Source organism: Ranitomeya variabilis, chromosome 4 (genome assembly GCF_051348905.1).
Source record: "Ranitomeya variabilis isolate aRanVar5 chromosome 4, aRanVar5.hap1, whole genome shotgun sequence".
NCBI classification, from domain to species: Eukaryota; Metazoa; Chordata; class Amphibia; order Anura; family Dendrobatidae; genus Ranitomeya; species Ranitomeya variabilis.
The window spans coordinates 560,850,591-560,922,679 of NC_135235.1; the positions used below are offsets into that span (position 1 = coordinate 560,850,591).

The following is a 72,089-nucleotide window of genomic DNA, read 5'->3' on the forward strand; positions in this document are numbered from 1 at the left end:
TGCTGGGGGGTGGGGTCTGGTATCTCGTGTGTAAAGTGAAACAAGGAAGTGAGAGGAGAGTGAGAAAGGCGGGAAGAGAGAGCAGAAGCTGCTGCTGTGATATAACCAAGAGACTGTTTGTGGATTTTACTGTGAGTTTGTTGGAGAAAAAGAAGCTATTGAGAGACTTTGCATTGCTAATGTTTTCCTGGAGAAAAGCTAACCTTTTATTTTGAAAGACTGAAACTTGACTGCAAACCCACTACGTATTTGAGAGTCTGTGGAATACCTGTGCATTGATTGGAGAAACAAGTCTGACAGATTGCTGATACAGAGACAGACGGGTTGTCGTGGATGCATTCCTAGGAGCTACAGAAGAAGAGACAATATCGTGAGGCCACTAACTAAGTCCCCGGCGTTTGGGCTCGGCATCCGCCGATCAGACAAGAGGAGCTTGCTGTAACTTATTGGCGCTGAAGATATAGACTGGGCTGCAGCCTGTGCAGATTCCTACCTGAGAGGAGATCCATCTCAGGATACGGTACCATAAGTTATAGATACCCGGGTATCTCTACTCAGAGTGTTTAATTGTTACTTAGAGGTGTATCTTATAATAGAGTTGTGTAAGTTATACTCAGTGTGCCATTCCAGGGGCTCCCTTTATAACACTACAATCAATTTACACTTGTTCCTGATTAGTTGCCCTGTTAGGTAAATTTCTTACTAGTCTTTTGTAGCATACAGTTCTCAGGAGACCTTGGAGTGGCACAGTGATTTCAGCTGCTGCTGAGCTGGTGTATTTTTGGGGTGCATCTACTTTAATATTCTCCATATTACCTTTATTATTTTGCCTTTGAGTAAATACCGTTGGAGATTTCTGCCTTAGTCTTGGTTTGTGACTCACTGGATCTTATTCGGACCTCTGGTCATTACAGCACCACCAAATTCAGTACATGCGCCAGGCAAGGTATGAGCTGCTACGAGATTTCGTCCATTATCGCACACCACCAGTCCGAGCTTGAGGTTTATCGGCACCAACCACACATCTGTCTGTTGTGTGATTCCTATCCACAGCTCCTGTGTGATGTGGGATTTTTCCCACAAACAGATAAGTTTCAGAGCAGCATGTTGTTGTTTACTCCTGGCTGTGCTAAAACTTGGTGTAGGTGTTACGCTGACTGGAAGAGGAGGCGTTGGAGGAAACAGACTAGGAGGAGAAGCCAACATGGACAGAGAAACCTCCAAAAAACACACAGCAAATCCTATGTTGTGGTAGGACATGCAGCTGCCATAACATTTAGCCAGTGGGCAGTTAGAGAGATGTAACATTCCTGCCCATGCTTATTGGTTCATGTATGTGTTTATTGGGACCTTTACACTGATGGAGTTTCGCAGTGCACACCTGATTTTGTCATGTTCATGCAGGACAGGGATGGGCCACCTGAAAAAGTAGTGGTGGCTGGGAAAAACTTACTATGCATCATGATTCATTTTTGGATTTGTGGCATCTCTGGTTCCGCTATAATTTAAATGTTAAGGGTTAATGTCAGTTTTCCTTGCTGGCATCTATGGTGCTGCTGGTCAGCTGATGTGGGTGGTGACCACTCCATCCATCCATCCTTTAAATAGTCACCTGATGCATCAGCTGACTCTTGGTGATAGAGTTTCTCTGGAGACCAGCTGACGAGTGTGGAGCTCTCTGGTGTCAGCGTGTACCAGCTGTTTGAGGTCCTGGTTCCGTTTCCTCTGCAGAGTGGAGATTGCAGCAACAACTTGGAAGCTACATTTCCTTATTCCCTGTCTTTGCCTGTCTCGTGCTTGTCATTACCCCCTGTGTTTTCACCATCTGCAGTGGTGAGGCTAGCGTCCTTGCCGGCCAGTGCACTAGCCAGGGTATAATGAAGTGACAGCTATGGACAAGGTTTGAGCAGGCAGCGGGGGAAGTACCCCCAGAGGGCATTAGGGGAGCTTAGGGATAGGCACAGGCTGAGTTAGGAGGTGCCCCATCCCTCGTTCCCTATTGTGAGGGCCTTCCTCCCCCTTTTTCCATCCCTGTTGTTGGTGTTCTGTCATGAATCCCCAATGGCTAGGGATAGCACAGGATAAGCAAAGATAATAAATATCGGACGAGCTCTAGGGTGATGGAACCTGGGCTGACCGCTGCCCTACGCCTGACAAACGCAACTAGAGATAGCCAGGGAGCGTGCCTACGTTGGTTCTAGACGCCACGCACCAGCCTAAGAGCTAACTAGTACTGCAGAGAAAACAAAGACCTCACTTGCCTCCAGAGGAATTAACCCCAAAGATATAGTTGCCCCCCACATGTATTGACGGTGAAATGAGAGGAAGGCACACACATAGAGATGATGTATATAGCTTTAGCAAATAGAGGCCCGCTGAAAACTAGAAAGCAGAATGACACAAAAGGGGACTGAGCGGTCAGCAAAAAACCCTAATCAAAAAAACCATCCTGAGATTACAAGAACCCATGTGCCAACTCATGGCACATGGGGAGAACCTCAGTCCACTAGAGCAACCAGCTAACAAAGAGACATTCTAAGCAAGCTGGACAAAAAACCAAACAACTGAAAATCAGCACTTAGCTTATCCTGAAAGATCTGGGAGCAGGTAGGCAGGAACCAAACAGAGCACATCTGAACACATTGATAGCCGGCAAGGGAAATGACAGAAAGGCCAGGTAAAATAGGAAACACCCAGCCTCTGATGGACAGATGGAAACCAAAGGCCGCAACCCACCAAAGTCACCCAGTACCAGCAGTAACCACCAGAGGGAGCCCGCAAACAGAATCCACAACAGTGTTCGTTGTGTCGTCCGTTGGACTTAACTGAGTCGTTTCGTGACATTATCACCAACCAGTACTTTTTTCCAGTGAACCTATCGCTCAAGTGCAGGCTTTTGCTTACTAGAACCAGACACTTACGGATGAGGTTAAGGAGTTGCGGTGTCAGGTGGTTCAGCTGCTTCAGAAGGTTTCAGGGGTTTTTGGTCTCTGCTTCTGTCTAGGCCCAACCGGAACCCAAAGTATCTCTCCCTGAACAGTTCTCTGGAGAGAGAGATAAATTTATTGAATTCAAAGAAGCTTGTAAGCTATATTTCAGGCTTCCCTCTCATTCTTCAGGGAGTGAGGAACAGCATGTGGGGATTATAGTCTCCTTTCTCAAGGGTGATACCCAATCCTGGGCCTTCTCCTTGCAGACTGATTCACCATCTTTACAGTCGGTGGATGAGTTTTTTGCGGCTTTGGCACTGGTGTATGGGGATCCTGATGGCATCTCCCTGGCTAGACTCCATAAAATCGAGCAGGGGGGCTGGACGGCTGAGAAGTACTGCTCGGGGTTTTGGAGATGGGCCACTGACATGCAGTGGAATGACCCTGCTCTCAGGAGCCATTTCTGTCAGGGTCTGTCAGCTAGGCTTCAGGATACTCTGGTGCAGTATGCTACTCCTGGGTCATTGAAGTCCGCCATGGCCCTTGCTATTCGGGTGAATAGATGCCACAGAGAGAGACATACAGCGAATCTACCTCCTGATCTTTCTAGGGAGGAGGACACACTGGTGCAGATGGATGAACCCATGCAGGTGGGAGGAGTCTTTTCTCAAACTAGGTTGCCTGTGGTTCGCTGTGGGACGTGGTCAAGTTTTTTCTGTGGTCTGACTGATCATTACATCAATGTCTGCCCAGTTCATGTCAAAGTATCGGGGGGCGGTCATACCGCATGTGCAGGTGGAGGGGGACCCCGGCAGGGAGACTAGTAATGAAGGCAATCTAGCCTGTTTATAAGGCCCTGAGGCTTCAGGGGGAACCTGGCCAGGTTGCCCTCATGTGCAGCGGGCAGGGAGAGATCCCTGCAGCTCCGTTGTTTACAAGAGAAACTCGCAGTGGAACAGAGCTGCAGCAATCCGTCCTTCCTGCCCATGCTTCCTGTCTCACACAGCAGTATCCATAATGCTTCTGTGCTTCATACTGAGTGATATCCATAATGCTTCTGTGCCTCATACTGAGTGATGTCCATAATGCTCCTGTGCCTCATACTGAGTGATATCCATAATGCTTCTGTACCTCATACTGAGTGGTATCCATAATGCTTCTGTGCTTCATACTGAGTGATATCCATAATGCTTCTGTGCCTCATACTGAGTGATATCCATAATGCTTCTGTGCTTCATACTGAGTGATATCCATAATGCTTCTGTGCCTCATACTGAGTGATGTTCATAATGCTCCTGTGCCTCATACTGAGCGATATCCATAATGCTTCTGTACCTCATACTGAGTGGTATCCATAATGCTTCTGTGCTTCATACTGAGTGATATCCATAATGCTTCTGTGCCTCATACTGAGTGATGTCCATAATGCTCCTGTGCCACATACTGAGTGATATCCTTAATGCTTCTGTGCTTCATACTGAGTGGTATCCATAATGCTTCTGTGCCTCATACTGAGTGGTATCCATAATGCTCCTGTGCCTCATACTGAGTGATATCCATAATGCTCCTGTGCCTCATACTGAGTGATATCCTTAATGCTTCTGTGCCTCATACTGAGTGATATCCATAATGCTTCTGTGCCTCATACTGAGTGATATCCATAATGCCTCTGTGCTCATAGTGAGTGACATCCATAATGCCTCTGTGCCCATACTGAATGATAACCATAATGTTTCTGTGCCTCATACTGAGTGATATCCATAATGCTCCTGTGCCTCATACTGAGTGATATCCATATTGCCTCTGTGCTCATACTGAGTGACATCCATAATGCCTCTGTGCCCATACTGAATGATAACCATAATGCTTCTGTGCCTCATACTGTGATATCCATAATGCTCCTGTGCCTCATACTGAGTGATACCCATATTGCTTCTGTACCTCATACTGAGTGATATCCATAATGTTTTTGTGCCTCATACTGAGTGACATCCATAATGCTTTTGTGCCTCATACTGAGTGAAATCCATAAGGCTTCTGTACCTTGTACTGATTGATAACCATAACACTACTTGGAAACCAGAATGCAGAAACGCCTTATTGGATAACTAAAAAGGTTGCCGTCTTTCAGAAAATCTTGATGGTGGGAGCAATTTGTTTTTTTTTTAAAAAAAAACAAAACCTGGCTATTCTCACTGTCCCAAGTCCAGCACTGAGTATCCATTCCTGCGATCGGCACCTGATATTTTGCGGCAGTGCTGACATCATGTTCACAGTGCATCAGCCAATCAGTGAGCTCAGTGGCTCTGCTTTTGTAGTCAGAACTCTTCTCTCAGACTTATCACTGATTGGCTGCTGTGCTGTCGATGTGATGTCAGCACAGCAGACACCAGGAGACTCTGGACCTGGGAATGGTGACTAAAGCTCTTTATCCATAACAAACTGCACCTGGGACCTGGGATTTTCTGAAAGGAGACAGTCCCTTTAAAAAAGTAATTTGTTTTTGCCTGAATTTTACAGACTGCATGTATTGACCACAGTTATCAAATTAATGAACGGAGTCCTTTATTATATAAAACACATAACATTATATTGGTCAAACTTTATTAATTGTAATTCCACAACCATCAACATAACTTATTATAATCATCGTGATCAAATTTGAACCTTATCTCCTCAATGCAAGTGGCTGTTATTCTCTCCAAAATAGCAGAAGAAGGTAAGCAGCACGTGTTGTTCCAGCTTTTAGGTGTACATAATTATCTAGACTATTCATATGACCCTGTACTGACTAGTTAGCCTGCCTGCTGATGGGTTCCTAGCAGAAATAAATCTATGCTCTGAGTATTTTAAGATTTTTCATTTATTGTAATTGCAAACAACATAATTGTAGCTCAATAGAGCCCTCATTATTATTGTTTGAATATTTGATTACTAAGTAATGTCCAGTTTTATGTGTACATGTATCTGGACAAAAGTGCAACAGAATTTTTGCCATAAAGAAAATATATCTACAGATCTGGAGTCATTCACTTGCTGTTACACCTATTGTTCACTAGATGGCAGCAGTGTATTGCTGTCTTTTTAAGTATTCTTGGAACAGCGAAAAAGAGAAAAGCATGCCCATAGAATTGGGAACACCCAAGCTAAAGATAAAACGTTTTTTTTATTTCAATATCAAACAGTAATTACACATATAGGACACAGCAAGAATTAAAAACATTTAAATACAAAATGTGAAACGCTCTATAGTCATGCCATGTGATATAGGCAATGACAAACCAAAGCTATTTTCTCAGATACAGTTTACACTGGCGATGTGCTGCTGAGAACAAGGATTTATGTTCCCACATAAACAATCCAATCACTCGATGAATAGGTAGCATTTTGCTTGTTTAGTATAATACACCCCTTAGTCCTCCATATATTATAATGTGCACCTCAGTCCTCCATATAGTATAATACACTCCTCAGTTCTCCATATAGTATAATACACTCCTCAGTCCTCCATATAGTATAACACACTCCTCAGTCCTCCATATTGTATAATACACTCCTCAGTCCTCCATATAGCATAATTCACTCCTCAGTCCTCCATATAGCATAATACACTCCTCATAGTCCTCCATATAGTATAATACACTCCTCAGTCCTCCATATAGTATAATACACTCCTCAGTCCTCCATATAGTATAATACACTCCTCAGTCCTCCATATAGTATAATACACTCCTCAGTCCTCCATATAGTATAATACACTCCTCATAGTCCTCCATATAGTATAATACACTCCTCAGTCCTCCATATAGTATAATACACTCCTCAGTCCTCCATATAGTATAATACACTCCTCAGTCCTCCATATAGTATAATACACTCTTCATTGTCCTCCATATGTTAAAATACACTGCTCAGTCCTCCATATAGTATAGTACACTCCTCATAGTGCTCCTTATTGTATAATGCACCGCCATAGTCATCCATGTAATACAATTCATTTTCCATAGTATAATGCACCCCATAGTTCTTCATATAGTATAATGTATTCCCCATAGTCCTCGATACAGTATAATGCAGCCCACGTATAGTATAACTAGACTGTGGCCCGATTCTAATGCATCGGGTATTCTAGAATATTCATGTCCCCGTAGTACATGGACAATGATGATTCCAGAATTTGCGGCAGACTGTGCCCGTCACTGATTGGTCGAGGCAACCTTTATGACATCATCGTCGCCATGGCAACCATTATGACATCTACGTCGATACTGTGCCCGTCGCTGATTGGTCGAGACCTGGCGGCCTCGACCAATCAGAGACGCGGGATTTCCAGGACAGACAGACAGACAGACAGACGGAAAAACCCTTAGACAATTATATATATAGATGATGCCACCCCAGAGTATAATGCAGCCACCCCACAGAATATATTGTAGACCCGAGTATAATGTAACCCCCCAGAGATTATAATGCAGCCCCCTCATATAGCATAATGCAGCCCCTGCATATATAATATAAGGTAGCCCCTCATAGAGCATAATGCAGCCCCCCATAGAATATAATGTAGCCCCTCCATAGAATACAATGCAGCCCTCCTCATATAGTATAATGCAGCTCCCCTTAGAATACAATGTAGCCCCCTCATAGAATATGATGCAATCACCCCTCACAGAATATAATAAATTTAATACATAGAATACATTTAATATAGAATATAAGACAGCCTACCTCCCCATAGAATATAATGTAGCCCCATAAAATAGTATGATGCAATCCTCCCCCATAGAATGTAATACAGCCCCCCATAGAATGTAATACAGCACCCCATAGAATATAATACAACCCCCCATAGAATGTAATACAGGCCCCCCATAGAATGTAATACAGCCCCCCATAGAATGTAATACAGCCCCCATAGAATATAATACAACCCCCCATAGAATGTAATACAGCCCCCCATAGAATGTAATACAGCCCCCCATAGAATGTAATACAGCACCCCATAGAATATAATACAACCGCCCCATAGAATGTAATACAGCCCCCCATAGAATGTAATGTAGCTCCTCCCCCAATAGCCCCGCAATCCAGTTATCACTCATTTATATATTTAAAAAAAACATACAATCCTCACCTCTCCTCGTGCCCCGCTCTGCTCCTGGATCCGGTCTCAGCGGCCCAGTCTGCCCGGCACACAGTAGGTACGCGATGATATGATGTCATCGCGCACCCGCAGTGTCAGAGGCAGAGCGGGGAATGATGGGAGAGGGAGCATCAGTACACACTCTCTCCTCCTTCATTGCATTCAACTGTACCGGCATCATAGATGCCGGCATAGTTGAATGCGGCGGCGCTGGCAGGGGATGAGTCGGCGCTGGCGCCGCTGATAGCGGCACCGTGTGCACAGATCGAGCGGCTCACTACTGGCACCGGCCTTTCTAGCATTTGCCAGAAGTGCCTGATGGCCAGTCCGGCCCTGATAAGAGCTGCTGGGTTTGATTCCTGACAGTGTTAGCAAAAAACAATTTGGATTAGGAAATGGGGCCTGGTGCCTGTACCCCAATATTAGCACAAAATATTTTAATTGGAAATGTGGACACCTGTGTGCACTTCAATATTAGCCAAAACGATTTTGATTAGTAAATGGGACATCCTGAGTCCTGACTACAAAACACAGTATTGGCAAAAAACTATTTGGATTAGGAAATGGAGCCTGATGCCTGCACCCCAATATTAGCCAAATGATTTTGATTAGTAGATATGACCTCCTCAGTACTGACTGCAACACAGTATTAGGCTGCCGTCACACTAGCAGTATTTGGTCGGTATTTTACATCACTATTGGTAAGCCAAAACCAGGAGTGGAACAATAGAAACATATGCACCACTTCTGCATTTATCACCCACTCCTGGGCTTGGCTTCCAAATACTGCACAACACTATTAGCACAAACTAGTTTGATGCTGGAAGGTCAATTAAAGATTAAAGAGTAGAGATTAAAATTAGTAAATAAATATACAATAACAGCTCCATACAGCTTAATCCATAGTTGTGTATAGCACCTGCTAGGGCCGTGGGACACTCGGTACCGGGTCCGACACAGTTGTTAAAGGGGAAGGTCACGGCAGCGGTTCCCCGGTGCGTGACCCTGGGCATCCAATAGAAGTAAAATTGTAATTAAAGGGAAAAATAAAGTTTATGGGAGAAAATGTTTGTGACGCCACCTGTGGTACTCGGCAATAAAGGTGTTAGCCGACGTTGCTTAAAGGGACCGCTGGGGCTGATGGTGATGCAGCAGAGGTGGTACAGCTCTCCACAGGTAGAGCTAGACCCCAGGGCAACAGTATGAATAAACGATGAGATGATGGTGGTCGTGGTAGGCTGGGCAGGTGTTGTAGCAATAATGCAAGGACACAGTAATGTGCAGTTTCCACTTTTACTCACAGTTTTCCAGTCCACAACCACCTACCGGATGCCGTGTTCTCCGAGTCAGTGGTTCAGCAAACTCCCAGGTAGTTTGGAATGCACCCTTCCAGGACTCCTTTCGTATACCTTTCTCTGGCCGTCTCACTACACTGGCTTCCTCTTCTACTGCCCAGCACCTTACCCACAGTGTCCCAAGCCAGCAGCCATGAACCTGGTCAGGCAACGTCTTCTGAGTCCCCTAGATTCTATACGGCTGCCTTTTTGGCGAAGTATGGGTGGATGTGACTATGACACTTGCAAAAGCCACAGCCTCTGGTTTCTTAGCTGAACTTGAAGTATTCCACTAAGTTGGGGCCGGTCCTCTATCTGTGACCTGGTCCCTCCACGTCTGGATGTGGGCCCCATGGGTGGCCTCTGCACTTCCCATGCCCCTAGGACCCCTTCTTCCTCTCTCCTTCTCCGCAATCTCTCTCTCTATTAGTCTTTTCTCTTGCTCCAGCACCCTCTGATAAGGAGCTTCTTCTCTCCATGTCTGCTCCACTCAGCTCCTCTCTCCAACTCTCTCTCTCTGGTCTCCCAGGACCAACTCACTGGCTTTCCCTGCTAAGTAGCTCCTCCACTATTCTACCCAGCCCACCCACTCCCACCACCCATTCCTATCCAGCCTGGGATGAGGCCTTCCTCCCTAAGGGTATGCCCAGGTGCCCCAACTGAACTGGTGTGTGTTGGATGTGAGTGTTAGAGTACTGGGTAGTGCTCCTTCCTTACATGAGAGTGGGATACCACACCTCTGGATGAGGTGCAGTACCTCTGTGGCGACTGGACCCCAGGGGAGCCACAAGTGCAATCATACACCACCACCAGTGCTCAAGTAAGAGTACCATACATTGTAGGCTACATAATATCACTACACCATGCCTAATAATAACTAGGGAATAAAGCATAGAGCAAAATACAGTAGCCTGTGGCTTTACAGTAGTAATGACTGCACACTCTGGAACATCTCCCTTAGGCCTCATTCAGATGTCTGTGATTTTTTTCTGACTCATCTCAAAACATGATGTCACTGTGATTTTTTACAGACCAAACAGTCCACAAAAAAACCCTCCAGCCATATGAACAGCTCCATATAATGTAACATGTACGTGTTCTATCTGTGAAAACCATACACAGAACGCATACAGTACATGAAAAACAGATGTCTGAATAAAGCCTTGCAATCACATCAAAATTTCTCCTACATATCAGAATTTGTTTAAATTTCACCCTTATGGTCTACATGTGTCACGAACATGGACATTGTTATTATTATTATTATTATTATTATTATAGCGCCATTTATTCCATGGCGCTTTACATGTGAGGAGGGGTATACATAATAAAAACAAGTGCAATAATCTTAAACAATACAAGTCACAACTGTTACAGGAGGAGAGAGGACCCTGCCTGCGAGGGCTCACAATCTACAAGGGATGGGTGAAAATACAGTAGGTGAGGGTAGAGCTGGTCGTGCAGGGGGGCGGTAAATGGTGGTGGGGCGATAAATGACAGCCAGTTGGAGGTTGGAAGGGGAGTAGATGCGCACAGAGTGCACCTCAAAGGAAGGGAGGTTAACAGAGGGAGGCAGTGGGATTGGGGTGAAGGAGCAGTTATCTGACAGGAGAAAACCAACTCCTCCACCATGCTTGCTGCTGGGGCGGGGTGTGTGAGAAAGGTGGAAGCCGTCATACGAAAGTGCAGCAGGAGAGACTGTGTCAGAAGGGGTGAGCAAGGTTTCGGTGATGGCGAGGAAGGAAAGTTTGGTAGTAACAAAAAGATCATGGATGAAGGAAAGCTTGTTGCAGACAGAGCGAGCGTTCCACAGAGCTCCTGTTAGTGGAAGTGGGGGCTGGGCTAATGGGTATAAGGTTAGAGAGGTTACGGAAGTTTGTGATAGAGCATGGATGGGAGGTTGAAATGACTGTGGGGATGTGGTGAGGAGGGCCAGGGTTTGGAGAGATATCACCAGCAGTGAGAAGGAGCAGAGAAAGTGTTAGCAGGTGGGAACAGGAGAGGGCATGAGGTGGCTGTCTGTGTTTGGAGCCAGAGGATTGTATGTTGAGGAACAGTTATGAGGAGGAGGTGAGATGGATGGGGAGGATTCAAGAAGAGATGAACAATTCCTTACTAGGTGTAGGGATTAGGGGAGTTTGCAGAAAGTGAAGGATTATAAGGGTGAGAGTGAAAACAAACAGAAACATTGTTTACAGTGACTGGCCAGTTACCTTCAGTTCCCTTCTGGTTCAATTCTGATTTTAATTGTACAGTAATCTTCACACTTCTAGGACACACTTATAGGAATCACACTGCAGACTGAAGTCTTTGCAGACATATGCTATGCAATATATCTGCTTCAAAGTGCATTCAGGTGTGAAGCAGAGAGGAGTGGTCTCTGTTCATCTTAGTCAGAGAATTAAGAGTGGACCAGATGCATATAATCAAGCCAAAGTAAACAATGTAATAAATAACACTAGGGTAGAGCTGGGGTTAGTTAAAGATATACCATGTGAATGCTAGGTGCAGAGGCAAGTCTGTGTGGGAAGTTGGGTGATGTATTATATGCACTTCATAGACAGATAAAGCAGGAAAGCTGGGTGGATGAACATACCATGTGAATGCTAGGTGCAGATGCAAGTCTGTGTGGAAAGTTGGGTGATGTACTATACAGTATGCACTTCATAGACATCTGGACATCTGCATAACCCAAGCCTGGTAAGGTTGATATTTCAATGGCCCTGAGATGAGTTGCAATCCCAGCTGGATGAGAGGTCTTCTATACCACGTCTGATTGGGGGTAGGGAAGTGTCTAGAAGACTTAAAACAAAATGGCATTAAACTCTGCCATCTAAATGATGTTGCTCAATCAGCAGCAAGTCACTGAAAACACATGTGTTATACATATAGACATGAATATTGGGACACTGACCACTGAATTCAGGTTTTTCCTTTAGTCTCATTGCCCCCGGTGCATAACCTAACCCCTTACCATGTCGTCTATCGTTTCTAACTTTTGTGAAACAATGGATCATTCTAAAAAGCTCACTGATACCAGCGCAGTCCTGTAATAGGATGTCACCGGCGTAACAGTTCAGTTTATGAAATTTATTCCATCCTTACATTCTTCTACTATCAACTGTGAGCAGTTGCATAGCTACCGGGGGGGCTGCCCTCTGAGGGGGCCCACCCTCTGAGGGGGCCCACCTGGAGCTACGCTACTGTAACTGTATCAGCGTGTGCACAGCGCAACGATACAGTTACATTGTGCAGCAGAGCAGGGAGAATCGATATCCCTGCTCTGCTGCCCGGCCGCTGAGCAGGCGGGGGGGCCTGAAGCCAACAGTGGGCCCCCTGCCTGTCATCGCAGGTTTAACTGTATCGGCTGCATTCCGATACAGCTGACTGCATTGATGAGAAAAGGAGTGCTATGCTCCCTGTCCCATCATCCCCCTGTCAACGTCTGAGTCAGACACTGACAGCGGGCACGATGGCATCACTACTCGCTGCCCGCTGTCCAGAGATGAGCGGGCGCTTGGAGCAGTGGAGGAGCCAGGAAGAAGAGAGGTGAGTATTCATTTATTTTTATGGGGGGCTGCCTTATATTACAGAGTCTGCATAAAGGGGGTCTGTCTTATACTACAGAGTCTGCCTATGAGAGGGGTCTGCCTTATACTACAGAATCTGCCTATGGGGGTCTGCCTTATACTGCAGAGTCTGCTTATGGGGGGCTGCCTTATATTACAGAGTCTGCATATGGGGGGTCTGCCTTATACTACAGAGTCTGCCTATGAGGGGGGTCTGACTTATACTACAGAATCTGCCTTTGGGGGGCTGCGTTATACTACAGGGTCTGACTATGAGGGGCTACCTTATTACAGAGTCTGCCTATGGGAGCTGCCTTATACTACAGATTCTGCCTATGGGGAGGTTTGCCTTATACTACAGAGTCTGCCTATAGGAGGGTCTGCCTTATACTACAGAGTTTGCCTATGGGGGTGCTGCCTTATACTACAGAGTCTGCCTATGGGGTATGTCTGCTTTATAGTACAGAGTCTGCTTATGGGGGGCTGCCTTATATTACAGAGTCTGCATATGGGGGATCTGCCTTATACTACAGAGTCTGCCTATGAGGGGTGTCTTCCTTATACTACAGAATCTGCCTATGGGGGTCTGCCTAATACTACAGAGTCTGCTTATGGGGGGCTTCCTTATATCATAGAGTCTGCATATGGGGGTCTGAATTATACTACAGAGTCTGCCTATGAGGGGGGTCTGCCTTATACTACAGTATCTGCCTTTGGGGGGCTGCCTTATACTAGAGAGTCTGACTATGAGGGGCTGCCTTATTACAGAGTCTGCCTATGGGGGGCTGCCTTATTACAGAATCTGCCTATGGGAGCTGCCTTATACTACAGAGTCTGCCTATGGGGGAGGTTTGCCTTATACTACAGAGTCTGCCTATGGGAGGGTCTGCCTTATATTACAGAGTCTGCATATTGGAGTCTGCCTTTTACTAGAGTCTGCCTATGAGGGGGGTCTGCCTTATACTAAAGAATATGCCTATGGGGGTCTGCCTTATACTACAGAGTCTGCTTATGAGGGGGCTGCCTTATATTACACAGTCTGCATATGGGGGGTCTGCCTTATACTACAGAGTCTGACTATGAGGGGGTCTGCTTTATACTACAGAATCTGCCTTTGGGGGGCTGCCTTATATTACAGAGTCTGACTATGAGGGGCTGCCTTATTACAGAGTCTGCCTAAGGGGGAGGTTTGCCTTATACTACAGAGTCTGCCTATGGGAGGGTCTGCCTTATACTACAGAGTCTGCCTATGGGGGAGGTTTTCCTTATACTACAGAGTCTGCCTATGGGGTGGGTCTGCCTTATACTACAGAGTCTGCCTATGGGGGGCTTTCTTATTACAGAGTCTGCCTATGAGGGCTGCCTTATTACAGAGTCTGCCTATGGGGGTGCTGCCTTATACTACAGAGTCTGCCTATGGGGTGGGTCTGCCTTATACTACAGAATCTGCCTATGGGGGTCTGCCTTATACTGCAGAGTCTGCTTATGGGGGGCTGCCTTATATATTACAGAGTCTGCATATGGGGGGTCTGCCTTATACTACAGAGTCTGCCTATGAGGGGGGTCTGACTTATACTACAGAATCTGCCTTTGGGGGGCTGCGTTATACTACAGGGTCTGACTATGAGGGGCTACCTTATTACAGAGTCTGCCTATGGGAGCTGCCTTATACTACAGATTCTGCCTATGGGGAGGTTTGCCTTATACTACAGAGTCTGCCTATAGGAGGGTCTGCCTTATACTACAGAGTTTGCCTATGGGGGTGCTGCCTTATACTACAGAGTCTGCCTATGGGGAGTCTGCCTTATACTACAGAGTCTGCCTATGGGGTATGTCTGCTTTATAGTACAGAGTCTGCTTATGGGGGGCTGCCTTATACAGGTCCTTCTCAAAAAATTAGCATATAGTGTTAAATTTCATTATTTACCATAATGTAATGATTACAATTAAACTTTCATATACTATAGATTCATTATCCACCAACTGAAATTTGTCAGGTCTTTTATTGTTTTAATACTGATGATTTTGGCATACAACTCCTGATAACCCAAAAAACCTGTCTCAATAAATTAGCATATTTCACCCGACCAATCAAATAAAAGTGTTTTTTAATACCAAACAAAAAAACCATCAAATAATAATGTTCAGTTATGCACTCAATACTCGGTCGGGAATCCTTTGGCAGAAATGACTGCTTCAATGCGGCGTGGCATGGAGGCAATCAGCCTGTGACACTGCTGAGATGTTATGGAGGCCCAGGATGCTTCAATAGCGGCCTTAAGCTCATCCAGAGTGTTGGGTCTTGCGTCTCTCAACTTTCTCTTCACAATATCCCACAGATTCTCTATGGGGTTCAGGTCAGGAGAGTTGGCAGGCCAATTGAGCACAGTAATACCATGGTCAGTAAACCATTTACCAGTGGTTTTGGCACTGTGAGCAGGTGCCAGGTCGTGCTGAAAAATGAAATCTTCATCTCCATAAAGCATTTCAGCCGATGGAAGCATGAAGTGCTCCAAAATCTCCTGATAGCTAGCTGCATTGACCCTGCCCTTGATGAAACACAGTGGACCAACACCAGCAGCTGACATGGCACCCCACACCATCACTGACTGTGGGTACTTGACACTGGACTTCAGGCATTTTGGCATTTCCTTCTCCCCAGTCTTCCTCCAGACTCTGGCACCTTGATTTCCGAATGACATGCAAAATTTGCTTTCATCAGAAAAAAGTACTTGGGACCACTTAGCAACAGTCCAGTGCTGCTTCTCTGTAGCCCAGGTCAGGCGCTTCTGCCGCTGTTTATGGTTCAAAAGTGGCTTTACCTGGGGAATGCGGCACCTGTAGCCCATTTCCTGCACACGCCTGTGCACGGTGGCTCTGGATGTTTCCACACCAGACTCAGTCCACTGCTTCCTCAGGGTCCGGTCACCTCTTCTCGTTGTACAGCGTTTTCTGCCACATTGTTTCCTTCCAACAGACTTACCATTGAGGTGCCTTGATACAGCACTCTGGGAACAGCCTATTTGTTGAGAAATTTCTTTCTGGGTCTTACCCTCTTGCTTGAGGGTGTCAATGATGGCCTTCTTGACATCTGTCAGGTCGCTAGTCTTACCCATGATGGGGGTTTTGAGTAATGAACCAGGCAGGGAGTTTTTAAAAGCCTCAGGTATCTTTTGCATGTGTTTAGAGTTAATTAGTTGATTCAGAAGATTAGGGTAATAGGTCATTTAGAGAACCTTTTCTTGATATGCTAATTTATTGAGACAGGTTTTTTGGGTTATCAGGAGTTGTATGCCAAAATCATCAGTATTAAAACAATAAAAGACCTGACAAATTTCAGTTGGTGGATAATGAATCTATAGTATATGAAAGTTTAATTGTAATCATTACATTATGGTAAATAATGAAATTTAACACTATATGCTAATTTTTTGAGAAGGACCTGTATTACAGAGTCTGCATATGGGGGATCTGCCTTATACTACAGAGTCTGCCTATGAGGGGTGTCTTCCTTATACTACAGAATCTGCCTATGGGGGTCTGCCTCATACTACAGAGTCTGTTTATGGGGGGCTTCCTTATATCATAGAGTCTGCATATGGGGGTCTGAATTATACTACAGAGTCTGCCTATGAGGGGGGTCTGCCTTATACTACAGTATCTGCCTTTGGGGGGCTGCCTTATACTAGAGAGTCTGACTATGAGGGGCTGCCTTATTACAGAGTCTGCCTATGGGGGGCTGCCTTATTACAGAATCTGCCTATGGGAGCTGCCTTATACTACAGAGTCTGCCTATGGGGGAGGTTTGCCTTATACTACAGAGTCTGCCTATGGGAGGGTCTGCCTTATATTACAGAGTCTGCATATTGGAGTCTGCCTTTTACTAGAGTCTGCCTATGAGGGGGGTCTGCCTTATACTAAAGAATATGCCTATGGGGGTCTGCCTTATACTACAGAGTCTGCTTATGAGGGGGCTGCCTTATATTACACAGTCTGCATATGGGGGGTCTGCCTTATACTACAGAGTCTGACTATGAGGGGGTCTGCTTTGTACTACAGAATCTGCCTTTGGGGGGCTGCCTTATACTACAGAGTCTGCTTATGGGGGACTGCCTTATATTACAGAGTCTGCATATGGGGGGTCTGCCTTATACTACAGATTCTGCCTATGAGGGGGGTCTGCCTTATACTACAGAGTCTGCTTATGGGGGACTGCCTTATATTACAGAGTTTGCATATAGGGGGGGCTTCCTTATACTACAGAGTCTGCCTATGGGTGCTGCCTTGTTCTATAGAGTCTGCCTATGGGGCTGCCTTATGCTATAGAGTCTGCCTATGGGGGCTGCCTTATGCTATAGTCTGCATATGGGGATGCCTTATGCTATAGAGTCTGCATGTGGGGTGCATTATACTATATTTAAAGGCCTATGGGGAGTGCATTATACTATATGAAGGCTATGGGGAGTGCATTATACTATATTGAGGACTATTTGGTGCATTATACTATGTGGAGGCTTATGGGGAGTGCATTATACTATATTGAGGACTATGGTGCATTATATGGAGGCTCTCTAGGGGGCCATAATACTGCATGGAGAGTACTCTGAGGGGGGCATCATACAGTGTTGGAGCAGTCAAACAGTTTGTGGGCTACTAAGGGGTCAGTATACTGTGTGGGTGGTACTATACAGTGAGGGGGCATTATACTGCGTATAAGAGAGCATCATACTGTGTATAGGGGAGCTGTACAGGGGGAGACATGGGACATTATGAAATGTAAAATGGGCACTTATTGTTATAGGGGAACTCAGGTTACTGTGATTATCAAAGGGGCACACAGAGGGCAATATTACCTTCTAGGGGATAAAATATGGGCACTGTTTTCTAGGGCACTTTCTCCCGGCATTACTATATTATAGAGGGTTGCTTTAGAATTTAGAGGGCACAGAGAACCACACAGCAGATGCAGTAATGGGGACATACGGCAGCAGCGGCTCAGCATTGGGGTATCAGCAGGATGAGGACTTTGTGCAGGTTGGGGATTATTATTATTATTATTTATTGTTATAGCGCCATTTATTCCATGGCGCTTTACATGTGAGGAGGGGTATACATAATAAAAACAAGTACAATATTCTTAAACAATACAAGTCATAACTGGTACAGGAGGAGAGAGGACCCTGCCCGCGAAGGCTCACAATCTACAAGGGATGGGTGAGAATACAGTAGGTGAGGATAGAGCTGGTCATGCAGCGGTTTGGTTGATTGGTGGTTACTGCAGGTTGTAGGCTTGTCGGGAGAGATGGGTCTTCAGGCTCTTTTTGAAGGTTTTGATGGTAGGGGAGAGTCTGATGTGTTGTGGTAGAGGGTTCCAGAGTAGGGGTGATACGCGAGAGAAATCTTGTATACGATTGTGGGAAGAGGAGATAAGAGGGGAGTAGAGAAGGAGATCTTGTGAGGATCGGAGGTTGCGTGTAGGTAAGTACCAGGAGACGAGGTCTCAGATGCATGGAGGAGACAGGTTGTGGATGGCTTTGTATGTCATGGTTAGGGTTTTGTACTGGAGTCTCTGGGCAATGGGGAGCCAGTGAAGGGATTGACAGAGGGGAGAGGCCGGGGAATAGCGTGGGGACAGGTGGATTAGTCGGGCAGCAGAGTTTAGAATAGATTGGAGGGGTGCGAGAGTGTTAGAGGGGTGGCCACAGAGCAGGAGGTTGCAGTAGTCAAGGCGAGAGATGATGAGGGCATGGACTAAGGTTTTTGCAGATTCTTGGTTGAGGAATGTACGGATTCGTGAAATATTTTTGAGTTGAAGTCGGCAGGAAGTGGAAAGGGCATGGATATGTGGTTTGAAGGAGAGATCAGCGTCAAGGATTACCCCGAGGCAGCGAGCTTGTGGGACTGGGGAGAGTGGGCAGCCATGCACTGTAATGGATAGGTTCGTGGGGGGGTCGCGTGAGATGGGAGAAAGATGATGAATTCTGTTTTGTCCATGTTAAGTTTCAGAAATCTAGCGGAGAAGAAGGATGAAATAGTGGACAGACATTGAGGGATTCTGGTTAGTAGGGAGGTGATATCTAGTCCAGAGATGTAGATCTGTGTGTCATCAGCATAGAGATGATACTGAAAGCCATGAGATTCTATGAGCTGTCCCAGGCCAAAGGTGTAAATGGAGAAGAGCAGGGGCCCTAGGACTGAACCCTGTGGGACACCGACAGATAGGGGGTGAGGTGAGGAGGTGGTGTGTGAGTGGGAGACGCTGAATGTCCGGTCTGTTAGGTATGATGAGATCCAGGATAGGGCCAAGTCTGTGATGCCAAGGGATGAGAGGGTCTGTAATAATAGGGAATGGTCCACTGTGTCAAAGGCAGCCGACAACAGGACTTTGTGCAGGTTGGGGATAGATGGTGATGGGGCTGGAATATGAGAAGTGAAATGTGTCTTGGTTGCAATCTCTGCAGCCGAGTCGTGGTTGGAAGAAGTTGTCATGTTGGTCTGGGCCAGATGGAAAAGAAGGGAAAAATTAACGATTCCATCAGAAAGAACGTCATTGGTAAGTCATTATCTGTAGCTGTGCTGTAATCTCGTATCTGTTCTGTAGGACTGGTATCTGCCACTGACCATATGGCGGTAATACCCATGTTGGTCTTTGTATAGAGATTATTTTCAGCAACAGGGCGGTCATCTACTGAGGTCCTCCACTATTAGGGTGCGTCACTGAGTTGTAATCAAGGTTACCTGGTTAGGGGCCCACTCAGAAGCTTCGCCCCCTGAACCAAAACCCTAGCTACGCCTCTGGCTGTGTGTGATATTTGTGAAAAGTGGAAGAATTTAGGAACTGCAGCAGCTTAGTCATGAAGCAGAGAGCACGTAAAGTTACAGAGTGGGGTCACCGAGTGCTGAGGAGAAGAGGGCAGAAAAGTCACCAATTCCCTGCGGACTACAACTGCAGAGTCCAAACCTACTTTGGTATTAACATCAGCACAAAAACGTAATGACATGGGTTTTCATGGCTGAAGAGTATCATACAAGCCTTACCTCACCAAGCACAATGCGTAGCATTGTGGAGCAATGTGGAGTGGTGTAAAGCAGTTGCCACTGGACTCCGGAGCAGCAGAAATGTGTTCTGTGGAGCGACGGATCACACTCCGCTATCTGGCATCTCTTGGATGAGTCTGCGTTTGAATGACAGGAAATCACTACCAAGACAAATTGGACAATTGTAGCTTCCATCTTTGTGGCAACAGTTTGGGGAAGAATCTTTCTGTTCCCCATGAATTTGCCCCTGTACACAAAGTGAGGTGCATAATAGATAAATTTAGCAATAAATTTGAAGAACATGACCGGCCGCACAGAACCCTGACCTCAACTCCATGTAACACCTTTGGAATGAAAAACGGAGATTGGGAACCAGGTGTTCTCCTTCACCATCAGTGTCTGACCTCACAAATGCTTTTCTGGATGAATGGGCAAAAATTCCCACCCTCAAAATTTTATAAAAAAAACCTTCCAAAAAAATAGGAATCTGCTATAGATGCAAAGGGAGGAGCAACTTCATAGTAATGTATAAGGATGCAGTATGGGATGTCATAAAAGCTCCTGAAGGTGGGATGTATAGGTGCCCCAATACTTTTGTTCATATAGTATGAATATAGTATATAGTGCCAAATTCAATTAAACACATCCAGCTGTCTCGAGTGTCAGTATGAAGGGACTTCAAGATCCAACTAGAGGAAAAGGAATTTCCTTAAAAACCACGTCAGATCTGAGGAGGGTGTGGGCATCAGCAGTACCATAACTTCTCAGTGTCATCTGCTTGTGGTGTATGCAGTGTGCAATATCATCTGACACTGACAAGTCCTTGCAACCTATAGAATGACTCTCCAAAAAGCTTCTAATATGAGGTAATTATACGGATTATTGATAGAATTTTACATGAAATACTATCTATTTATCTATCTATCCATCTCATATCTGTCTATCTCATCTATCTATCTGCTCCTTATTCACAGACAGTGAAACCTACATGCCAGGTTTTGTATATGCCTGTGGAAGCGATTTTGCACCCAGGTTCTTTCCATGCTGAATGTGCTGCTCTATTTTTCTATTTCTTATCTATCCTCTATCTATCTATCTATCTATCTATCTATCTATCTATCTATCTATCTATCTATCTGTTTATCTATCTATCTTTCTACCGTGGAATGTAATAGTGTGGGCACCCCTGGTCAAAATTACTGTTATTGTGAACAGTTAAGCAAGTTCAAGATGAAATGATCTCTAAAAGGTCTAAAGTTAAAGATAATACATTTCCTTTGTATTTTAGGCAAAAAAAAACAACATACAGATATTTTTATCTATTATATTTTAAAAATTACAGAAAAGAAAATGGGCTGATGCAAAAGTTTTGGCTCCCTACATGGTTAGTGCCTAGTAGCACCCTCTTTTGCAAGAGGCAAGTATCACAGGTTGTAAATGGTTTTTGTATCCAGACAAAAGTCTTTCAATTCTTGTTTGAGAAATTTTCATCCATTCTTCCTTGGAAAATTCTTCCAGTTCTCTGAGATTTCTGGGTCGTCTTGCATGCACTGCTATTTTGAGGTCTAACCACAGATTTTCAATGATGTTCAGATCAGGGGACTGTGAGGGCCATTTTAATACCTTCAGCTTGCACGTTTTGAGGTTGTCTATTGTGGATTTTGTTGTGCATTTAGGATAATTATCCATTTGTAGAAGCCTTCCTCATTTCAACTTCAGCTTTTTTACAGATGGTGTTATGTTTGCATCAAGAATTTGTTGAAATTGTATTGAATCCATTCTTCCCTCTACCCGTGAATTGTTCCCCATGCCATTGGCTGCAACACAACCCTAAAGCATGACTGATCCACCCCATGTTTAATGATTGGTGAGATGTTCTTTTCCTGAAATTTTGTGCCCTTATTTCTCACATACCTTTGATCATGGTAGCCCAAGAGTTCTATTTTATCCTCATCGGTCCACAGGACTTGTTTCCAAAATGCATCAGGCCTCTGCTCTGAAGCTAGGCGTACACTTCCCAGCTTCAGAGGGGTACATTGCACATGTCCTAAAGTACAGAAGATGACTTTCGGTCATGCGCAATGGGCGCCACTGAAGCAGTGAAGAGTACATCTGGCTTCAGAGACACAGTGACCCTGCCAGAATGAGCAGTGCATGTGCACAGAATTGCATGTGCTGGCAATGTGGCTGGCTCTTGCAAATTATGCTATCACGCCCACGGGGCGCATGATAACATGGAAAGAGGGCTGACTTCTCTGGGGAACTAAAGCTCAATCAACTAGTCAAAGCCCTCATTAACATAGGAAAAGCAGAGGATATACATGCTTTTTTAAAGCATTTATTTAACTGAATTATGTTATACAGGGATGGTTAGGGAGGGAGTTTAACCCCTACTGTAATATGTGGATTCATAGGTGAATTGTCACTAGTGTGTATGTGGGTATGTGAAGGAACACCACAGCCGTTGGGACTGTGTGTTTTCTATTGGATGATAACCAATATATATATATATATATATATATATATATATATATATATATATATATATATGTAATACAAAGCCCGAGGTTTAGTAATGAACAGGTGTCAGCAAGATACCCTCATTATTAAACGGTACATAAAGAGTTAAATAAAGACACACACACACACACTCACCAGCCTATGTAGGAGCATTAACATAATTAACCTGCACATGCTGTAATAAAACGGTCCCGAGTACCTGCGGCAGTGCCGGGACTTAATTCGAGAGACACATGCGAGTTTCTCGCATTGAACTCGCATGTGTCTCCCCGGACTTATATATCGAACGGAATATGTGATCGTTAGTCCAATATCTATCTATCTATCTATCTATCTATCTATCTATCTATCTATCTATCTATCTATCCATCCCATATCTATCTATCTATCTATCTATCTATCTATCTATCTATCTATCTGTCTCATATCTATCTATCTATCTATCTATCTATCTATCTATCTATCTATCTATCCATCCCATATCTATCTATCTATCTATCTATCTATCTATCTATCTATCTATCTATCTATCTATCTATCTATCTGTCTCATATCTATCTATCTATCTATCTATCTATCTATCTTTCCATTTTTCTTTCATGCCTGTATACATAAATATCTGTCTACCTATGTTTAATTCATATCAATCTACTAAATATGTGAAACTTTAACAACAATATTTTCTAATAAGTTCTTAGAGTAGCTCTACCACTTCCTATCTGCCCTTCTTGCTAGATTTCCCATAATTGTGTATCATTGTAGGATAAACGACACAATGGTTCCTCTAATGATAGCAGTGAATCAGTGGGGCTCTCCAAATTGGTAGTGACAACTATCAAATATTCAGATAAAAACACGTAACCAAACCACAATACAACCCATCCAGACTGAAATAGAGCGGAGCTGTAATAGCAGACACCATCCATGGACAATAGTGGCGCTGTGTCTGGAAGAAAGCTGCTCTGTTATGGTAATCTTATATATCCACTAGTACGGTATCATTACTACATCCTTTGTTACATAATTTCACTATTTTGACATTTAGTTCACACAGATAAAATATAGTTACAAATTTAACTTCATAGGAAATCCTGTTGTAATTTTTTTTACTGCTGATAATTGATAAGATGTGTGTTTCAACACAGACCACTCTATCTGCACACATGCTTTACTCTGCAGTTCCCCTTTATTCCTTCAGAAGAAATTGTTGAAGAGAATAGTAAAATAATAACTTATTGATAAATTCTTCCTGTTCTGGTATAACTATAGAATATTTATGACAATCTGAAACCCATGTTCTATCTAGCTATCTATTCGATATACTTGTGTAAAGATAAGAAGAGGAAGCACTCCATAAATAGGCAAAAGTATGGACTTTATTAGCACATGTGGCTATCTATGTATCTACAGTGAGGAAAAAAGTATTTGATACACTGGTGATTTTACAACTTTTCTCACTTACAAAGAATGGAGAGGTCTGTTTTGTTTATCATAGGTACACTTCAACTGTGAGAGACAGAATCTAAAAATAAAAAAACAGAAAATCACATTGTATGATTTTTACACAATTAATTTGCATTTTATTGCATTAAATAAGTATTTGTACAGAAACCTTTGTTAGCAATTATGTAGGTCAGACATTTCCTGTAGTTCTTGACCAAGTTTGCACACACTGCAGCAGGGATTTTGTCCCCACTCCTCTATACAGATCTTCTCCAGATCTTTCAGATTTCGGGGCTGTCACTGGGCAACATTGAGTTTCAAAGATTTTCTATTGTGTTCTGGTCTGGAGACTGGCTAGGCCACTCCAGTTCCTTAAAATGCTTCTTACGGAGCCACTCCTTAGTTGCCCTGGCTGTGTGTTTTGGGTCATTGTCATGCTCAAAGACCCAGCCATGACCCATCTACAATGCTCTTACTGAGGGAAGGAGGTTGTTGACCATAATCTTATGATACATGACCCAATCCATCCTCCCTTCAATACTGTGCAGTTGTTCTGTCCCCTTTGCAGAAAAGCACCCACAAAGTATGATGTCTTCTCCCACCATGCTTCACGGTTGGGACGGTGTTCTTGGGGTTGTACTCTTCCTTCTTCTTCCTCCAAACATGTCTCATCTGATCACATGACCTTCTCCCATGCCTCCTCTGTATCATCCAGATGGTTACTGGCGAACTTCCTATGGGCCTTAACATGTGCTAGCATGATCAGGAGGACTTGGTGTGTCCTGAACAATTTTAATCCATGATGTCGTAGTGCGTTACTAACGGTAATGTTTGAGACTGTGTTCCCAGCTCTCTTCAGGTCCTTAACCAGGTCTTCCTGTGTAGTTCTGGGCTGATTCCTGACCTTTCTCAGAATCATCCTTACTCTACGAGGCACGACCTTGCATGGAGCCCCAGACCGAGGAAGATTGACAGCCATCTTGTGTTTCTCCCATTTTCTAATAATTGTGCCAACAGTTATTATTTTCTCATCAAGCTGCTTGTCTGTTGTCCTGTACACCATCCCAGCTTTGTGCAGGTCTACAATTTTGTCCCTGGTGTACTTAGACAGCTGTTTGGTCTTTGCCATGGTAGAGAGGCTGAGGGTGCTTAATTGAGTGTGTGGACAGGTGTCTGATTTTCTGGTTTTTAATTTTAGATTCTATCTCTTACAGTTGAACTGTACCTACGCTAAAAATTACAGACCTCACCACTCTTTATAGGTGGGAAAATTTGCAAAATCGGCAGTGTATCAAATACTTATTTTCCCCACTCTAATTACCTCTACCCATTGAATTTATAATGAGCAATGACAGTTTACCTTCACCAGTGTGACCCCAATGACTGGAATTGAGTGGGTACAGGGACAATATAACTATATTTTCTCCCTGCAGTCGCACTTTCAATTAGCCCCTTGCACATGTTTAAAATGGTATCAACCTACAGATTGCCATTGTGGCTGCATGTAAATACATTTTATTGACAGGTCTTCATTAATTTAGGAGTCTATGCTGTGGAACAGTAATGCACAAAATATTTTAAGAAGTCACAAGAAAGCACCGAAAAAAGAATTCCATACATGTTCATAGACAAAACTCTGAATTGTCAGCTTAGGCTTAACTGTTATGAAAAAAAGGTGCAAATAATTAAATTTAATGCACACTAGAAAAAACAATAAAAAGGAACAAATGGCACAAAAATGAAGAATTAATGAAATAATATCATCTATCTATATATATAATTGTCTAAGGTCCAATTCCGTCTGTTTGTCTGTAACGGAAATCCCACGTCGCTGATTGGTCGTGCCCGTGTCTATGCAGCATCAATAGTAAAAAGATATAATGTTAAAAATAATTGAAAAAATAAAAAATCATGCTATTCTCACCTTCCGGCGGCCCCCAAAGCCTTCCCCATCCTCGCGATGCTCTCGGCAGCTCCGTTCCCAGTAATGCTTTGCAAAATGACCCCATGTGACATAGGATCACGCGAGACTGCTACATCATCATGGGTTATTGCCGCAAAGCATCACTGGGAACATACCTGGCGAGAGCATCGCTAACTCCTGGGCTGGATCCGGGGGCCGCCGGAAGGTGAGTATATAATTATTTTTTATTTTAATTATTTTTTTAACAGGGATATGGTGCCCACACTGCTATATACTGCATGAGCTGTGCTATATACTACGTGGGCTGTATTATATACTCTGTGGCTGTGCTATATACTACGTGGCTGCTATATACTATGTGGGCAGTGCATGTGCTATATACTACGTGACTGTGCTATATACTACGTGGACTGTGCTATATACTATGTGGGCTGTGTTATATACTACATGGACTGTACTATATACTACATGGATTGTGCTATATACTACGTGAACTGTGCTATATACTACATGGACTGTGCTATATACTACGTGGGCTGTGTTATATAGTACGTGGTTGCTATATATTATGTGGATGTGCTATACACTATGTGGGCTGTGCCTGTGCTATGTACTACGTGGCTGTGCTATATATTACGTGGCTGTGCTATATACTACGTGGGCTGTGTTATATACTATGTGGACTGTACTATATACTACATGGGCTGTGTTATATGCTACGTGGACTGTACTACAGTATATACTACATGGATTGTGCTATATACTACGTGGACTGTGCTATATACTACATGGCTGTGCTATATACTATGTGGACTGTACTATATACTACGGCGACTGTACTATATACTACGTGGATTGTGCTATATATTACGTGGGCTGTGTTATATGCTATGTGGCCTGTGTTAGATTCTACATGGCTGTGCTATTTGCTACGTGGCTGTGCTATATACTATGTGAGCTGTTATATGCTATGTGGCTGTGATATATATGCTATGTGGCTGTGCTATATGCTATGTGGCTGTGCTATATACTACGTGGGCTGTTACATGCTATGTGCGCTTTGTTATATACTACGTGGCTGTGCTATATACTGCATGGGCTGTTATGTGATACGTGGCTGTGCTATATGCTATGTGGTTGTGTTATATGCTATGTGGCTGTGCTATATACTATGTGGCTGTGCTATATACTATGTGGCTGTGTTATATACTACGCGGTTGTGTTATATACTAAGTAAGTGTTTCTCAACTCCAGTCCTCAAGACCCCACAACAGGTCATGTTTTCAGGATTTCCTTAGTATTGCACAGGTAATAATTTCATCCCCTGCTCAAGCATTAATTCCATCGCCTATGCAATACTAAGGAAATCCTGAAAACATGACCTGTTGTGGGGTCTTGAGGACTGGAATTGAGAAACAGTGTACTAAATGGTTGTGTTATATACTATGTGGGCTGTGCTATATACTACATGGCTGTGATATATACTATGTGGCTGTGCTATATGCTATGTGGATTGTGCTATATACTACGTGGACTGTCCTATATACTACATGGATTGTGCTATATACTCTATATACTACGTGGACTGTGCTATATACTACATGGACTGTGCTACATACTACGTGGCTGTGCTATATACTATGTACACTGCTATATACTATGTGGATTGTGCTATAAACTATGTAGACTGTGCTACATACTATGTGGATTGTGCTATACACTACGTGGGCTGTGCCTGTGCTATATACTACGTGGCTGTGCTTTATACTACGTGGCTGTGCTATATGCTATGTGCACTGTGCTACATACTATGTGGATTGTGCTATATACTACGTGGACTGTGCTATATACTACGTGGGCTGTGTTATATACTATGTGGACTGTACTATAAACTACGTGGATTGTGCTATATACTACGTGGACTGTGCTATATACTACATGGGCTGTGTTATATACTATGTGGACTGTACTATATACTACGTGGGCTGTGTTATTTACTACGTGGACTGTACTATATACTACGTGGATTGTGCTATATACTACATGGACTGTGCTATATACTATGTGGCTGTGTTATATACTACATTAACTGTACTATATACTGCGTGGATTGTGCTATATACTATGTGGACTGTACTATATACTACGTGGGCTGTGCTATATGCTATGTGGGCTGTGTTACACTACATGGCTGTGCTATATGCTACGTGGCTGTGCTATATGCTACATGGGCTGTGTTATATGCTACGTGGCTGTGCTATATACTGCATGGGCTGTTATATGCTACATGGGCTGTGTTATATACTACATGGCTGTGCTATATGCTATGTAGCTGTGCTATATACTGTGTGGCTGTGTTATATACTACGTGGCTGTGCTATATACTATGTGGGCTGTTATATGCTATGTGGCTGTGCTATATGCTATGTGGTTTTGTTATATGCTACGTGGCTGTTCTATATACTACGGGCTGTGTTATATACTACGTGGCTGTGCTATATACTACGTGGCTCTGTTATATACTACGTGGCTGTGCTATATACTACGTGGCTGTGTTATATACTATGTGGCTGTGCTATATACTACGTGGGCTGTTATATGCTACGTGGCTGTGCTATATGCTATGTGGCTGTGTTATATACTACGTGGCTGTGCTATATGCTACATGGGCTGTGCTATATGCTACGTGGGCTGTTATATGCTAAGTTTACGTTTACTGAACAAGTTCTGTCATACATATTGTAGAATACCCGATGCGTTAGAATCGGGCCACCATCTAGTTAATCTCACATTTATCTATCTTTCAGTCTTATAAAAATCTGTTATTTTTGATGCTGTGTCTAAAGTTGGTTTTATTCTATGATACAATGAAGGATTCTAAAGCACATTAAGGGTATGTGCACACGTTGCGGTTTTTACTGCGAATCCGCAGCAGTTTTCCATGCGGTGTACAGTACCATGTTAACCTATGGAAAATAAAAACCGCTGTGCACATGCTGCGGAAAAAAACGTGCGGAAATGCTGTTTATTTTCCGCAGCATGTCAATTCTTTGTGCGGAAACCGCAGCGGTTTAACACCTGCTCTATATTAAAAAAATGCAGGTGTAAAACCGCAGTAGAATCCGCACAAAAAATGCGGAAAATCCGCAGTAAATCCGCGATAAATCCGCAGGAAAAACGCAGTGTTTTTGCCCTGCGGATTTATCAAAATCAGTGCGGAAATATCCGCACACCAGTCCGCAGCGTGTGCACACAGCCTAAGAAAAACCTCCGCAATTATATAAAATACAAACATCCCCTCAACGTCCAAGAAAACACAGAAGCGGAAGTGAAAAATCTAATATGTGGTTAATATTTTTAGAACAACAATACAACATGAGTCTTCATTATTTACAGTAAAAGGAGAAGAGCTCCTTGGATGTAATGCAGAGCCGAGATTGTTTGGCAAAATAACCATTTGTTATTTTACATAGGGCTGGAGGTAACCTAATGTATTAGGCTCTGTACACACTAATATTATGGCTTCCATTATAAACAATGCTGAGATTGACCTGTCACAGGTAGCACAGTACTTGGCTGAATGCCTTGAATGTCATTGTAAATCCTCAGGTATCTGGATGCACTTAAAATGTTATGAAGGACAAATTAATCTCTGCTACTTCTATTTGCATTTATTTTACTCACTTATTAACCCCTTGACAACCTTGGGATTTTCTAATTTTGTTCTTTGCTCCCTTCTTCCCAGCCCATAACTTTTTTATTTTCATTCAATATGGCCGTATGAGGGCTAGATTTTTGTGGGACGATTTGCACTTTTGAATTACATGATTGATTTTACCATATAGTGTACTGAAGAATTGGAAAAAAAATCCAAGTGCAAAAACAATGGTGCTCCATAATTTTCTTTAAATTTTTTTACCATGTTCAATAAATGCTACAACTGACTTGCCATTAAGACTCTCCAGGTTATTACGAGTTCATAGATACCAAACATGTATAGGTTATTTTTTATTTAAGTGGTGTAAAAAAGTTCTAAATTTTGTTAAAAAGAAAAATGGTGCCATTTTCGGAGACCCGCAGCGTCTACATTTTTTGGGATCTGGGGCTGATTTTTTTATTGATACTATTTTAGGGTAGATATGATGTTGTGATTGCCTGTTATTGCACCTTATTGCAATATTGCGGTGACCAGAAAAAAAATAATTCTGGAGTTTTTATTTTTGTTACTCCATTTACCAATCGGATTAATTCTTTTTTATATTTTGATAGATTGGGCATTTTTGAACATGGCTATACCAAATATGTGTATTTTTTATTGTTTTATTTTGAATGGGGCAAAAGCAATGTGATTTGAACTTTTATATTTTTTATATTTTTTTAAAAAAAGTTTAAACTTTTTTTACACTTTCCACTGACTTCAATAGTCTCCTTAGGAGACTTGAAATTGCAATCATCCGATCGCTTGTGCTACACATAATACGGCTTAAGAAATGATCATCTCCTCTGAATGCTGGCCACAATAACAGGTACGGGTCTTCTGCAAATTATGTGATGTGCTTCCGGTAAATACCGCTGTCAGAGATAAACAGCTGCATTTAACATGTTTATAGCTGCAGGTGGATCGCAATTCCACCCATGGCTTTTAGGGATAACATGCGGGTTCATCTCTGGAGTCCACATCACAGGGAGGGAGGCAACCTATTACATACCTATATGTCATAGGTGATGAGGGGGTTAAATCATTTACATAATAATTAGAGATATTGTCATCACTGTCTCTATTGGAGCTCACAATCTAAATTCCCTATCAGTAAGTCTTTGGAGTGTGGAGGGAAACTGGAGAAGCCTAAGGAACCCACGCAAACATGGGGAGAACACACTATCTTCTTGCAGATGTTGTCCTTGGTGGCAATCCAATCCAAAGAATCCAGGACTCCAGTGCTGCAAGGATACAGTACCAACCATTGAGACATTGTGCTCCCCGTGATGTACTGCACCCTCTTTCTTAGTGGTTTTTGAAATTCCCATCAGTTAATGGAGAGAGTAGTAGATATCAGTCATACATTTATGACAATATTGGCAAAATTTCTGAAGGTAATATATGTGAAAGGAGGAGAGAACATCCACCTTTTACAGGCCACAACCCACACACCTGGTTACTAATTGACCAATCTCCACCCTTCAATACCTATAGTCCCTCCTCTCGAAACCAGAAATCAGACCCAGACAGCAGAAGACATCCTGAAATACCAATTTTTGGAAGGTTATTATGAGATGTGGAAAGTCTGTCAAGTCTTCCGGAAGTCTGGGAGCTCTTCTCTTTTTCGAGAGCCTTTAGTACATTCTGGGATATTTGGCAGATAGGTTTATAACATATACTATGGATATACTAATAGTATCAAAGATAGTTATACCTCTTTAATAATCTTATCATGTTAGTATAAGTTGGTGGGAAAAGCAGAATTGAGAGTGATTTATAAGGTACATTTCACAGGAAGTCCCCTCCACTGTGCCAGATAAAGATGGAGAGATATTTCCGGATCACAGCTGTGAACTGGAGGAGAAATTTATATGTCTGCTGGTTAAGACAAAGCTTTCTCTTTCTTGGTACTTTTTTACTTTTTCAGCTACCACTGGCCATTAATCAAAAAGTACTACATTTGAGGTTGTGGGGCATAGCTTGTGCGCCTGGGTCCCAATACAAAATCTGTAAAGAGCACACATCTCACATGCAAATTTAGTCTCATATGACAAAGTTGGGCCTTTTTGAAGGGACCAATGTCCAAGACAGTGGCCAAGGCTGTATGCTGCTTGGTGCCCTGATTCTTATGAGCATTGATAAATCTTCCGTCCCACTCACCAGAGACCCAATTAACATATGTTGTTGTCCTCAATGGTTTCATAAAACACATATTATTTCCTAATTCTTCTCTACCACAGTGGCTGTAACATGATCTATATACTTTATTCTGATCATGCTATGACACACACAGAGCATCCATTGAATGTATACTATTGAGTACGAGACTTAATATGGGCAATGTTGAGCAGAGTTTAGGGTGCCCTGGACATTAAACTTTATGGCAGCTCTCCCTGTACAAAAAGGGAAACCAACTCACTACTAAAAACAATGATCTCACGATTGGTACAAACTTATCCAAATTGCAATCCCAATGGACCAGAATTACTCCAACTAAGAAGGCTAAGAAGGATAGGATAGACAATATTCATTTATTTATTTTTTTAAAAAGGTCTAAATGGCAAAAAAACAACAGAAGAATTGTTCACCTTTCTGATTGTTCACTATTCCTCTTTTAAGACATTCGCAGAGCTGTCAATTTTTACTTCCTGGATCTTCTTGAGACACAGGAAAAAACTGGTCAGTCAATCACTGTGTTCAGCGGTGATGTATCTCAACCAGTAATTAACTGAGTTTTCAATTCCATTGTGACCCGTTAAAGACAACAAAAATGGACTTCTCAAGCTAAAACATGTGTTTTATTGTTTCTATAAATTTTCCTTTACATGTTTCATATTACAATTAATATTCCTCCTTCTTTCCAGATCATCATGTTGGCAGGACTTTAAGAAGATTTACTTAAAAGTTCCTGGCTGGCTATGGGAACTCTCAGCTGCATATTCTGATCCTGTTCCTAAAGACTGGAAGCAAACCCTAAAACTTTTTATTTTATGCTTTGTCTTTACATGTTTGGCTGGAACTTTTCTTTTTATATGGTTATCTTATTCCTTGGAGTATAACTCATTACTCGCCTGTGTCCTGACCATATCCACAGCCTTTCTTTTGTGCATTATCCTTGTTCTCATCCACCCAATCCGTTGCATCTTGACCATCATCATCCCAACCCTAGGAACCAAGCAAGGTCGCCGGCTACTGTTGTCCACCTGCTTTATGTTCATGGCTCTTAACATCTTACCAAATATCTTCAGAAACCTCAAATATATTTTCAATATCATTAGATGTATTTCCCAACATTCTTCAGAAGAGGTCCTTAACTCCACCAGCACTTTCCGAGATTTGACCATTGAATTGAGGAACATAATTAAAATGACTGCAGATGTGATGGCAGGACTTCAGCTGAAGTTTAGTCCAGAGGTGAACCTTTTAGCAAATATTAATACTTCATTGGTATCTAATCAAATATCTGCAGTGGCCAATAACATGAAGAAGGATTTTGAAACTATGGAATTGGCTTTTAAGGATCTACACCTAGTGGCAAATAGGGTGATTGCTGGATGTTTCATCTTCTATGTTCTTTATAATTCTACCTGGTACTTAAGAAACTATCTAACTAACATCAAGTTTGACAACAAATATATTACAAGGCAACTAGTGGAAATGGCCCAGAAAAATAACATTACAGATTTAAACAATTGCTCTTCACTAAGGTTAATAAAGTCAACTGGATTTAAGATGTCAAGAAAGGAGCTTGGCTCTATCTTGTTTCGTCTTCTGAGCATTTTGGTCTTTGCTCTGCTTTCTGTGCTCATCTTAGCCATGGACCATATTGTCTTTCATCTTGCTGTGGAGGTTGGCAACTGGGTGGAAAAACTGCCTACTATGCAAGTGACTTTTTATATGAATTATAACTCCCAAGTAAGTATTAGTCATGGTCAAGGGGAGGCAAGGGTTGAACCTTTTGTGGGAAATTACCTGGAGGATCTTTTGAACAGTTATGCGGGTGAACTTATATCTCATTGACTACTAAGTCCTGGTTGCCATTTTTAGCCACCTTAATGCCACCATTATACTAAGCCTATAAGATTTCTTTGATGGCAGTCCCCAAGACCAGACTTCATTGCCCACACATCAAAAGGTTGTGCAACTGTGATGTACATTGAAAAGATCAAAATGCTATGACCTCCTCCCTCCTTATAATAGCTTTATGTTTATGTTTTGCCACCAAAGACAGACGAGCCTGATGTTCGTATTCCATTTCTTATACTTTCTATGACCTTTGAACCAGATTTGATCTATGACCTTTGAGCAGATCTTTTGACTAGCCGTCAAGGTGTGTTGTCATTGTTGCAGCGTGATTTACAAGTGATGTCACGCCAGGCTGGCTAATCAAAAGAGAAACTGTGGATGCTGTCGTTGACGTGTAAGCAAATCCAGCTATGTTTACAACCATGGACTCCAAGACCTCAGCTAAAGTCCTTAAAGTCCTAGCAAACAAATTCATGAGGGTTCATACTATTAGAAACATTTGCATCTGGAAAATGAGCCCTAGTCGTTAATCGTACACATTGCCACTTAGATAAACTAACCAAGTCACACAGTCACACTAACCAAGTCACAGAGCATATGGTTGTAGCCAGTCCCATGCCTTTGAACATGTAACCTCCCCTGGTGTGTTGGCCAATTGCTAATTTATCCCAAATAAGGTCACACAATCCCTCTCACCTGATCCTCTACTTAGTCCTATAAATTTAGTAGCATTCTAGGGGGGCACGAGTGTGGGTCAGGCACGTGTCTCACGGCAGCAAAGTATCATGGCAGCTAAAGTATCGTGAAGTGCAGTTATTTCAACGGCAGTTAGTCATGGCAGGAGTCAGGACCCCACTCTATGTATCTGTCTCTTTTGGGTATGTCTGCTGAATAAGCACTTATTACTTGGATCTAGCTTTTGAATTAACCCATCTTAAACCTTCACCATGTTTACAAATGCCCTTACAGTGTTTGCTCCACTAATCCTCTCTCTCCTTCGCTATCCACAAAGCCCAGCACCCTCTAACCAAATAATCATCTCCCCTTCCTTCTTACCTACCCACCTGTCCTCCTTTGCTGACTTGCTCCTCAACCTCAAATCTGTCCTAATAAAACATAAAACAAGCCGGCCAATCTCCTTCTCCCACCTGTTCTCCCTCTCTCTGCTTCTCCTCACTGTTGGTGACATATCTCCCAACCCTGGGCCCCCACAGCTCATACCTCCCATTACTACCCCCTCCTACTGCTCCCTATCTAATATGAACTACCGCAATCTTTCCAACATAAAACCCGTGCCCCTGATGCCCACCCCCTTGCTCCCTCTCTCTGGAGCACTCTGGAATGCCTGCTCAATCTGCAATAAGCTTCATGTGATTCATGACCTTTTTCTCTCTCGCAAGCTTGCCTTCCTCGGCCTCACAGAAAAATGGCTAACACCCTCTGACACTGCCTCCCCTGCTGCGCTGTGTTACGGCGGCCTCCACTTCACCCACACCCCTTGCCCAGCAACACACATGGTGGAGGAGTGGGTCTTCTCCTTTCTTCAAACTGCACCTTTAACCCAATCCCACCTCTACCCTCCCTTATCCTACCCTCTTTTGAAGTCCACTCTGTCCGCATCTACTCTCCTTCCAACCTCCAAGTGGGCATCATATACTGACCTCCGGGCCCGGCTACTGCCTTTATTGACCAATTCTCCACCTGGCTTCTTTACTTTCTCTCTGCTGACATTCCCACCATCATCATGGGTGACTTCAACATCCCCACTGATACCCTTCTGTCAACAGCCTCCAAACTTCTGTCCCTTAATTCATCTTTTGGACTTACTCAGTGGACCTCTGCAGCCACCCGCACAGATGGACATACACTAGACCTGGCATTCACCCGTCTCTACTCTCTATCTAACTTCACCACCTCCCCTCTCCCTCTATCCGACCACCATCTGCTCACTTTCTCATCCCTATCCTCCTCACCGGTCACCCATGTCCAGCAACATGCGCACCCCCACAGAAACCTTGCACACCTAGATGCCACACACTCTCTGACTCTATCCTACCACTGGCATCCATATCCTCACTCCACGACACAGACAGTGCCACTTCTTTCCACAATGCCACTCTTGCATCGTGGTTACCCCTCTCATTCATGGCAGAGTGTGACGTATCAATAGACAACCCTGGCACAATAACAACACTAAAAAGCTCCGGCAATTGTTCAGGGTTGCATAGCGGCATTGGAGGAAAACACATTCGCAAGACGAGTTCACTGCATTCAAACAGGCAACACTCGCTTTTAGATCTGCTCTCACCTCTTCCCTATCCTACAACCCCAAACAGTTATTCAAAACCTTTAACTCCCTCTTTCGCCCCCCACTGCCCCCTCCAACCTCCCTCATCTCTGCTGAGGACTTTGCCACACACTTTAAAAATAAGATAGACCAAACAAGGCAAGTCTTCATTGTTCAACCACCACAACCCCTTTGTACACCAGACCAATGCCCAAACCCCATAACCTCTATATCCAACATCACTGAAGGGTGGCTTAACTGTCTCCTCTCCAAATCACATCTCACCATCTATGTGCTCGACCCCATCCCATCCCACCTCCTCAGCAACCTCACCACCACTCTTATCCCATCTCTGACCCACCTCTTCAACCTTTCAGTAACTTCTGGCACCTTCCCTTCTGCTTTCAAACATGCCACAATAACGCCTATCCTTAAGAAGCCAACCCTCGATCCAAGTGCTATGTCCAGCTATCACCCAATATCGCTGTTCCCATTCGCTTCCAAACTCCTGAAGCAGCACGTCCACCCTGAACTTTCCTCCCACCTCTCATCTAACTTGCTCTTTGACAATCTACAATCTGGTTTCCGCCCCCATCACTCAACTGAAACAGCCCTGACCAAAATTACTAATGACCTACTTACAGCCAAAGCTAATGGACAATACTCTGTACTCCTCCTTCTAGACCTGTCCCCTGCTTTCAACACAGTTGACCACTGCCTCCTACTACAGATCCTCTCCTCCTTTGGTATCAAAGACCTCGCCCTATCCTGGATCTCCTCATACCTTTCCAACCCCACATTCAGTGTTTCCCACTCCCACACTACCTCCTCATCCCATCATCTCTCTGTTGGAGTTCCCCAAGGCTCTGTTCTAGGACCCCTACTCTTCTCAATCTATACGCTTGGCCTGGGACAACTCATAAAGTCCCATGGATTCCAGTACAACCTTTATGCTGATGACACTCAGATCTACCTTTCTGGCCCAGACATCACCTCTCTGCTGTCCAGAATCCCAGAGTGTCTATCAGCCATACGCTCCTTCTTCTCTCGCTTCCTCAAACTCAATGTGGACAAATCTGAACTCACTTTCCTCCATCTCAAAGATCTTCCTTACCTGACCTATCTATCACAATTAACGATATCACACTTTCCCCCGTACCGGAAGTCCGCTGCCTCGGAGTAACCCTTGACTCTGCCCTGTCCTTCAAACCACACATCCAAGCTCTTTCCTCCTCCTGTTGCCTCCAGCTAAAAAATATCTCCAGAATCCATCCTTTCCTCAACCGTCAATCTACTAAAATGCTTGTGCATGCCCTCATCATCTCCCGCAACATCCTTTTCTGTGACTCACCTCCCTACCAACACCCTTGCACCTCTCCAGTCCATCCTTAACTCTGCTGCCCGACTAATTCATCTCTCTCCTCGCTACTCCTCCGCTTCCTCCCTCTGCAAATCTCTTCACTGGCTCCCATTCCATCAGCGTATCCAGTTCAAATTACTAATACTAACCTACAAAGACATCCATAACCTGTCTCCTCCATATATCTCTGAACTAATCTCCCGATATCTTCCCTCATGTAATCTCCTGTCCTCTCAAGACCTCCTTCTCTTTTCTACACTTATTCGCTCCTCACCCAACCGTCTCCAAGACTTATCCCGAATATCCCCCATACTATGGAATTCTTTGCCCCAACATGTCCAACTATCAACCACATTCGGATCCTTCAGGTGGAACCTGAAAACCCACCTCTTCAGGAAAGCCTACAGCCTGCCCTGATCCCGCTGCCTCCTCACCACTACTGAAGCTACCGCCTCACCAACATCGGAGCTCCTGCAACCCTCAACCTCTTGTCTCCTTCCCCACCATCCTGTAGAATGTAAGCCCACAAGGGCAGGGTCCTCGCCCCTCTGTATCAGTCTGTAATTGTTAGTTTGCTTACTGTAAGTGATATCTGTAATTTGTATGTAACCCTTTCTCATGTACAGCACCATGGAATCAATGGTGTTATATAAATAATAATAATAATAATAATAAGAGCTTTAAAGTATTACACAACTGTATAGTCTTCATTACCTTAAAGGGAACCTGACAACTGTTATATGCTGCCCGATCCATGAGCTGCATTCATCAGGCACTGGCTGGAGGATTTCAGCCAGATATGTTTGACATACTTTAAAAGCCATCTCGGACCAACATGACTAGTCAAAAAAGCTGGACTCCAGTGGCTTGTCTTTTCCCACTGCCAATTACTTACAGTTATTTCCCTATACACTCACGTAGGGAAAGAGCTAGTCTTCCATGTGGCTTAAGGTACCTTCACACGAAGCGACGCTGCAGCGATAGCGACAACGATGCCGATCGCTGCAGCGTCGCTGTTTGATCGCTGGAGAGCTGTCACACAGACCGCTCTCCAGCGACCAACTATGCCGAGGTCTCCGGGTAACCAGGGTAAACATCGGGTTGCTAAGCGCGGCCCTGCGCTTGGTAACCCGATGTTTACCCTGGTTACCAGTGTAAAACATCGCTGGTATCGTTGCTTTTGCTTTCAAACACAACGATACACAGCGATCGGACGACCAAATAAAGTTCTGGACTTTATTCAGCGACCAGCGACATGACAGTTGGTATACGTGAATCCCCATGAGTTTCTCTACCCACCTTTTTTACTCCTCATTTTTACCCTTCAACCAAACGGCCCGACCGCTTTATCTGAAATAAAAAACTGACCACAACGGTATTTGGATAAGTTGGCCACAGCAGCCGTTTATTAACACATAATAACAAACAGTTTATTTATTAAACATTAACCACGGGGAGGGTGGTCCTCGAAGCCCCAAAATGTAATAAACTTGGCCTCCAGACCATAAAAACTTGTCTTCCATAACCGTAAAACTTGGCCTCCAGGTCACGTCTTGCCTCTAGCCGCTACGCTCCAGCTCAGAGACGCCCATAGACTCACCCGGCCAATTTCCTCCAAAATTACCCATATATCCTAATTATCACCTCCATGTGATCTTTTTGTTCCATTCCAAATTTGTTCACCCACGGGGGAGTCCAAGACCTTAGAGATCCCCCCCCCCTCCGATCCACCATTTCCATCACCACCAACCTCGAGGACCTCCCCCCCCACGCCTTGCTGCCGCGACAAAACAACAGAAAACATAACGCAATAATTCGAGCAATACAACGATAATAACCCCTTTTTCTTAACGACCTTGACATCACCTATGAACGTTTCCAAAGCAACCAACAAAAAAGGGAGGGTGGGTGGGAGCTTGTTTCTAGTACGGTGGGGGACCTAAAATGGTTGCCTCACTGAGATGGCCGTTGCCCCTTATACTGCCCGCCCTTACTCCGCCTCTTCTCCCCATTCCCCCTCCCCCTAGCCATACATCATTCCCCTGATTCAAATTTATTAACCCTTCCCCACCCAAAATTCCCTCAACCCAATGCTTTCTCATGTATTATCACTTAACCCTGTCATGGCGTCCTCCCTTTGAAGGCCTGCGGCCCAGTACGGCCTTACTTGACAGTTGGTATACGTGAATCCCCATGAGTTTCTCTACCCACCTTTTTTACTCCTCATTTTTACCCTTCAACCAAACGGCCCGACCGCTTTATCTGAAATAAAAAACTGACCACAATGGTATTTGGATAAGTTGGCCACAGCAGCCGTTTATTAACACATAATAACAAACAGTTTATTTATTAAACATTAACCACGGGGAGGGTGGTCCTCGAAGCCCCAAAATGTAATAAACTTGGCCTCCAGACCATAAAAACTTGTCTTCCATAACCGTAAAACTTGGCCTCCAGGTCACGTCTTGCCTCTAGCCGCTACGCTCCAGCTCAGAGACGCCCATAGACTCACCCGGCCAATTTCCTCCAAAATTACCCATATATCCTAATTATCACCTCCATGTGATCTTTTTGTTCCATTCCAAATTTGTTCACCCACGGGGGAGTCCAGGACCTTAGAGATCCCCCCCCCCCTCCGATCCACCATTTCCATCACCACCAACCTCGAGGACCTCCCCCCCACGCCACCAGCATAAATGTTCTGACCCCTCAAACATTTATGTCACGCCATACCAAAATACCTTTCTCAATGCCCTCTTGAATCGCCAGACACCACAAATCTAGACCTATCGCATTTAAATGGACCCCATCTTTCCTCCAGTATTCCCCTTGCCCAGACTCCAGATCCTTATGCCGAACCACAAGTGCCCCATTTCTCACCATAAAACGTAAAATCGCTCTGTTTAACTTAATCCTCGCCTTGTTCACACCATGAACAGATCTTGCCTCGCGCCAAACCTTCCTGGGCACAATGTCCGACCAAACAACCAACAAACGTGGAAACATAGACCAAAGCCGTAACATGTCAAACTTGATATCCTTAATTAGTTCCCTACAGGGACGTTTGCCCAAGTCATTGCCCCCCAAATGAACCACCAACAAGTCTGGCACCCGATCCAATCGAACAAATCTGTGGAATTCCGACAGCAATTGCTTCCACATCATACCCCTTTTTCCGATCCACCTCAGGGTTCCACGCGATCGGGGCACTCCCAGTTGTCTCCCGTCCGGCCGAACGTCGGCCCTCAATGCCGCCCAGAATACAAATGAATGACCCATGATCCAAATAAGCAATTGCCTCGGCTCTGAAAATAGAAAAGGAAACATCAACACCGTATAACTAAAAAGGAAAACTGCGGTCAATTAGATCAATCCGTTACAACAAAGACGGGCGAATGTAAGAACGAAATCTTACTGATTCCCACCGACCGATCCTCTGAACCATTTCATCTCCTAGACCCCTCCTGGCAGCCTCCGTTGCTGCCCCAATCCGGAATGAATGCCCACTAAAATTCTTCGCTGAAATGCCCCCTTTTTCCAAACAACGTCTAAATACAGTCAAAAATTGAAAACGGGAAAGAAATGACCCATCCTTATGCACTAACAATGGGCAATCCCCCGAACCTGGACCAGACAGGAACTCCCTCAAACATTTTACCGGGCAAACTGGAGAGCCGTTTACCTCAAAAAGAACCACTCGACAACCTTTACCTGCAGTATCCGTTTTGGAAGAACGCAAAATTATCACTAGCCTGTCCCCAAACATGTCCACATCCTGCCTCAGTATACCACCTTTCTTACACTTGGAAGGACTAACCAATTCACCTAACCGAAACGCACCAAAAAATGCTAGAGAAAATGCTAATCTAAACAAAATTACTTCCCCCATATCCGAACACACAGCCTCTAACTGATTTTCCAGATTTAATAAAACTTCATATGACACCGGCCGCCTACCGTCTGACACCTTCCAGCCTTTACGACAGCCTTTTACCACCTGCCGGACCAGAAACGATTTTGTCAAATCCTGCAACCCTCTAAGTTTAAAGCCAAAAGCCAAGCCTGATAACGAATTATTGATTTTTGACACTGACCAACCTGACTCCCAGATATGACCGATAAATAAAATCAATTTGCTTTCGTCCTCTAAATCCGCACCCATCTGATTTTTCCACCGGACCCAAGAATCCCAGGCCCTCGTATAGTGCGACCAAGTTCCAGCCGACAGCGATCTGGCCAACAAGTCTCTCACTGCCCCAGCGGAAGATTCCAAAGCTCCTCTGAACAAACCTTCCCCGTGGGTTCCACTTGAGGTGCCAACTCCCGAACACGATCCCACTGCGAAGAAGAAAGAGCTTCAAGAATTTTGTTATATTTCAAAACCCCAAGCTCCGCCGTGACCCACAAATTAAAATTCAAACCAGCCCAAACCAATTGTTGTAAAACTCGCAGAAGAGAGTGTTTTGATGATGACAACGAATTAATAGCCTCCATGGCCCCAACTGAGCCGCAACAAAAACATATTTTCTTGTCTCGAACATTGCCTCCCCATAGTGTCAAAGCTACCACGATAGGAAAAACTTCGCGTAGTGTAATATCAGCCACTAAACCGTTCTCTTTCCACGTTTTTGGCCACTCGGCCACTAACCATTCGTTCCGAAAAAACAAAGAAAAACCCGATTCGTCCGCTGAACCGACCAAAATGCCGAGAAACTCCACCGGCGCAATCCAGAGTGACTTTCCATTGTATGAATCCAGAAAAAATTCCCAAACTTTCAAATCATCCTTCAGATCCCTTCTAAGCCGTATGAAATGATTTGGCGCCCTAATCCCAACCGTGGCCAATGAAAGTCTACGACAAAAGGCTCTTCCCATTGGCATGATCCGACATGCGAAGTTCAGTTTACCAAGCAACGACTGGACCTCACGAAGTGTTACCTTCTTCAAGCTACCCACACGCTTCACCTCCAATCTCATGTTCACCAGTTTGTCCTCAGGCAATCTACACTCCATTGCCACCGTGTCGATTTCAATACCCAGAAAACTCAAAGATGTAACAGGCCCAACCGTTTTTTCCGCTGCCAACGGAACGCCAAATTTTTTAGCCACCCCTTCCATCGAGTGAAGTAAAACCGAACAATCCGAAGAAAAGGCCGACCCAACAAACAAGAAATCATCCAGATAATGAACACAAGAACCGAGTCCTGTCACGTCCCTAACTACCCATTCTAAAAACGTACTAAATGCTTCGAAATAGGCGCATGACAATGAACACCCCATCGGTAAACAACGATCCACAAAAAATCCCCCGTCCCAAAAACAACCAAGCAAATGCATACTGTCCGGATGAACTGGTAGCAGTCTAAACGCTGCCTCAATGTCCGTCTTTGCCAACATGGCCCCTTGTCCACATTTTCTAACCCATGACATTGCCGAATCAAAAGAAGTATATAACACAGAACACAATTGGGGGTCAATTCCATCGTTTACCGAAGAGCCCTTCGGAAATGAGAGGTGATGAATCAACCTGAACTTGTTAGGCTCCTTTTTTGGTACAACCCCCAATGGCGACACTCTCAGGTTAACCATGGGGGCTGTGTCAAACGGCCCAGCCATTCTACCTAAAGCCACTTCTTTTTGCAATTTTTCAGTGACCACTTCTGGGAATTCCCTGGCTGATTTCAAATTCCTGGTTGATAACCTCACCTCCATGTCAACAAAAGGGATCTTGAATCCCTCCCGAAAACCATCACGCAACAATTTTGCAGCCTCTTTGTCAGGGTATTTATTTAGGAAGTGCTCCATCTCTTCCAGCCGAACCGGTGTCACCCCTTTTTTCAAAACCCTCAGATCCCTTCTGTTTTCCTCCCTTGAAGCACTTCGACACCCCATGATTACCTCCGCAGGCGGAACACTCGTGTTTGAATTTGCACTTGGCGCCGAACCTGCATGCGCCGTCATTGTATGAGAAGCACAGTCCTTTCTGTACTGCCACCGAGTGCCCTGACTGCCCTGAACCCCCGGTGCCCCCAAGAAACGATTGTGAACCCGAACCCCCTTTTCCAGGGGCCGTCACTCTCATCCATAGAGCTATGTCTTTATGTTCCCATCTAATGTTTGGACGAACTGCTTTCCTCTGGCGGAATTGTTCATCATATCTCAACCATCCTTGTCCCCCGTATACTCTATATGCGTCCCCTATGGTATCCATATAGCAGAATAGGGGCGAACAATTTTCTGGCGCTTTTTCCCCAATCACACTAGCCAATATAGCGAAAGCCTGTAACCAATTATTGAATGTGCGGGGTATCAAACGAAAACGTCTCCTCTCCTCGTCTTCCTTTTTATACTCATCCCGTCTGACCCTGTCTAAATTAAAACGTTCGAGTGGGAGAAGTGAGAATATCTCCACGTATTCCCCCTTCCAAATCCTATCCCTTACTTCCTGCTTTAAATGTGTTCCCAGAGGCCCCTCAAAACAGACATACACTTCACATTTTGCAGCATCCCCTAAACGCACTGCTTCATCTTTATCTTTGCCCCCGTTATCAACCGCCGTGGATACCTGACCCGTTATTGCGTTGCCCGAAGCCGCCTCGTCCCCAGCCGCCGCAGTAACCCCCGTTACCTCGCTCTGTACCACAGGACGTGACTCCAGACTTCTTTCTCCATCCCCTATACCCCTTCTATTACCTAACCAAGCCGCCGAGGGAGATAACGTACCCTGTGCACTCCCCGCCTCCCATAACCGCACTAAATCTTTAAGACTTTGTAATAAAACACCAGAGCCGCCACTAGCCCCCCCAACAGATAATTCCTCCCCCCTTGCATTCACATTTGAGGCTAGTGCAGGTAAGTAAAAAGAAGTGCAGTCTCGCTCACCTGGCTGCCTGGGTGCTGTGTTCCCAGCAGCCGCCAATCCGGCATCCTGACGCGATCTCTCTGGGCGCGTGCTTCCTCCATCCTCGTGCTGTCCCATGGAAGTTGATGCAGTGTGCAGCCAGCCTGACTCGACCGCTGCGTCCCCAGTGTCCATACGTCCCACATGTCCTGGTTCAAATCCATCTGATGATCCTCTTCTTCTAAATGAATGGCCTAATCCATGCTCCCCCCTCCTCTCCCCCTCCCCAGTGGCCAGAGATTCCCTCCCTCCTACTACACAGCGATCTCCTCCATGCCTGCGGTCAGCTTCGCCCCCCCTCCCCCTCCCCCTCTCAGCTGCAGCACAGGGACGTCCAGCTCTGTTCTCTGTAGCAGCAGCAGCAGCCGATGAGCAGGAGGAGACTCCCCACTGCCACTCACCAGCCGCCCTGCGTGCTGATGCTCGCCCCGCCGACTCCTCACTGCTGCTGGATGAATGCCGAGCCTGGGGCCGAACCGAAGGGGCCCCAGCCGTTCCTGACCCCGGATCCCTGGCTCCTGCTGATGGTGAGTGCTCGCGTTGCCGGCTTCCCCCCTGCGCTGAAGGCACCTGACTAGCAGGCCCTCGTGTGCTCTTCAGTACCTCTCTGCCCCGCCGAGCCGAGCCCGTTCCTGGTTGGGCAGCGGCCGCTCCTGCTCCTGGATCCACGCTTCCTCCAGACGCCATCGCTGCAGGGGAGGCCGACACCTCCCCCTGTTGCAGGCCCCGCCGGTGTTGCGGATTCCTCCCAGCCGCAGGTTTACGCGCCGGCTGCCGACGCTTCGTGACCGCGGCCGGAGGGTCCCTAGAGGGGCTCCTTATACGGTGCCGGGCCCTGGGGGTAGCCTCAGGGCTGAGGCGCTCCGGAGGCCTAGACCTCCGAGTCCGACGCCCTGCACTTAAACCTTGGGGTTGGTCGGCTCCCTCATCAGGCAGCAGGCCCTGAATGGATGCCTGCAGCCATCCCGCACCTCTGGTTCCCGCAGCCGCTCTCAATTGCTGCAAAATCGCCTCAATCTCCATAACTAAAATCAGCTCTGAGCTTGTTTCTAGTACGGTGGGGGACCTAAAATGGTTGCCCCACTGAGATGGCCGTTGCCCCTTATACTGCCCGCCCTTACTCCGCCTCTTCTCCCCATTCCCCCTCCCCCTAGCCATACATCATTCCCCTGATTCAAATTTATTAACCCTTCCCCACCCAAAATTCCCTCAACCCAATGCTTTCTCATGTATTATCACTTAACCCTGTCATGGCGTCCTCCCTTTGAAGGCCTGCGGCCCAGTACGGCCTTACTTCACAGCAGGATCCTGATCGCTGCTGCGTGTCAAACGAAACGATATCGCTAGCCAGGACGCTGCAACGTCACGGATCGCTAGCGATGTCGTTTCGTGTGAAGGTACCTTTAGGCTGCCGTCACACTAGCAGTATTTAGTCAGTATTTTACATCAGTATCTGTAAGCAAAAACCAGGAGTGGAACAAATAGAGGAAAAGTATAATAGAAACATATGCACCACTTCTGCATTTATCACCCACTCCTGGTTTTGGCTTACAAATACTAATAATAATAAATAATAATTTTATTTATATAGCGCCAACATATTCCGCAGCGCTTTACAACTTATAGAGGGGACTTGTACAGACAATAGACATTACAGCATAACAGAAATCACAGTTCAAAACAGATACCAGGAGGAATGAGGGCCCTGCTCGCAAGCTTACAAACTATGAGGAAGGGGAGACACGAGAGGTGGATGGTAACAATTGCTTTAGTTATGTGGACCAGCCATAGTGTAAGGCTCGGGTGTTCATGTAAAGCTGCATGAACCAGTTAACTGCCTAAGTATGTAGCAGTACAGACACAGAGGGCTATTAACTGCATAAAGTGTATGAGAACACGATGCGAGGCAGCCTAAGCCACATGGAAGACTAGCTCTTTCCCTGCCTGAGTGTATAGGGAAATAACTGTAAGTAATTGGCAGTGGGAAAAGACAAGCCACTGGAGTCCAGCTTTTTTGACTAGTCATGTTGGTCCGAGATGGCTTTTAAAGTATGTCAAACATATCTGGCTGAAATCCTCCAGCCAGTGCCTGATGAATGCAGCTCATGGATCGGGCAGCATATAACAGTTGTCAGGTTCCCTTTAAGGTAATAAAGACTATTACAGTTGTGTAATACTTTAAAGCTCTTATTATTATTATCAAACATGTCTGGGATCATACAGCCAGTGCCTGATACATGCTACCTATGGTTCAGGCAGAATGTGTTTGCTAATAGGTTCCTTTTAATTCCTACTTGACAATTAATTGCAATACCAACCTCAGCCAATGGACAAGAGTGGCACTGTTTTTACACTTGAACAGATCACATCTCTATTAATTTCGGATCCCTTTAATATAATTGTTCACCTATTATTGTATAGTTGCTTAGTTATCCAGTGATATTCCCTTAAACGTCAAAATGATCGATCTAATATGATCCTCTATTTTGTTTATTCAGGTTTCTCTAAGGCCATTAATACAGTTTAGAAATGGTGCCTTACTTGATATAAAACACCAGCTGAACTTTACTTTCTTGCCCGAACATTGCAAGCTGCCTGCGAGTCCTCCAGATCCCTCCGTCACTGCATCCATTGTGTTCATCTATGGCATGTTGCTTGTTGTCGTATGTTTGGAGACGTATGCTCAACGTCTGTGCCGCAAGATCTCCGCCATGTTCTATCGATCAAGAGAAGAAGAAAGAATTTCATTCTTATTTGACCAAATAGTAAAAAATGATAACACAGTGATCAGAAGCAGCAAGTGCCCAAATAACATTGCCATACACTGCCAAATGGTAAACAGGACACAAAATGCCAAATCAGCAGTCACTGGGTAAACGGGAGGAAGAGACCTCCAGCTTGTTTGGACCCTATAGCTATACTGTGGTTATAGATTGCTGATTATAAATAAAGAAAAAATGACCAAAAATATCAAATTAACCAAATTATTCGATTTATTTAGAAATATTTTTAAGTGTATAACCTTCCTCAAGAATGTGAAGACTTTTACAAAAGCATTCTATCCAGGAGCAAAACAATTTGAGATTAATCAAATTCCACTTTAATTTTATATAAAAAAAATTGTATTTCCAGTCCTCTGGCTGACAATTTTCTGTATTCCTATAGGTTGAATAGGGTGTAAAAAAATAATACTCAGGTCGCTACTCAATTGTCCCGCTGCTACAGCCCCTCACCCCTCACCCCTCACCACTTAGATAAAAAAGAGTTTAGGCATGTTTGGTGTCTATGAACTCGTAATGATCTGGAGAATCATAATCGCAGGTCAATTTTAGCATTTAGTGAACCTAGCAAAAAAGCCAAAAAAAAAACAAATGTGGGATTGGACTTTTTTTGCAATTTCACAGCACTTGGAATTTTTTTCCTGTTTTCTAGTACACAATGGTGTCGTTCAAAGTACAACTTGTCCCGCAAAAAATAAGCCCTCACATGGCCATATTGAAGGAAAAATAAAAAATGTATGGCTCTGGGAAAGAGGGGAGCGAAAAACGAAAACACAAAACCGAAAAAAGCCTCTGGGGTTAAGGGGTTAATAAACTTATTGAATGTGGTTTTGAGCACCTTGAGGCTATGTGCACACGTAGAATGGTCCACTGTGGATTTTTCCGCAGCGGATTTGATAAATCTGCAGGGCAAAAAAGCTGCGTTTTTGCTGCAGATTTATCGCGGATTTACTGTTTTTCTGCGGATTTCACTGCGGTTTTACAACTACGGTTTTCTATTGGAGCAGCTGTAAAACCGCTGCAGAATCCGCAGAAAGAAGTGACATGCTGCGGAATGTAAACCGCTGCGTTTACGCGCTTTTTTTACGCAGCATGTGCACACCTTTTTTTGTTTCCCATAGGTTTACATTGTACTGTAAACTAATGGGAAACTGCTGCGCACCCGCAGGTGCGGAAACGCTGCGGATCCACAGCGTTTTCCGCATCATGTGCACATACCCTGAGGGTTGCAGTTTTTAGAATGATGTCTAAAAATTGTCATATAAACCCCTCAAAATGACATCAAATGCGAGGTGGTCCCTAAAAATAGTGGTTTTGTAAATTTTGTTGTAAAAATGAGAAATCGCTGGTCAACTTTTAACCCTTCTAACTTCCTAACGAAAAAAAGATGTTTCAAAAATTGTGCTGAAGTAAAGTAGACATGTAGGAAATGTTATTTATTAACTATTTTGTGTGACATAGCTCTCTGGGGTAAGGGCATAAACATTTAATTAAAAATTAAAAGGTTGAAAATTGCAAAATTTTCCACATTTTCCGATTTTTTCACCAATAAATGCAAGTCATATGAGGCCGGCGCCACACTAGAAAGTTTTACGGACGTACTACGCATTGCACATGGACCAATGTTTCTCTATGGGGCAGCTCCTATCTGACATATATCTCTCAGCCATATTTTAAGGCTATGTGCACACTTTGCGGATTTTGCTGCGGATCCGCAGCGGATTTGACCGCAGCGGATCCGCAGCAGTTTCCCATCAGTTTACAGTACAATGTAAACCTATGGGAAACAAAAAACACTGTGCAATGTCACTTCTTTTCTGCGGATTTTCACCTGCTCCAATAGGAAAATGCAGATGAAAAACCGCATAAGAATCCGCAGTAAAAACCACAATAAATCCGCAGTAAAAACCGCGACGAGTTTTCACTGCGGATTTTGGAATTCCGCTGCGGAAAAATCCGCAGTGGAATCCGCAAAGTGTGCAGATAGCCTAAGGGCTGAGAAAATCGCAGCATGCTGCGTTTGTCAGCGTATTGCGCAAAAAATCCTCCAATGAAAGTCTATGGGGCGAGAAAAATACGGATTACACATGGACCATCAGTGTGACTTGCGAGAAATACGCAGCGGTGTTCTATAGAAAAGTCGGCAATTCAGTGCGGTGTACAGTAAGGCCATGTTCATACTTTGCGGGTTTTACCGCGGATCCGCAGCGTTTCTGCAGCTGCGGGTCCGCAGCAGTTTCCATTGCATTTACATTTACATGTAAACCCTATGGAAACCGCAATCCGCTGTGCACATGCTGCGGGAAAAACCGCGCAGAAACGCAGTGGTTTACATTCCGCAGCATGTCACTTCTTTGTGCAGAATCGCTGCGATTCTGCACACATAGGAATGCATTGATCCGCTAACTTCCCGCATGGGGCTGTGCCCACGATGCGGGAAGTAAGCGGATCATGTGCAGATGGTACCCGGGCTGGAGGAGAGGAGACTCTCCTCCAGGCCCTGGGAACCATATTTGTGTAAAAAAAAAAAAGAATTAAAATAAAAAATAATGATATACTCACCTCTCAGCGCTGCACGCGGCCGTCCGGTCGCAGGGTTGGTTGCTGTGCGAGCAGGACCTGCGGTGACGTCGCAGTCACATGACCGTGACGTCGCTGTCACATGACCGTGATGTCACGAAGGTCCTTCTCGCACAGCATCTTTGGAACCAGACCTCCGCGTGCAGCGCCGAGGAGATCGGGACGTCAGAGGGTGAGTATAAACCATTTTTTGAAATTATTTTTAACATTACTATTGATGCTGCATATTGCTGCATATGCAGCATCAATAGTATAGGAGTAAACCCGCAGCGGAAACCACAAAACAATCTGCAATAAATCTGCAGGGATAACCGCAGTGGTTTTGCCCTGCAGATTTATCAAATCCGCTGCGGGAGAACCCGCAGAGGACCAGACCTACGTGTGCACATAGCCTAAAATCACACTGACAGAATAGAATAGAATAGATAGAATAAATGTCTACACATAGTATAGGGATATATATTTTTTCACGATAAAAATGCGATAAAAACGCATAAAAAATGCATACATATGCATCCTATGATTTAGAATGCATTCCGCAATTTTTGTGCACATGATGCGTTTTTTTCCGATAAAAAAACGCATCGTGGTAAAAAAAGCAGCATGTTCATTAATTTTGCGGATTTTTTGCATTTTTCCCGCTATTTAATGCATTGGGAAAAAACGTGAAAAAAACGCACAAAAAACACGTAAAAACCGCGCAGGAAATTTCTGCAAGAAATCCTGAACATGTGCACATACTCTCAGAGTGAGTAAGGTCCGTTGAAGCATTCCAGAGTTATTACATCATAAAGTGACACTGGTCAGAATTGTAAAATTTGCCTGGTCATGAAGGTCAAAACAGGCTTTGGGGGCGAAGTGGTTAAACTGATAAAAAACATAAAATCAAAAATACCTGTTGTCATCTAAATATGTGGATGTCTGCTGGCACTTAAAATGATCACATAAATGTGCTCCCTAGCCACAGGACCATTGGGGCTGTGATTGGCTGCTGCAGCAGGTTATTTGCACTGTTCATTATCGTATATTTTTTCTGATGACATGCTGTTCCAGGCACCTGACCACTGCAGTCTTTTACGCAATGGTCCTTTTGCTTGTGAGTACAGTGACATAATCACTTTTGAAACCATAACCAAAAAAATTGCAGAATTGCTGTTTTTTTCCCATTTTCCTGTTTAAAAAAAATGCTCAAAATATTTTCAACGCATATGTAAACCAAAATACTACAATTAAATTACAACTAATTGTGGGAAATACATCCCTTGTAGGTTATGTCAACTGGTTTAATCACAGTAAGGGTATGTGCACACGTTCAAACACCAAACAAATGTCCAAACTATGAATAATGAGGATTAAAAACTCAAATCAATATAGACACCACAAATATGGTAACAATGGACCACAAACGAGTATAATCCTTAAATAATTATTTATTATATACTTCAGTGTATTGCCTATTCACGCATCACCTCTGCACTAATTCTATGCACGGCTACTTCATCCTAGCGTCCCCAGCCTCGTTGCGGGCATCTGCAGATCTCCCTGTCCGTGGTGCACATGCGCGGCTTCCCTGGCTCCTGATCTTCGTGTGGGCAGTGACCGGCGTGCGGCACGCAGATTTCGTCTCCATGACAACTCTGGGTGCTTGCACTCCACCACCGCTCCTGCGTGGGTCCTGTGGTTGCCATGGCGGCTGCGCATGTGCCGTTCACACCGGACGTGGATCAGGACTGCGCTGCACACTTGTGCAGGGCAGATGTGACAAACTCATTAGGGCCCATTATCGCATTCCTCATTGGCCATACCTAATATAAATAGACAGAACCCCCTCCCCACCGCACGCCTCCTGAGGAAGTCTTGACGAAACGTGCGTTGGGGCGGCGGGGACCAATTGTTTCCCACACACAGTCGGCTCACTTTGAGTAAGTATATCATGCCTCTTTTGTATTAGCGTGGTTTGTTCTGCTGGTCTATTTAGACCCTTATATAACATGCACTATGCACTTTATTTATACTAAAACCATAGCTGTATTCACATATTTTTATATGGACATTAATGTCCAGTATATACACTTAGGTGATTTGTGAGACATTGATTGATTACTATTTCAGATTTGTACTTTGAATTTGACTGTTGTGTTGGTAACATTGTGTCCTGCAATACAGGTTTCCAGTGGTTCTCCTTTTATCGTTAATGTGATTCTACTTCGTTGTCAATTAATTCTCTGTAATAAATAATTATTTAAGGATTATACTCGTTTGTGGTCCATTGTTACCATATTTGTGGTGTCTATGTGCACACGTTGCGGATTTCCTGCGGATCTGCAGCGTTTTTTGCCGTGCAGAAACGCTGCAGATCCGCAAGTGATTTGCAGTACAATGTAAATCAATAAGAAAAAAACAAGCTGTGCTAATGGTGCGGAAAATTCCACGCGGAAACGCTGTGGTTTAAAAGAAGTAGCATGTCATTTCTTTTGTGCGGATCTGCAGCGTTTTTGTACCCATTCCATTATAGAAACCCGCAGGGGTAAAAAGGCATAAAATCCGCAGTAAATCCGCACAAAAAACGCGTCAAATCCGCACCTGCGTTTTTTTTCCAAAAGATGCAGAATCCGCACAAAAAATTCCTAAGGCTAATCCGTAACGTGTGCACAAAGCCTAATAAAAACATGAAAACAAATGCTGTGTCCTTAAAGTGAACTTGTCATCAGTATTTTGCTAAGTAAGCTACAGACACTGTCAGGTTGGCGCTGTTACACTGATTAAAATAATACCTGGGTTGAAAAAAATCCATCTTGTGGTTGTTTAATCCTTATTTTCAGGTTTCAGTTAATGAGATTCTTGTGCTTCGGGGACTACCTGTGGGCGGTACTTTATGTGGTGCTCTCTGGGCTCATCTTCATTATTGTGACTTAAACGACAGGTCACTGATCCTACTAGGTGCTACTGCGTCATTTTGCTGCAGGTACATTTTATTATCAAAGCCCACAATATGAGTGAGGCAGGTCACTGAAGGAAGACTGATAACAAATATTTCCTAAAAAACAACGAATGAAATGTCAAATTGTGAAAAAAACACAAAATAATAATATCATATAAGTTATAATTAATATTAATAAAGTTCCATAATTAAATGGGTTTTCCTGTTTCAGAAAACCCCCATTCCGTGGCTTTAGCTAGTTTTAAAAAACAAACAAACTGTCCCTTAGGCTGCCCTCACATCTGCATATAAAATCGGTGAGTACAATGTGAGAAAGAATCAAATTGCACTCGCAACAATGTTATACAATTAGGCAGTGTTCATCTGAGAGTTTTTCTTACCTGGAATTGTGGTGATGAAAAAATCGCAGCATGCTGTGTATGGCTGCGTAAAACGGCTGTGACTCACCAATAAAAGTCAATGGGTGCGAGAAAATAAATCTCATGGCACACGGACCATGCGTGTGCAGTCCGATTTTTATGCATCCATCTCATAAGAAACCCTACAAATCATCAGCTGCGTACAGTAAATTCACAGCCTGAACCATCAGAATAGAATAGATGGAATAGATATATAGAAAAATAGATAGATAGAAAGATGTCAGGGAGATATACAAGTAGTGCAGTGCACGTGTAGTTTACTGTACATGTATGTAGTTAATAAATAAAAAATTAAATAAAAAAATGGTGTTCCCCTTATATTTAGAACCCAGCTGAGGGAAATCAGACAGCTGGTGTTTTTTTCTGGGAAGGTGCCTACATCCATTAAGCTTCCAAGACTGTTAATATCAGCTCACAGCTGTCTGCGTAGCCCTTCTAGTTATCAAAAAGAGAGGACCCCCCCAAAAAATGTTGTGGGGTCCCCCAATTTTTTAGTAGCCAGCAAAGGCTAAGCAGACAACAGCTGCTGGGAAGGGGCCATGGATATTGGTTCTCTCTCAGACTAATAACACCAGCCCTCAGCTGCCCCATAAATGGCAAAATCCATTATATGTGCCTATTCTGGTGCTTAGCCTTGGCTCTTCCTGCATGCCCTTCTGTGTTGGCAAGTGGAGTAATGGTTTGGGGGTTGATATTAGCTGTGTAATGTCCGCTGACATCCAGGGGTTAGTAATGGAGAGGTGACTATAAGACACCCCCATTACTAACCCCATAGTCAAAAGCAATAAATACACACACAAAGAAAGGTCTTTTAATTGTCCAAAACACTCCCTGACCCTCTTTCACCCATTTATTATATTTAAACAATAAAATAATCCAAAGGGGCCTGCCGCAAATCCATCCCACGTCCTACAATGATCCCCGACTCTGCTACATCAGAGCACTGCCAAGTTGATGGTACGAGCCGCTCAGAGCCTCTGAACCCACCGATTGCTGCAGCATCGTCAACATGACATTAGTGCTGTAGACTACCGGTAGCAGTGTGAAGAGAACCAGTGCTGGACCCTGGGAGGGAGAATAAAGCCCAGCTTACGAAGCCAGAAAACCCCTTTTAGGTCGTGTTTTTGAAGTAATATGGTAAGATTGTCATACGTTTGCTCAGCATACAAACACTTTGTGACTATGAAACATCTTGGCAGGAAGTCTCTGGAGGTCTGAGCAGCCCATGTCTGTGAACATCTTGTGGTAGAATTACATGTATTTTGTTTAGAATTGATATTAACATTAATGGAAACATCTGTTGTTGCCTCTGAAAGTTGTCCCCTCCAGAAAGGAGTTAGTGTCTTAACATCCATTTCGCTTTTAGTTTGTTGCCCATAAATAAAGAACAAAGCTTTTGGTTAAAGTTTAAAAATGAGGAATTGAGACAAGCAAAGTAATCACAGCTTGAGTGGGTTGTTCACAGGACATGACCTTCATAATTCAAGTATTCCCACTGAGCTGAACCTCTCCAGGTCTTTGTAATCATGTTCCCTGATGAATTCCAGCATATGGTAAAATGCACTGCTCTTATTCATCCTACAGCTTGTGTAGTTTTATTTGTAGCTGTGTTCTCGAAATTCTAGCTTTTTCCTTCATAGAAGCCTGATGTCTGCAGGACATATACTATATAGTATGTAGACTGTTAATAGGGTCTTCCTGCAAACCCAAGCAAACGGTACAAGGGAGTATGTGGTCTATTTTTGGTGTATTAATGTAAAGTCTGGGAAGAGACTATACATCTTTGCAAGATGGGTGGCTGGGTGACTAAAGACAGATTTTAAACGGGTAGTCCAGTTTAGAAATGTGTTTTTTTTAATACCCTATTAGGAAATTCAGAGTTTATAGTGAGGTTTTCATGATCAGAGTAGAGAAGGATACAAAGGGTCGTGCAAAGTTTGGAGCACCTAGCGTGTCTTCAATTAAACATACACTTGTGTCAAAAGTGTTTGCCCCATCCTGATTTCGTATTCTTTTGCATGTTTGTCACACTTAAATGTTTCAGCTCACCAAACAAATGTTAATATTAGACAAAGATGACACAAGAAAATACAAAATGCAGTTTTTCAGTGAAGGTCTTCATTATTAAGGGAAAAAGAAATCCTAACCTACAGGGCCCTGTGTGAAAAAGTGATTGCCCCCTAAACCTAATAACTGGTTGGGCCACCCTTAGCTGCAACAACTGTAATCATGTGTTTGCGATAACTGGCAACAAGTCTTTTACAACGCTCTGGAGGAATTTTGTCCCACTTATCTTTGCAGAATTGTTGTAATTCAGCCACATTGGAGGGTTTCCGGGTATGAACCAACATTTTTAAGGTCATGCCACAGCTTCTCAATCGTTTTAATGTCAGGAGGACTTTGACAAGGCCACTCCAAAGTCTTAATTTTATTTTTCTTAAGCCATTCAGAGGTGGACTTGCTGTTGTATTTTGGATCATTGTCCTGCTGCATAACCCAAGTGTGCTTTAGCTTGAGGTCATGAACAGATGGACAGACATTTTCCTTCAGAATTTTTTGGTAGACAGCAAAACTCATGTATCCATTTATCACAGCAAGTCTTCCAGGTCATAAAGCAGCAAAACAGCCACAGACCATCACACCACCATATTTTACTGTTGGTATGATGTTGCTTTTCAGAAATGCTGTGCTACTTCTACACCAGATGTAGTGGTACATACACCGTCCCAAAAATTCAATTTCAACTTCAAAAATTCAAATTCTCCCAAGTCTTGATGATCATCAAGATGTTTTCTGGCAAAACTGAGATGAGCCTTTATGTTTTCATTGCTCAGCAGTGGTTTTTGCCTTGGAACTCTGCCATGTAGGCCATTTTTGTCCAATCTCTTTCTTATGGTGGAGTTACGAAAACTTACTTTAACTGAGGCAAGTGAGGCCTGCAGTTCTTTGGATGTTGTTGTGGGGTCTTTTGTGACCTCTTGGATGAGTCGTTGCTGCGCTATTGGGGTAATTTTGGTTGGCCAGCAACTCCTGGTAAGGTTCACCACTGTTCCATGTTTTTGCCATTTGTTGATAATGGCTCTCACTGGTTCGCTGGAGTCTCTAAGCTTTATAAATGGCTTTATAATTACTTTGTTTCTCCTTTGCTCCAGAATTCTTTGGATCACAGCATGATGTCTAGCTTTTGAGGACCCTTTGGTCTACTTTATTTGTCAGGCAGGTCCTACTTATGTGATATCTTGATTGAGAACAGGTGTGGCAGTAATCAGGCCTGCGCGTGGCTTATGAATTTGAAATCAGCTCTCCAAAAATGTGATAAACCACAGTTAATTTATGTTTTAAGAGGGATATAACTTTTTCACACAGGGCCCTGTAGGTTTGTATTTCTTTTTGCTTTAATAATAAAGATGTTAATTTAAAAACTGCATGTTGTGTTTACTAGTGTTTTCGTTGTCTAATATTTAAATTTGTTTGGTGATCTGAAACATTTAAGTGTGACAGTCATGCAAAAGAACAGGAAATCAGGCAGGGAGCAAACACTGTTTTCACACAACCATACACAGGTTAAAACTTAATCAAAGGATGGGGGATGTTGTGAATTCTGCTCTTGGGCTCCCTCCGGTGGTTGTAAGTGGTAGCGCTGCTGTCTCTGAATCGCAGCATTTATCAGGTGTGTTCACTCTTTGCAATTTTGACTGGGCTATTTAGTCTTGCTTCACCCTTTGGTCAGTGCCAGTTGTCCATTGTTCCTGGAGGATTCACATCCCTGCCTGGTCTCTTCTGCTTTGCAGTTTATTTCAACAAAGATAAGTTCTGGCCCTGATTTTGCTGCCCACATGCTGTGGTCTTATTGTTCAGTTTTTTTCTATGTTTTGTCTTGTCCAGCTTGGTCTGTATAAGGATTTTTTAGCCAAGCTGGTATCTCTGGAGATGCAGATATACCCTCCATATCTTTAGTTAGCTGTGGAGATTTTGTATTTTCTGTGGTGGATATTTTCTAGTGTTTTAATACTGACCGCATAGTACTCTGTCCTATCCTTTCTATTTAGCTAGAAGTGGCCTCCTTTGCTAAATTCTCATTTCAGTCTGTGTATGTTTTTTCCCTCTCCTCTCACAGTCAATATTTGTGGGGGGCTGCCTATCCTTTGGGGATTTTCTCTGAGGCAAGATAGTTTTCTCATTCCTATCTCTAGGGGTAATTAGTCCTCCGGCTGTGTCGAGATGTCTAGGGAGCGCTAGGTACATTCCACGGCTACTTCTAGTTGCGGTGTTAGGTTCAGGATCTGCGGTCAGTACAGGTACCACCTTCTCCAGAGTACGTCCCATGCTGCTCCTAGGCCACCAGATCATAACAGTACAACTGGCAAACAATGAGTTAACCGCATCTCAGAAGAAGGGAAGGAAAGTGTTGAGCCATTTTTTTTTTCTGTAGTCTGTTGTGTTTTTTTTTTTCTCTTCCCTCTTTACCTCTGGGTGGCTCAGGAGTTCGGCGCTGGTATGGATGTTCAGGGATTGGCTTCTCGTGTGGATCAACTTGCTGCTAGAGTACAGGGTATTTCCGATTATATCGTTCAGACTCCAGTTTTAGAGCCTAGAATTCCAACTCCTGATTTGTTTTTTGGGGATAGGTCCAAATTTCTGAGCTTTAAACATAACTGTAAGCTGTTTTTTGCTCTGAAACCCCGTTCCTCTGGTGATCCCATCCAGCAGGTTAAAATTATTATATCTCTGCTGCGTGGTGACCCCCAGGATTGGGCATTTGCCCTGGAACCTGGCAATCCGGCGTTGCTTAATGTAGACACCTTTTTTCAGGCGCTTGGGTTATTGTATGACGAACCTAATTCAGTGGATCATGCTGAGAAGACCTTGTTGGCCCTGTCTCAGGGTCAAGAAGCGTCAGAATCATATTGCCAGAAGTTTAGAAAATGTCTGTACTGACTAAATGGAATGAGGATGCCTTGGCGGCAATCTTCAGAAAGGGTCTTTCTGAATCCGTTAAAGATGTTATGGTGGGGTTCCCCACGCCTGCTGGTCTGAGTGATTCTATGTCTCTGGCCATTCAGATTGATCGGCGCTTGCGCGAGCGCAGAGTTGTGCACACTATGGCATTGTCTTCCGAGCGGAGTCCTGAGCCTGAGCAGTGTGATAGGATTGTGTCTAGAGCTGAACGACAAGGATTCAGACGTCAGAATAGGTTGTGTTTTTACTGCGGCGATTCTGCTCATGTTATTTCTGATTGCCCTAAGCGTACCAAGAGAATCGCTAGTTCTGTTACAATCAGTACTGTACAACCTAAATTTCTGTTATCTGTGACCCTGATCTGCTCTTTATCGTCATTTTCTGTCATGGCATTTGTGGATTCAGACGCCGCTTTAAACTTAATGGACTTAGAATTTGCCAGACGTTGTGGTTTCCCCTTGCAGCCTTTGCAGAGTCCTATTCCTTTGAGGGGCATTGATGCTACACCACTGGCTAAAAATAAACCTCAGTTTTGGACACAGCTGACCATGTGCATGGCGCCAGCCCATCAAGAAAATTGTCGTTTTCTGGTGTTGCATAATTTGCATGATGCTATTGTGCTGGGTTTCCCATGGTTACAGGTGCATAATCCGGTATTAGATTGGAAATCTATGTCTGTGACTAGTTGGGGTTGTCAGGGGGTTCATGGTGACGTTCCTGTGATGTTAATTGCCTCCTCCCCCTCTTCTGAAATTCCTGAGTTTTTGTCAGATTTCCAGGATGTATTCAATGAGCCCAAGTCCAGTTCCCTTCCACCGCATAGGGACTGTGATTGTGCTATTGACTTGATTCCAGGCTGTAAGTTCCCTAAGGGCCGACTTTTCAACCTGTCTGTGCCAGAACATACCGCCATGCGGAGCTATGTTAAGGAGTCCTTGGAGAAGGGGCATATTCGGCCATCTTCTTCACCATTGGGAGCAGGGTTTTTTTTTGTTGCCAAAAAAGATGGCTCCTTGAGACCCTGTATTGATTATCGTCTCTTGAATAAGATCACGGTCAAATTCCAATACCCTTTGCCTTTGCTTTCTGATCTGTTTGCTAGGATTAAGGGGGCTAGTTGGTTTACTAAGATTGACCTTCGAGGGGCATATAATCTTGTTCGTATTAAGCAGGGTGACGAATGGAAAACTGCGTTTAATATGCCCGAAGGCCATTTTGAATACCTTGTGATGCCATTCGGACTCTCTAATGCTCCATCTGTGTTTCAGTCCTTCATGCATGATATATTTCGGAATTATCTTGATAAATTCATGATTGTATATTTGGATGATATTTTGATTTTTTCAGATGATTGGGAGTCTCATGTGAAACAAGTCAGGATGGTATTTCAGATCCTTCGTGATAATGCCTTGTTTGTGAAGGGGTCTAAGTGCCTCTTTGGAGTACAGAAGATTTCTTTTTTGGGCTTCATTTTTTCTCCCTCATCTATAGAAATGGATCCGGTTAAGGTTCAGGCCATTCATGATTGGATCCAGCCCACATCCGTGAAGAGCCTTCAGAAATTTTTGGGCTTTGCTAATTTTTATCGCCGTTTCATTGCCAACTTCTCCAGTGTGGTTAAACCCCTGACCGATTTGACGAAGAAAGGTGCTGATGTGACGAATTGGTCCTCTGCGGCTGTTTCTGCCTTTCAGGAGCTTAAACGCCGATTTACTTCTGCCCCTGTGTTGCGTCAGCCGGATGTTTCTCTTCCTTTTCAGGTTGAGGTTGACGCTTCTGAGATTGGGGCAGGGGCCGTTTTGTCTCAGAGGAATTCTGATGGTTCCTTGATGAAACCGTGTGCCTTCTTTTCTCGAAAGTTTTTGCCTGCGGAACGCAATTATAATGTCGGCAATCGTGACTTGTTGGCTATGAAATGGGCATTTGAGGAGTGGCGATATTGGCTTGAGGGGGCCAAGCACCGTATTGTGGTCTTGACCGATCATAAGAATCTGATTTATCTTGAGTCTGCCAAACGGCTGAATCCTAGACAGGCCCGATGGTCCCTGTTTTTCTCCCGTTCTGATTTTGTGGTCTCGTATCTTCCGGGTTCTAAGAATATTAACCCCTTCCTGACATCCGACGTACTATCCCGTCGAGGTGGGGTGGGCCCGTATGACCGCCGACGGGATAGTACGTCATAGCCGATCGGCCGCGCTCACGGGGGGAGCGCGGCCGATCGCGGCCGGGTGTCGGCTGCATATCGCAGCTGACATCCGGCACTATGTGCCAGGAGCGGTCACGGACCGCCCCCGGCACATTAACCCCCGGCACACCGCGATCAAACATGATCGCGATGTGCCGGCGATGCAGGGAAGCATCGCGCAGGGAGAGGGCTCCCTGCGGGCTTCCCTGAGCCCCCCGCAGCAACGCGATGTGATCGCGTTGCTGCGAGGGTCTTACCTCCCTCCCTGCCTGCTCCAGACCCGGATCCAAGATGGCCGCGGATCCGGGTCCTGCAGGGAGGGAGGTGGCTTCACAGACGCCTGCTCAGAGCAGGCACTGTGAAGCAGCCTGCACTTCTCGCAGATCGGTGATCTGTCAGAGTGCTATGCAAACTGACAGATCACCGATCTGTATTGTCCCCCCCTGGGGCAAAGTAAAAAAGTTAAAAAAAAATTTCCAAATGTGTAAAAAAAAATAAAAAAAAAATATTCCAAAATAATGAAAAAAAAAAAAATATATTATTCCCATAAATACATTTCTTTATCTAAATTAAAAAAAAAAAACAATAAAAGTACACATATTTAGTATCGCCACGTCCATAACGACCCAACCTATAAAACTGCCACACTAGTTAACCCCTTCAGTAAACACCATAAGAAAAAAAAAAAAAAACGAGGCAAAAAACAACGCTTTATTACCATACCGCCGAACAAAAAGTGGAATAACACGCGATCAAAAAGACTGATATAAATATCCATGGTACCGCTGAAAACGTCATCTTGTCCCGCAAAAAACAAGCCGCCATACAGCATCATCAGCAAAAAAATAAAAAAGTTATAGTCCTGAGAATAAAGCGATACCAAAATAATTATTTTTTCTATAAAATAGTTTTTATCGTATAAAAGCGCCAAAACATAAAAAAAATGATATAAATGAGATATCGCTGTAATCGTACTGACCCGACGAATAAAACTGCTTTATCAATTTTACCAAACGCGGAACGGTATAAACGCCTCTCCCAAAAGAAATTCATGAATAGCAGGTTTTTGGTCATTCTGCCTCACAAAAATCGGAATAAAAAGCGATCAAAAACGGTCACGTGTCCGAAAATGTTACCAATAAAAACGTCAACTCGTCCCGCAAAAAACAAGACCTCACATGACTCTGTGGAGCAAATGTGGAAAAATTATAGGTCTCAAAATGTGGAGACGCAAAAACTTTTTTGCTATAAAAAGCGTCGCTGGTTTCACACTTCCGTTTTTGTCTGCAGCGTTTTTTGCACAAAAAAAGCATGCGTTTTTTCCCTATATTTAACATTGAAAACGCATGCGGTTTTTTGTACGCGTTTGGTCGCGTTTTCAAACGCATGCGGTTTTTTTCTGCATGCGTTCATTTTCAGAAATACAACCTGCAGTATTTTCTTGCGTTTTTAAGCACATGCGTTTGCGTTAAAAACGCATGCATTTTTATCGAAAAAAAACAGAAAACACACTGAAAAGCCACCCACCACCATCAAGGTGATAAAGGGATCCAAACCCTAACCCTAACTCTACCCCTAACCTCACCCCTAACCGTTTAATGAACATTTTCTGACAGTCATAGTGCCACGTATTTCAGTGCCACGTATTTCAGTGCCACGTATTTCAGTGCCACGTATTTCAGTGCCACGTATTTCAGTGCCACGTATCACGTATTTCAGTGCCACGTGTTTCAGTGCCACGTATTTAAGTGCCACGTATCACATATTTCAGTGCCACGTATTTAAGTGCCACGTATTTAAGTGCCACATATCACATATTTCAGTGCCACTTATTTAAGTGCCACGTATTTCAGTGCCACATATTTCAGTGCCACGTATTTCAGTGCCACGTATTTCAGTGCCACGTATTTCAGTGCCACGTGTTTCAGTGCCACGTATTTCAGTGCCACGTATCACGTATTTCAGTGCCACGTATTTCAGTGCCACGTATTTCAGTGCCACGTATTTCAGTGCCACGTATTTCAGTGCCACGTATTTCAGTCACGTTTAGGGTTAGGGTTAGGGTTAGGGCTAGGGTTGGAGGTAAAGTTAGGGTTGGGGCTAAAGTTAGGGTTGGGGCTAAAGTTAGGGTTAGGGTTTGGATTACATTTACGTTTGGATTAGGGTTGGGATTAGAATTATGGGTGTGTCAGGGCTAGGGGTGTGGTTAGGGTTACCGTTGGGATTAGGGTTAGGGGTGTGTTTGGGTTAGGGTTTCAGGTAGAATTGGGGGGTTTCCACTGTCCAGGCACATCAGGGGCTCTCCAAGCGCGACATGGCGTCCAATCTCAATTCCAGCCAATTCTGCGTTGAAAAAGTAAAACAGTGCTCCTTCCCTTCCGAGCTCTCCCGTGCGCCCAAAAAGGGGTTTACCCCAACATATGTGTTATCAGCATACTCGGGACAAATTGAACAACAACTTCTGGGGTCCAAGTTCTCTTGTTATCCTTAGGAAAATAAAAATTTGGGGGGCTAAAAATCATTTTTGTGGGAAAAAAAAGATGTTTTATTTTCACGGCTCTGCATTATAAACTGTAGTGAAACACTTGGGGGTTCAAAGTTCTCACAACACATCTAGATAAGTTCCTTGGGAGGTCTAGTTTCCAATATGGGGTCACTTGTGGGGGGTTTGTACTGTTTGGGTACATCAGGGGCTCTGCAAATGCAACGTGACGCCTGCAGACCAATCCATTTAAGGCTGCATTCCAAATGGCGCTCCTTCCCTTCCGAGCTCTGTCATGCGCCCAAACAGTGGTTCCCCCCCACATATGGGGTATCAGCGTACTCAGGACAAATTGGAAAACAAATTTTGGGGTCCAATTTATTCTGTTACCCTTGTAAAAATACAAAGCTGGGGGCTAAAAAATCATTTTTGAGAAAAAAAAAAAAAATTATTTTCACGGCTCTGCGTTATAATCTGTAGTGAAACACTTGGGGGTTCAAAGCTCTCAAAACACATCTAGATAAGTTCCTTAGGGGGTCTACTTTCCAAAATGGTGTCACTTGTAGGGAGTTTCAATGTTTAGGCACATCAGGGGCTCTCCAAACGCAACATGGCGTCCCATCTCAATTCCAGTCAATTTTGCATTGAAAAGTCAAATGGCGCTCCTTCCCTTCCAAGCTCTGCCATGCGCCCAAACAATGGTTTACACCCACATATGGGGTATCAGCGTACTCAGGACAAATTGCACAACATTTTTTGGGGTCCAATTTCTTCTCTTACCCTTGGGAAAATAAAAAATTGGGGGCAAAAAGATCATTTTTGTGAAAAAATATGATTTTTTATTTTTACGGCTCTGCATTATAAACTTCTGTGAAGCACTTGGTGGGTCAAAGTGCTCACCACACATCTATATAAGTTCCTTAGGGGGTCTACTTTCCAAAATGGTGTCACTTGTAGGGAGTTTCAATGTTTAGGCACATCAGGGGCTCTCCAAACGCAACATGGCGTCCCATCTCAATTCCAGTCAATTTTGCATTGAAAAGTCAAATGGCGCTCCTTCCCTTCCAAGCTCTGCCATGCGCCCAAACAATGGTTTACACCCACATATGGGGTATCAGCGTACTCAGGACAAATTGCACAACATTTTTTGGGGTCCAATTTCTTCTCTTACCCTTGGGAAAATAAAAAATTGGGGGCGAAAAGATCATTTTTGTGAAAAAATATGATTTTTTATTTTTACGGCTCTGCATTATAAACTTCTGTGAAGCACTTGGTGGGTCAAAGTGCTCACCACACATCTAGATAAGTTCCTTAGGGGGTCTACTTTCCAAAATGGTGTCACTTGTAGGGAGTTTCAATGTTTAGGCACATCAGGGGCTCTCCAAACGCAACATGGCGTCCCATCTCAATTCCAGTCAATTTTGCATTGAAAAGTCAAATGGCGCTCCTTCCCTTCCAAGCTCTGCCATGCGCCCAAACAATGGTTTACACCCACATATGGGGTATCAGCGTACTCAGGACAAATTGCACAACATTTTTTGGGGTCCAATTTCTTCTCTTACCCTTGGGAAAATAAAAAATTGGGGGCAAAAAGATCATTTTTGTGAAAAAATATGATTTTTTATTTTTACGGCTCTGCATTATAAACTTCTGTGAAGCACTTGGTGGGTCAAAGTGCTCACCACACATCTAGATAAGTTCCTTAGGGGGTCTACTTTCCAAAATGGTGTCACTTGTAGGGAGTTTCAATGTTTAGGCACATCAGGGGCTCTCCAAACGCAACATGGCGTCCCATCTCAATTCCAGTCAATTTTGCATTGAAAAGTCAAATGGCGCTCCTTCCCTTCCAAGCTCTGCCATGCGCCTAAACAATGGTTTACACCCACATATGGGGTATCATCGTACTCAGGACAAATTGTACAACAACTTTGGGGGTCCATTTTCTCCTGTTACCCTTGGTAAAATAAAACAAATTGGAGCTGAAATAAATTTTGTGTGAAAAAAAGTTAAATGTTCATTTTTATTTAAACATTCCAAAAATTCCTGTGAAACACCTGAAGGGTTAATAAACTTCTTGAATGTGGTTTTGAGCACCTTGAGGGGTGCAGTTTTTAGAATGGTGTCACACTTGAGTATTTTCTATCATATAGACCCCTCAAAATGACTTCAAATGAGATGTGGTCCCTAAAAAAAAATGGTGTTGTAAAAATGAGAAATTGCTGGTCAACTTTTAACCCTTATAACTCCGTCACAAAAAAAAATTTTGGTTCCAAAATTGTACTGATGTAAAGTAGACATGTGGGAAATGTTACTTATTAAGTATTTTGCGTGACATATGTCTGTGATTTAAGGGCACAAAAATTCAAAGTTGGAAAATTGCAAAATTTTCAAAATTTTCGCCAAATTTCCATTTTTTTCACAAATAAACGCAAGTTATATCGAATAAATTTTACCTTTAACATGAAGTACAATATGTCACGAGAAAACAATGTCAGAATCGCCAAGATCCGTCAAAGCGTTCCAGAGTTATAGCCTCATAAAGGGACAGTGGTCAGAATTGTAAAAATTGGCCCGGTCATTAACGTGCAAACCACCCTTGGGGGTGAAGGGGTTAAGGCTGATGCCCTCTCTAGGAGCTTTTTGCCTGATTCTCCTGGGGTCCTTGAGCCGGTCGGTATTCTGAAGGAAGGGGTGATTCTTTCTGCCATCTCCCCTGATTTACGACGGGCTCTTCAGGAATTTCAGGCTGATAAACCTGACCACAGTCCAGTGGGGAAATTGTTTGTTCCTGACAGATGGACTAGTAAAGTGATTTCGGAGGTTCATTGTTCTGTGTTAGCCGGTCATCCTGGGATTTTTGGTACCAGAGATTTGGTTGGTAGGTCCTTTTGGTGGCCTTCTTTGTCACGGGATGTGCGTTCTTTTGTGCAGTCCTATGGGACTTGTGCGCGGGCCAAGCCTTGCTGTTCCCGCACTAGTGGGTTGCTTTTGCCTTTGCTGGTCCCTGAGAGGCCTTGGACGCATATTTCTATGGATTTTATTTCGGATCTTCCGGTTTCCCAGAGGATGTCAGTTATCTGGGTGGTTTGTGACCGGTTTTCTAAGATGGTTCATTTGGTACCTTTGCCTAAGTTGCCTTCCTCTTCTGATTTGGTTCCGTTGTTTTTTCAGCATGTGGTTCGTTTGCATGGCATTCCGGAGAACATTGTGTCCGATAGAGGTTCCCAGTTTGTTTCTAGGTTTTGGCGGGCCTTTTGTGCTAGGCTAGGCATTGATTTGTCTTTTTCTTCCGCATTTCATCCTCAGACAAATGGCCAAACCAAGCGAACTAATCAGACTTTGGAAACTTATTTGAGATGCTTTGTGTCTGCTGATCAGGATGATTGGGTGGCTTTCTTGCCATTGGCCGAGTTTGCCCTTAATAATCGGGCTAGTTCTGCTACCTTGGTTTCTCCCTTCTTTTGTAACTCTGGCTTTCATCCTCGTTTTTCTTCAGGGCAGGTTGAGCCTTCTGATTGTCCTGGGGTGGACTCTGTGGTTGACAGGTTGCAGCAAATTTGGGCTCATGTTGTTGACAATTTGGTGTTGTCTCAGGAGGGGGCTCAGCGTTTTGCTAACCGTTGTCGGTGTGTTGGTTCCCGGCTTCGGGTTGGGGATTTGGTTTGGTTGTCTTCCCGTCATGTCCCTATGAAGGTTTCTTCCCCTAAGTTTAAGCCTCGGTTTATTGGCCCTTATAGGATTTCTGAGATTATCAATCCAGTGTCTTTTCGTTTGGCCCTTCCAGCCTCTTTTTCCATCCATAATGTTTTTCATAGATCTTTGTTGCGGAAATATGTGGTGCCCGTTGTTCCCTCTGTTGATCCTCCTGCCCCGGTGTTGATTGATGGGGAGTTGGAGTATGTGGTTGAGAAGATTTTGGATTCTCGTTTTTTGAGGCGGAGGCTTCAGTATCTTGTCAAATGGAAGGGTTATGGCCAGGAGGATAATTCTTGGGTTGTTGCCTCCGATGTTCATGCTGATGATTTGGTTTGTGCCTTTCATTTGGCTCGTCCGGATCGGCCTGGGGGCTCTGGTGAGGGTTCGGTGACCCCTCATTCAAGGGGGGGTACTGTTGTGAATTCTGCTCTTGGGCTCCCTCCGGTGGTTGTAAGTGGTAGCGCTGCTGTCTCTGAATCGCAGCATTTATCAGGTGTGTTCACTCTTTGCAATTTTGACTGGGCTATTTAGTCTTGCTTCACCCTTTGGTCAGTGCCAGTTGTCCATTGTTCCTGGAGGATTCACATCCCTGCCTGGTCTCTTCTGCTTTGCAGTTTATTTCAACAAAGATAAGTTCTGGCCCTGATTTTGCTGCCCACATGCTGTGGTCTTATTGTTCAGTTTTTTTCTATGTTTTGTCTTGTCCAGCTTGGTCTGTATAAGGATTTTTTAGCCAAGCTGGTATCTCTGGAGATGCAGATATACCCTCCATATCTTTAGTTAGCTGTGGAGATTTTGTATTTTCTGTGGTGGATATTTTCTAGTGTTTTAATACTGACCGCATAGTACTCTGTCCTATCCTTTCTATTTAGCTAGAAGTGGCCTCCTTTGCTAAATTCTCATTTCAGTCTGTGTATGTTTTTTCCCTCTCCTCTCACAGTCAATATTTGTGGGGGGCTGCCTATCCTTTGGGGATTTTCTCTGAGGCAAGATAGTTTTCCCTTTCCTATCTCTAGGGGTAATTAGTCCTCCGGCTGTGTCGAGATGTCTAGTTAGCGCTAGGTACATTCCATGGCTACTTCTAGTTGCGGTGTTAGGTTCAGGATCTGCGGTCAGTACAGGTACCACCTTCTCCAGAGTACGTCCCATGCTGCTCCTAGGCCACCAGATCATAACAGTGGGATGACTTACCTAATGTTGGAAATCTCAGGATCTTAAAAATGTGGTGCTATAGAGCTCCGTTTGAATGGAGCAGATGGGCACATTCTTGATATCCGCTCTATTCATTGTCAAAGGAACTGCTAGGCATAGCTGAGTGCTCTACTCCGGCAGTCTCTTGAGAGTAAAAGGGGAAAAGGCTGAACCTGTGCACCTACACTCTATTGAAGAGAGACCTCAGCTCCATGTAAGTCAGTGCTCTACAGAGCCATATTCTCTGGGTTCTGCAGCCCCATTCTTGTGTTTGCTGGGAGTTTCAGCATATGTGGGGGCCTCCTGACTCTCCCCTGACAGATGATGTTAGGAGAGAGAAGAATCCAGAATGGTGGATTTCCTACAGGAAATCCTTTTAAAATTTGAAAGATAATCCTCTTACCAGCCTGAGAATACCAGCCCCCAGCTGTCTGCTTTAGCAAGGTTGGGTGTCAAAAATGGGGGGACCCATGCCGTTTTTTTAAGTTATTTATTTAACCCCTTCCCGACATGTGACGGTATAGTACGTCACATGTCGGGACCCCCGCTTTGATGTGCGCTCCGGCGGTGAGCGCACATCAAAGTCGCGACATGTCAGCTGTTTTTTACAGCTGACATGTGCGCGCAATAGCGGCGGGTGAAATCGCGATCACCCGCCGCTATTAACTAGTTAAATGCCGCTGTCAAACTCAGACAGCGGCATTTAACTAGCGCATCCGGCCGTGCGGCCGGATATGAGCGCATCGCCGACCCCCGTCACATGATCGGGGGTCGGCGATGTGTCAGGAAGGTAACCATAGAGGTCCTTGAGACCTCTATGGTTACTGATTGCCGGTGGCTGTGAGCGCCCCCCTGTGGTCGGCGCTCACAGCACACCTGCAAATCTGCTGTGTAGCAGCGATCTTATGATCACTGCTGCATAGCAGAGCCGATCGGGTTGTGCCTGCTTCTAGCCTCCCATGGAGGCTATAGAAGCATGGCAAAAGTAAAAAAAAAAAGTTTTTAAAAATGTGAAAAAAATAAAAAAAATATAAAAGTTTAAATCACCCCCCTTTCGCCCCAATCAAAATAAATCAATAAAAAAAACCCCCAACCTACACATATTTGGTATCGCCGCGTTCAGAATCGCCCGATCTATCAATAAAAAAAAAGCATTAACCTGATCGCTAAATGGCGTAATGAGAAAAAAATTCGAAACGCCAGATTTACGTTTTTTTGGTCGCCACGACATTGCATTAAAATGCAATAACGGGCGATCAAAAGAACGTATCTACACCAAAATGCTATCATTAAAAACGCCAGCTCGGCACGCAAAAAATAAGCCCTCACCTGACCCCAGATCACGAAAAATGGAGACGCTACGAGTATCGGAAAATGGCGCAATTTTGTTTTGTTTTGTTTTTTGCAAAGTTTGGAATTTTTTTTCACCACTTAGGTGAAAAATAACCTAGTCATGTTAGGTGTCTATAAACTCGTAGTGACCTGGAGAATCATAATGGCAGGTCAGTTTTAGCATTTAGTGAACCTAGCAAAATAGGCAAGCAAAAAACAAGTGTGGGATTGCACTTTTTTTGCAATTTCACTGCACTTGGAATTTTTTTCCCGTTTTCTAGTACACGACATGCTAAAACCAATGATGTCGTTCAAAAGTACAACTCGTCCCGCAAAAAATAAGCCCTCACATGGCCAAATTGACGGAAAAATAAAAAAGTTATGGCTCTGGGAAGGAGGGTAGCGAAAAACGAAAATGGAAAAACGGAAAAAGCTCCGGGGGTGAAGGGGTTAAATAATAAAAAATACGGCGTGGGGACCTCTCTATTCTTGATAACTAGCCTTGCTGAAGATGACTGCTGAGGGTTGCAGCCCCCAGCTGTGAGTTTTGCCTGGCTGGTTAGCAAAAATACAGGGGAGCCCACACCGTTTTTTTAAATTATTTATTTACAATTAAGGAGCGGCTGATGAATACTCCCATCCACTGCTCCTGCTCTCATTGTTATTAGCGGCAGCAGGTGTCAGATGATGGGATCAGTAGTCCCATCAGCTGACACCAGTGACCAGAGGTAAACTTTATACCTCCGATCACAGCTGAGCGCTCATGCTTTCTTTTGACAGCATGTGAACCGCGGCTCTCTGACCCGTGGGGATCATTTCACCGCTGTTGAGAAGCGGGGTTTGCCATGCTGCCATGCACATGACAGCACGGCAAACACCTGGGGTTCAGACAGCCGAACCCGAACAGTAACATGGTCTTCCTGGTGAAGTCTGTGTTCGGTGTCCGCCCGAACAGTAGGTGTTCGGTTCAGACGCCGAACTTTGCTGTTCGGGTTCGCCCATCTCTAATCACATGATTAAAAACTGACTATCTAAATCCTTCTAAGCCTTCAACTCCTGTCCCAGTTGCTTCCTCTTCCCCCTCCCCCACCAAGGAATTTTGCAGTGACTCATGACTCACGCAGGGAAAACAGACTTCCTGTTTCAACATAGAACTTAGAAGGATTTAGCTAGTCGGTTTTTAATCATGTGATATCCTAGACCTAATGGAAAAGAGAAGAATTTACTGAGTAGAAAGGCAAAATGAGCAATTGTAAGTACAAAGTTCTATATAATATGATGATTGCAATATATTAAGAGGATACAAATTTTGATGGGATAAGTGCTTGTTCAACCAGATCACCATCAGGCCATTTATCCAAGTTCCTGACCAGGCACATTGTCATTTTAGTACATGTGGTTTATGAATAAATTTTGAATCTTTTGTTAGTGATACGTCAGGTTTCATTTTATGTCACTGTCATTTTCTCACTTTTTTTTGCTGATATATGGCGATATTCTTGGAAAAGCACGGAAAATAAGTGTCTCCTTTTCCCATTGAAAGTACAACATGCTCACAGCAAAAACCTAGTGGTCAATTGTGAGTAACAAATTAGGGTCTGGCTACACGGACTGTCAGGAGGCACAATATGACTGTAGGCCTTTGCCAATTGGCAGTCATTTAATAGCCTATTTACAAGCAGACGATGCCCACTGAGGGATTTGTAATAGATCGTCTATTGCTCAAAGACTGAGGACGCTTGTTTACGATTATCTTTCAGTGTAAATGCAGCTTAAAGGGCGCATACCATTTATAAGAAATTGGCGTAGTACCCCCTCCTGCCAGGTCCTAAAACATTTAGCAAACCAAGGTGGAAAGGATCTCTCATGGCCTATGGAAGCATCGGATACTTCTATCTAAGGTCGAGAAGTTATCCCCATGTAATCTTTCACAGTGGTCCCTTTTCTTCTTTGCCAAACAAAATCTAAATTCCGCATGTAGAAGTATCTCTTTAAGAGCTGGTATGTTCTGCAGTACTGGCTTGTGTTTGGAAATCTCAATTAATAGATTGAATGGCGAAGAATTCATGGGCATTTTATTACTATGTAGTAAAATCTCTATAAAGGTCAAGTTTTATGAGATTCCACAGTGAATGGGACCAGCGCTTTGTGTACAACTCCCCACAATTTTTTTTTACAATTGATTTGGGAAGGTTTGCCATTCACATAGCTGCATTGTTATCTACTCCATTGTACACACCACTTTAGCAATACAAAGCTTTTCTGCAGGAGGTTCACAGCAATGTAAAATGACATTGAATACTGAGCAAAAAGCAGAAGTTCACTGCCAAACATCTGCATTACACTTTTAGCACCCAAATATGTGGAAACAAGAGGAGAAAAAGAAGTCGGTATATTTTATTCAAGGCGTCCTCCTACCGTATACACTGTAAGTCTAGATGCAATATCACATCCTGAGGCGAAATGGTGTGGCATGGGTTTCCAGCGCCTTGGGCAAGACAAATATTGCACTCCTAACCTGTGGACCATTTGCACTCGAGTCCCTTCCACCATTTCAGTATTGATCCGTTATCTCCCAATCACATGTATTGTATTTTAAGAAAACACTGATATAATTAGTTTGCCCTTTGACCGCCAAGCTTTTTTTTGTTATAACATTTTTTTTTAAATTGTATTACCCTAGTCCTAAACCTAACCCTACATCTATCCATAGCCCTAACCCTAGCCAAGAAATAGAGGTCTGTGCACTGGAATTTAAAAAATTGCAGTGGAGGTGGGGGTATACAAAATTCTCCAACCCCATAAAATTTGCCAGCAGAGCAACCACTTTTGTGCCCTGCATCTCTATGCTTTGCCACTACTAAAGCAGCCAGATGTACTATCATGAATTCATTTTTTATTGTCAATCCTGAGCTTCCTGGGTCATGAATACAACAGGCCTGAGTGTGGCATTGTAATGTCACATAACAGATAGATGGTGTCAGAGGTGAACTTTGTTCCCTCAATTTTTAATTTAGCTGCCAAGCAATTTCCAAATATTAAACTTCCAGGGATAGAAATGTCCCATTAGAGTCTCAGAGCCATTAGCTTTAGAAAGTCATTTTTGTAATGACTAGTTGTCCGCTGTGAAAATCTTTAACTATAATTACTAAAGAGATTATTATAAAACTCCATCAGTCATGGATTTAGTGTTCTGAACAATAAAATAGGCAAATGTATCATATTACTTAAATAGTATACTTCTCTTTCTTATACCATGATTATACCATGACGGTGTGCGGCAGGCATGGTAGGGGTCCCAGTAATCAGACCCTCACTGGTCAGTCGTGTATGGCATAACCTAACACAT

At 43.8% G+C, this 72,089-nt stretch overlaps 1 protein-coding gene across 1 annotated transcript; it reads left to right on the top strand.

The window, feature by feature from the left end:
- Window positions 1-20,807: 20,807 nt before the first annotated feature.
- OCSTAMP (osteoclast stimulatory transmembrane protein) lies at window positions 20,808-47,105 on the top strand. The gene is made up of 3 exons (XM_077252775.1): window positions 20,808-20,880; window positions 32,466-33,516; window positions 46,674-47,105. The coding sequence occupies exons 1-3, from the start codon at window positions 20,852-20,854 to the stop codon at window positions 47,049-47,051; spliced, it is 1,458 nt and encodes a 485-aa protein (XP_077108890.1). The 5' UTR covers window positions 20,808-20,851; the 3' UTR covers window positions 47,052-47,105.
- Window positions 47,106-72,089: the final 24,984 nt, after the last annotated feature.

Bases quoted from the DNA above. Each gene is read 5' to 3' on its own strand.
- OCSTAMP (XM_077252775.1), top strand. From the start codon at position 20,852: ATGACTCTCCAAAAAGCTTCTAATATGAG. The intron at 20,881-32,465 runs GTAATTATACGG...CCTTCTTTCCAG, and splicing joins CAAAAAGCTTCTAATATGAG to ATCATCATGTTGGCAGGACT. The intron at 33,517-46,673 runs GTAAGTATTAGT...TTGTTTATTCAG, and splicing joins ATATGAATTATAACTCCCAA to GTTTCTCTAAGGCCATTAAT.